At 39.1% G+C, this 72,089-nt stretch overlaps 2 protein-coding genes across 2 annotated transcripts; both read left to right on the forward strand.

The window, feature by feature from the left end:
* The first annotated feature begins 15,926 nt into the window (after positions 1 to 15,926).
* LOC143591311 (uncharacterized) lies at positions 15,927 to 16,423 on the forward strand. Its single transcript, XM_077071554.1, has 2 exons — positions 15,927 to 16,103; positions 16,184 to 16,423. Exons 1-2 carry the CDS (start codon positions 15,927 to 15,929, stop codon positions 16,421 to 16,423), a joined length of 417 nt encoding a protein of 138 aa, XP_076927669.1.
* Positions 16,424 to 32,190: 15,767 nt separating this feature from the next.
* Positions 32,191 to 40,037, forward strand: LOC143591313 (protein LIGHT-DEPENDENT SHORT HYPOCOTYLS 3-like; the record flags this gene model as incomplete). The annotated part of the gene is made up of 2 exons (XM_077071555.1): positions 32,191 to 32,867; positions 39,978 to 40,037. Coding segments are annotated over exons 1-2 (585 nt in total), but the record flags the coding sequence as incomplete, so codon positions are not given.
* Between the last annotated feature and the right edge of the window lie 32,052 nt (positions 40,038 to 72,089).

A 72,089-nucleotide genomic window follows, 5' to 3' on the forward strand; every position in this document is an offset into this window, starting at 1 on the left:
ATCATCTAATGGTATCTTTTATTTTAAAGCTGTACCAAACAACGGTATTTATGAATTGGTTCATGACAATACCTCAAATAGCTCATTATATCAAACTTCCACTAAAAGACTCAAAAAGGATTTGAGTGATTCCTACATTTGGCATTGTCGTCTTGGACACATAAACAAGAATCGTGTAAATACTCTCCAAAAGAATGGTCTTTTGAAAACAAATGAGTTAGGTTCGTTTGATGAGTGTGAATCTTGTATTCAAGGCAAGATGACCAAAGAACCTTTTAAAGGTACAAATGAAAGGGCTAAGGACTTGTTAGGTATCATACATACGGATGTATGCGGACCACTCAAGCCCACTAGTAGGAATAGTGAAAGGTACTTCATTACCTTTACCGACGATTTTAGTCGATATGGGTATGTGTATCTAATGAAACACAAACATGAAGCCTTTGAAATATTCAAGGAATTTCAAAATGAAGTACAAAATCAGCTCGACAGAACAATCAAGGTACTCCGCTCCGATAGAGGAGGCGAATACCTAAGTGAAGCTTTTCAATGTCATCTTAGAGATTGTGGAATTATTTCACAGCTCACTCCTCCTGGAACTCCTCAACATAACGGAGTATCCGAGAGGAGGAATAGAACACTGTTGGACATGGTTCGATCAATGATGGCACGAAGCTCACTACCGCCATCATTTTGGGGATATGCGCTACTTACAGCGGCTCGTATTTTGAATATGGCCCCGACCAAAAAGGTGGATCGAATACCCTATGAAGTGTGGCATGGAAAGGTTCCATCTTTTTCATATTTAAGGGTATGGGGATGCATAGTTTATGTTAAACGTGACACCCCAAATAAGCTTGAGGCTCGATCCATCAGGTGTATCTTCATAGGATAACCAAAGGATGATATAGGATATATATTCTATGATCCTAGTGAACAAAAGGTGTTTGTTTCACGCAAAGGACACTTCTTAGAAACTAAGTTCCTTATGGAAGGACCTAGTGAAAAGAGAGTGGAACTTGAAGAGGTTCAAGAATCACTGGATGATACACAGTTGGTCGATACTAGTTTTCAACACGAGGATGTTGAAGGTGATCAAATGGTTGATCATACACACGTTGCTCGCAGATCTAGTAGGATTAGTCGACCTCCCAAGAAATATGGATTTCTCGTGGATGATTGCTACTTGGTCGATTCAGATGAACCGATCTCCTACAAAGATGCTATGTCACAACCTGATTGTGACAAGTGGCTTGAAGCCATGAGCGCCGAGATGCAATCCATGCACGATAACCAAGTTTGGGAATTGGTTGATCGTCCACTTAACTCCAAAATGGTTGGATGTAAGTGGGTCTTCAAGAAGAAGACCGATATGCATGGAAATTTAGATACTTACAAAGCACGACTTGTAGCAAAAGGTTTTACGCAAACTCAAGGGATTGATTATGATGAAACCTTTTCGCCGGTCGCGATGCTTAAGTCGATCAGGATATTATTTGCCATTGCAGCTCATTTTGATTATGAGATATGGCAAATGGATGTCAAGACCGCTTTTCTTAATGGATATCTTGAGGAAGATGTCCATATGGTTCAACCTGAAGGTTTTGTCGATCCATCTAATCCTGATAAAGTATGTAAGTTAAGGAAATCAATCTACGGGTTGAAACAAGCATCACGGATGTGGAATCATCGTTTTAATGAAGAAATCAAAGCGTTTGGTTTCGTCCAAAACGGTGATGAGGCGTGTGTGTATAAATGGGCTAGTGGGAGTATAGTCATGTTCCTTATTTTGTATGTCGATGATATACTTTTATTTGGAAATGATATACCAAGTATGGAAAACGTTAAAGCGTGGTTAAGTAGTCGTTCTCAATTAAGGATCTTGGAGAAGCGACATATATCTTGGGAATAAAGGTCTATAGGGATAGACAAAGGAAATTGATCGGACTCAATCAAAGTGCATACATTGATAAAATCCTGAAAAGGTTCAGGATGGAAAACTCTAAGAAAGGTTTGGTACCTATTCCTAGAGGAACCGTGTTAAGCTCATCCCAAAGTCCTAGCTCTAAGGAAGAGCAGGATAGGATGAAGCATGTTCCTTATGCTTCGGCAATAGGATCTATTATGTATGCAATGATGTGCACTAGACCGGACGTCTCGTATGCTTTAAGCATAACGAGTAGATACCAGCACAACCCAGGTGACAGTCATTGGATGGCTGTCAAGAATATATTAAAATACCTTAGAAGGACTAAGGATATGTTTTTAATATATGGGTCTGGTGAGGAGGAACTCGTCGTAAAGGGTTACGTGGATGCGAGTTTCCAAACTGACCGAGATGATTCTCGGTCACAGTCGGGATATGTCTTCATTTTGAATGGAGGCGCTGTCTCTTGGAAGAGTTCAAAGCAGGATGTTGTCGCGTTATCCACTACAGAATCTGAGTACATCGCCGCTTCAATGGCAGCCCAAGAGGCTGCATGGATGAAAAAGTTCATCATGGATCTAGGGATTATCTCTACCATTCAGGAGCCCCTAGAGATATTCTGTGACAATGAGGGTGCTATTGCACAGATCAAGGAGCCTCGTGCTCATCAGAAAACGAGGCACATTGAGCGCAGATTCAACTACATAAGGGATGAAGTTGAAAAGAGAAAGATATGTATTCATAAAGTTCATACCGATCAAAATATTGCGGACCCACTCACGAAGCTCCTCGATAGGCCAAAGCATGAGGGTCATGTTTGTGCATTAGGACTTCGGTATTCTAGTGAGTGGATTTAATCTGTATTTAGTGTTTGTATAAGAACGAATGTAATGGGTATCTCATGAAAATTAATTATGTTTTAATTATTCAATGAGTTATGTTCTATATTTGCATGTTTAATCCATGAATGACTTATGTTGTTCTAAACGTCCGTAGTCGATCATACTTGTGGGAACAAGTATGAAGTTAAGACTATTATGAACCCGGATTGGTTGATATTCATGTGATGAATATAGGGCATAGGTTTGCCACCAAGGTTCATAGATATTTGTGGGATACAAATATTGGACATGATCCGCTCTCAAGGATCACTGCATGGAGTTAGTGCAACTGATCATAAGTAATCCTTGAGTAAAGGCGAGTATCATTGTGTCCTTTGACCTGAGATGCATATCGGATCTGGTTTTTCATCAAGTCTGATATCTTGACTCTCTTCTTTGTTATTTCAGTAACACGATGACGTGTAAGAAAGAGCTCAGATATCATATGAGATGTCAACGAGGATGTATGCAGTCAAGATGGAATTTGTTCCTCTTATGTGTTGAGAGTTTAGATGTCTAAGGCCTGTTAAGTTAAATCATTGAGAGAATGATCACTCTGTGTCTCTTCGATTTGACAGGACATCTAGTAACAAAGGGATATAATGATAAGACTTACCTATATCATATCAAGTATGGACTTGAAGGGGATGATGTTATTGAATGGCACTTAGTCAAACACACTAGGGATGATGACCTGTTGTTAGGCGGTATTCACCATTAGCATTAACTTCCTATGAGTCTCGTGCAAGTGGGAGATTGTTGGAATACCGTATGCCCGAGACACATAATTAGATTAATGTGGCTAGTCGTGTTTGATCCAAGTCGGGTCATACCCAATAACGAGTTAGACACACACCAATTATGTATTTGTTGAGATATGATCTATAAAACAAATACAGAACACGACACATTCAGAAATCGGGTTTCTGAATACCTACTTGAAAGTGTTAAATAAATTAATTGGTTAATTCATTTATTCAAATAATTATTATTGGAATGATTATTTAACTATGTGTTCTTTTATAAAATGGTTTATAAAAGATGGGGTGTTTATATATTTTATAAAATATAAAATAAATAAAAAAAAATATATATATATATTTTTGGGGCCGGTTTTGGGTGGGCCCCACACCCCAAAGTTTTGGTCAACAATCTTGTCATGGACATGGGATAGATGGAGTAAAGTTTACTTGACCAACAACCTAACACATGATGGGAAAGGGACTTGTTTTATATTTATATAACAAGTAACCAAAATACTTCAAGTAGAGAAAAAAAAAAACACACTTCTAGCTCTCTCTCTTGTTCTTGCTTACGGCCAAGATCAAAAAGGAGGCTCGGGTCTCGGTTTTTTTGTGTTCAAGCTCCCTAACATAGCTCGGTGTGTGTTGGAGGCTCAGGGTATATTCCGTTTGAGGATTTTCCTTTGAAAGTCTAGCATCAACATCATCATCTTCTTCAACCATCAACTACATCTCTTAAAGGTTTAAGAATGTAAGTTTTACAAGCTTTGATAGTTTAGTTTTTCCGTATTACTTGATCCTTGCCTCGGGTTTCTAACATATAGATTATTGGTAATCTTATGACATGAATAAACTAGGTTGTTCATGAACACATATCATATAAACTTGTAATATATATATATATATACACATGGATAGATATGTTTAGTTTGTAAATATCACGCTTCCGCCTTAATTGTGACTAGTTAAATGGTTAACTAAGTATATATTATCCATAGAAACCCAACACTAATACCTGGCATTTCTTTTCGTATACATATGTTGCTGATCAGCACACTAATTTTCCTTTGATACTTTTGAGTGTTATAGTTGATAAGGCACCAAATAGTACTGTTGAAAATTTTAGTATGTAATATACTAGAAAATTGTACTTATTTTTATGTGTAAGCCCTTAATTTTATGAGTCATGATATCATACATTATGATATATTAAGTAATGCAATTTAAACTTATAGTTAGAATTTTTAAAAAGTGCATGAATCTTATGAATTATTTTGATTAGTCTAATGAAAAACTAAATCTAGAATAGCTCTAGTGATAACATTTATTTAAATAAGTTCTTGATTATCATTATCATAAGAGGCATTATGATTGACTCATCCCATCTGTCATGCTCTAGTTTTCAATAGAATGATTGCTATTAGAAAGAGCAGTATGATAGTCATATCATGTCTTAAGAGATAGTTAAAACTGAGAAGAACTATATGTTATTGAAACTCTTTATGATGTAAAACTTATATTATGTTTTAATATTAGACCGGATAATTTGGATGAAATAATTATTTTAAGATAAATTAAAATTTATGATCATTAGATTAATGAAAGATAATTAATGTGAGGATCATTATCTTTTATTGAAGATGTGACATGCCTATTATTAATATCAAACTAATAGATTGTAATAAAAAGTTATACTTAAATAAATAATAAATCACTTTTGGGCATAATTAAAATTTATTTAAGTATGTGTGCAAAACATTTGTAACACATCACCTTTGGGTCGAAGTGAGACAACAATTTTAATTATGCACAAGTTAGTTTTGCTAGATATAAATGTAACGCATCACCTTTGGGCATAAGTAAGACACTTGAATCATGTTAGGCAAAACTAACAAAAGCTTTAGTTAGACTTGAATGATAGAGTAGATGTAATACATCACCTTTGGGCAGAAGTGATACATCAAAAAATTCATTCAAGTTGAGCCTTGAATGTTTTGTAAATTTATAATATTTAAGTGTTTACAAAAAAATTAATTAGTTACTAGCAAAAAAATAATCAGGGGTAAGGATTTTTGAGTGTCTGATAGAACCTTAGTTCTTGGGAATTTTGGGTCCCGGGAATGGTTAGTTTCCGGCTTTTAGTGGCTGTTTGGTATTTGGGTGTTTGCGGGAATTTATGGAGTTTTCGGGAAAATGTTGATTCCGGTATTAGTGAGTTTTCGGGTTTATGGGTTATGACCCCAAACCATTTTAAAAAAACCCATAAATTCTAAGAACCCATAAACTGCTTGCCCATAATAAATGAATTTTTGAATAACCCGTGACCCGTAAACTGGTTTAAGCTAGTAACCCATGATCATTACTAACTAAATTAATAATGATAAGATTTGGTTCAAATCTTTTAGTGATTAGCAACTATATCTACTTCTTATTTTGAGGGGATTCAAATATTTTAAGAAAATATTAAAACTTTTAAGTTATCAAAGATTTAAAAAATTATTTTCTTAAATAATCATTAATAGATTTATAAATAAATATACATTTATGGGAGACTTGGTGCATTAAGGGCTGTCCCATGCGCTTCTAATGTCTGTACCCTGCTTACATCATCTTATTTATGTGGTTCATTGCCAGGTATCTCTTGCTTCTGGTACGTGTCCTTTTTTGGTTTAAGCTTTTGATTATGTGGTTGTAGACTGCTTTAAAATTTGTTTGCTTTCACAGTCAATTCTTTCTCTCTCATCTATCCCTCTATGTTGTTCTCTAATCAACCGTCTGCTGAACTCTTATCACCAATCGAACGTAGCAGACCCACTTGCGAGAAATCACAGGATCCTACTCAGAAACCCTAGGAGATAGGCTTCCGTATAACGTTAACGTTGGCTCCAATTTTGACTTTTGCTTTGCGTATGTGCTTCAATCAAGGTATTTGCATCTTGCCCTCCGATTCTTCTTCTTTTTTTTTTTACTTGAAGTAAGTAGGGGTTTTTACTCAATTTCTTATGAATGTGTTAATAGACGAGTCGAGGGCCGGAGAGGTGGCAGCGAAGGAGCAGGGGGGCAGTGGGTGGGGCGGTGATCGTGATGGCTGAAGTGGTGGAAAAGATAGTGATTGTGGTGTTGGCGAAACAATAATATTTGTCTTTTGTTGTTGGCTGTGGTCGTCACCGATTTAGGAGGCAATCTGGTGTCGTCTCTTCGGGTCCGACCTAAGATAAGTTCTTCAACAATCATTCAATGATCTTGAATTGTTGTAATTGTAAATAGAATGTACCCATAAGTGAATAACTATTAATAGATAAGTTTGATAAATATAAACCTATTGATTTGGGTGAGTTTTTTTTGCATTAGATTTACTTTATCTACTGTATAGGTATACATAATCATCTCAAATTCATGGTAATTTTGCATACTGTTTATTCATTTGTTTAATCTATTGACTAGTATTTGGCTCAGTTACGTTTGTTGATTCAAGAAGGGCTAAAAAATGAAATTAAGGAGTAGTAGATTTGAAGACAAGTTTAAAAAAAGGTTTCGTAAATTTACATTTGTAAGACCCAATATGTAATGTGAGTGTGTATTCCAGTTAATTACCTGTTTAATTATTAAGATTTCAACCCGATATGTGAGTGTTAGCTTTGTAACAGGATCTGATATTGATAATGATCTTTGAAGAACATGTGGACGTGCGCACAAGTAACTAGGTACGTATAACCCTTTGACCCATTCAAGTCTAACTCATTTTTACTGTAGGTAAGTTTTAAAAGTTTTGCAACTAAATAAAAATGAATAGAGTATGAGAAAAGAAAGTAGTCAAAATACAAGGTACATTACTCTGAACCGGGGTTTGAAACTAATATTAATTTTCTAAACTTGGATCAATTTAAAAGTTGTAGGCGAACTATACTACCCCTTGGATTGTACTCGGTGTTGCTGACCTCGAGGAACTGTTGAAATATGCAGAACCTTTTATCTTTGATTTGCCATATAGAGCTCCAGTCGAGGAATTGAGGAAACCAAAGTAGGTTAATTTATGTAAGTGGTTATCATTATGTGAAGAACATCAAAACAGAAATGTAGACAAGGCTTGTATTTGATTTTAATATTTTGATTTGTAGAAGGTGAAAGTTTTTTCTATAACAAGGAAATGGAAGTCTATAATGTAGTGAAAAGAGAGAAAGACCAACATTGTAATAATGCCAAAAATTCTAAAGTCATAATCCTTTTTCAAAATGTTGTTGCTCATTCAGTGTATTATTTGTCATATAATTGGAATTTGTTTATCGACTGTTGGAAGCATGTATACATGTATACATGGATATGTCTGTAAATTATTCTTCAAATTAACTTTCCATTCATCTTTCGCAATCCTCCATGGCGCCTCAACATAAATAATCGTGTCGCCGCAACGCAGCGTGGGTTTGAACACTAGTTCTAATATAAATTTGAACCAAAATATGTATGATTTACACTAGTTCTAATATAAATTTGAACCAAAATATGTATGATTTTCAAGAATTATGATAAACACGAAGAACATCATCGAAATCTTTAGCGGTTAAACATACAAAAAATACTGGAATCGAAATCTTTAAACATGATTTCAACAGATTTAGAAAATATTAGGGTTTATTAAATATGACTTTTAGCAGTTTTAAACAGTTTCATATATTATTATCGTAATAGAACATGAAAAAAGAAACCAAAAAAATTAGGGTTATCAAGTTTAGTCCTTGTCTTCTGATTCAATTCCAGATTTAGGGAAAACATGAAGAACTGATTAATCAGCATCGCTCTGATACCACATGTTGATCAGTTTTTCATGAAAAGTAATAGAAAACATGATAAATATTAAACCTATGAACTTATTACAGCATAGAGAGTAGTAACTGTAGCAGAGTATGACGTAGTCGACATGCTTGCCATCTTGATCGAGTTCCACTTTAGGATGGATAGTTAAGGATGGTGTTAGGGTTCTTGAGAGGAACCCAGTTTAGGAGAGAGGAGACACATAAAATTGAATACGAATTAATTTATTCTCTCTATATCTACACTCAAGGAAAACCCTTTATTAGCTAAGAAGGGTAATATGATCCATCAATAATTACCAAGCTAATATATAATAAGGTATATTAATAATTTTGATATATTATAATATAAATGATAATAATAACCATATTAATAAATAATATATATATTTATTTATTTGTTCTTACAATAAGTTGTTCACTAAGAAAGTGATCACCCAATACAATATTTAGAATTAAAGTAGTTGAAGCTTGAAAGCTCTTGTTTTGCTTTGCCTTTGATCTTCTGAAATATAGATGAGAATTTAGTTATCAACTAAATAATTTTGCTGAGTTTTTTTTCTTTTTTGGCTATCGCAAGATGTGTAGGTCCTCAAAAATGGATCTAACAACTTTGTTCGGATCAATCCGTATTGTTGGTTAGCGGAAATCATCAACAACACTCGGATCTCGGATCTTAGTTTGTTTGGTTTGTTTGCTTGAAGGTAGAAAGAAGAAGAGAAGAGAGAAAGAAACTTTATTTCCAGGAAGTTGTGAAAGTGGGTTGTAAATGAGTTAGAGTTATGGAGAAATGGGTAAGTGACTCTTTATATAGGGTCCCAATTTCTCCAAAGTTTACATAATAAACCTACAAAATAAACGTACCGAGTACGTAATATACCGACTAAAAGCAAACTAGAACGACATACACAATCCTAATAACAATATAGAATATTGGCCCTACAAGATGTGAGTTTAAATTGTAGTTGAAGTTTTGGATTTATAAGCAAACTTGACAAGAAAATCAGTTTTTTGCTAGATGGTGATTGCATCGATAGTAGGCCATCCACTGTGAGACCTGAACTGCAACATGCTGATATAAGTTTATATCCATTGCATTTTTTTGAAAGACTTTGGTTATTCACGCACCATTTTACCTACTAAAACATCCATCATGTCATCATACGATTCGTATGAAACATATACGAATCGTATGATGAGTGTATGACAACATGAGAAAGAGTGATGACACGCACAAGTACAACAAGTATGAATATAAAGTTATAAACATCTCTTAATTACCCATCCATTTATTAGTTATTTCCTTATAAAATTCTTAGATTTACAATATAAAAAAAAGTCCCTTGACCCTTACCAATCTTGTAAGAATTTATATAAAACTGGACGATTTGAAGTGGGAGAGATCCTTTGTGTAAATTCTTACGAGAATGGTAAGAGTTAATTAGTTGTAGTGTGAGGTTCATTATATGTAAAGTGAATTTTTTTAAATAAATTATAGATTTTGCATGTCCTCGTTTTTCATAGACTAATAATCAAGTTTCATCATTGTTTTAATTAGGTGACTTATTATTATTATTATTATTATTATTTGGTCACTTACATTTCACTTAATGGTTTATTCCTATGTTTTTTTAACCTATTTAACAGGTCATCATACGTACATAACATTCGAAATATGAAAATGTGTTTCTTGCTTTATCTTATTTGTAAATACAGAGCCGGCCCGGGGGTGTGCGAGCTGAACCTCCGGCCGGGGCAGGTAATTTCCTGGGGCTCAACTTTTTTATGTGTATATATTTACCGGTAAACGATCCTGAGTCAAATGGCGCTGACAGTTAATAGATTTGATATATCGTTAATTTTGGTGTTTAAAATCACAGGAAAAGTATGTTCATCGGCGACGAAATATTAAAGGAGAACCGGAGACGACGGAGGCGCATAAGCTGGAATGCGTTTCAAATCAAGTTTTGGGATATGGCAAAATTGGTCCCTGCCTTATTTCAATATTAATCAAACGAAAACACTTTTTAATTTTAAGTTTTACAATTTATTCAACTAACCCATGTATTTGATTTATAAAGAAATAATAAAATAGGTACAGTCAATATTTACATATGAATCCCACGCCAAAATGGATGACATTTGAAACCGGTTGACGTATAATTATTGTGTCTTTATAAATTAAGAGATGATATTGATTCATATATAGTTTTTTTGCTAACATTATTAGTTTGAAAACATTAAACATGATGAAGTGTCATATTCATCTGAGATGACGAAATACTAGTTTTCATCACCAACGCATCCGTACACCTAGTATATATCCATAAGTTTTTTCCTAAACCTACTAATCCAAAAAAGAAATCGAGGTAGAGATTACTACAAAATCAAGTTTTAAGGCATGACAAAAATAGTCTCTGCTTTATTTCTTAATTATATTTATTATTTACATATTCACCACTTTTAGTTTTGTTTTAATTATACTTTATCCTTAACTTAATAACTTTTATTTCAACAACATACAATTTCTATAATCCTTTAAACAATTTAAAAAACTTAATTTGTATTAAAATAACTATATGCTAATTCTCATTAATTTTCAAGGTTTCGAAGATTGGGGTATTATATTACTACTGCTAGGTTAGAACCCATGTGATACACGGGTTGGAAAAAAAAAGATAAATAGACAAAACAACCATTTCTCATAATTTTAATAAAATTAAAAAAAAATTATATAAATAAAAGCAAATCTACCATTTATCTATTACTCGAATCTACCTTTTCAGGTTGGACCCATGAATAAAAACCGTTTAGTACCCATAATTTAGTCACCATGGATGTGAAGCCGTAATATTTAGGTGTTGAACTTCTGTTCTAAATAACTTGTGGATCTTGTACATAATAAAAGCTAATGTTATAAGATTGTTACAAACAAATGAAGAAATTATAGCTTTTTGCTGCATTAAATATCCATCAAACATTACTGCTAAATATATTCATTCAAATGTGTTTACACTGGCTTTAAGAACCTATTTCATCACAGTTTTATGAATACACCGGCTTTAAGAACTTGTTTCATCACAGCGTGAATAGAGTTGAAGCCTATGTTAGTGAACTTAACTGAATATGTGTATCAAGAAATCCTTCAAATATATTGTATCAAGAAGTTGGTGATGAAACTGACATATATTGTGTCAAGAAATCCTTAAATATTCATCAACTGCAAATATTTTAGGTAAGTTTAAATCAAGAAATACTCAAAATTATGCGTTTTAATTTAATGGTAAATTCAAATTTTAAATGGAAATCGAAATCAAAACTTGAAGTTAAAGGTTAAACATCAAAGTCAATAATAATTGTAATTATCATATTTATACTTTTGTAAGTTAACAATTTATTTTAAGAAAACTTAGCCAATAAACTATAAAATTATAAACAAAATACCTAAATAATAAAATAAGACGTTAAAATTGATTAAAAATCATCTCTCGAGCTATACTACTCTAATGAATAACAAATGGTGATATTGTTAGCAAAAATCTGATTTATGTGTTATCAAACTGGGTTAAATTAGATCATCTAGACAAAAAAGATTTTAAAGTAACAAAATTTATATTGTTTAACACTAAAATGTAAAGGAAAAAATCACATTGCAAACGCCTCTATTGTTAAGTTTCACACAAGCTTTTGAACTCTAACTACAGATGAAAAACAATATTTAAACAAATATAAAATAATTAACTATCAAGAAAATAATTATATGCATATGCAAAGCCTATAAATGTGTACCTTGATTCTTTCATTTTACTCAATCGTGTCAAACTTGTCGTCCATTATTTTTTGCTATAACAAAATACAATAAGTAAGCTAATAAAGACCACAAACAAATAAACATTTGGTTGGTTCCTTATGAACACACTACTATTAACAGATCTATCTGAAGAAAGATTTTTATTAATCGATGCAAATCAATAAATAATACATTAAAGTAATTGGTAAATTATTTTAAATATTACATTTAAAGTTGCTACAATGTTCAAATGAGATCATAAACTTGCTACTATAAAAAGTTGGTTTTTAGTAAAAACATAATGTTTTCATAGCATTAGAGCATTTCACATATCATTTAAAATATATAAGCTCGTTCATAATAAGTAACTGTTACTTGAATGGTTGTAGAGTTGACTCCTTACATGGTATAATACTTCAAGAAGAACTTGCCAATCCACTCTAAAACATGTAAAATTTCTAACTATTATAAGAAAAAAATTATCAAAGAACGAAGGTTTTTGGGGTTTGTTCAGGTTTTGAGTAGAACAATTGTGATTGAAGAACAAAGGTTTTTTCAAAGGACCGTGGTTTTTGTGTTAATAAATAAATAATGAAATCAAGAGTTTTGGTGAAAAGTAATTAAGAAGATTGAATTTTGAATTTAAATTAATCAAAAAATTATAGACATTCCACACAATGTAAAGTTAACCCCGTATGATTGAAATTACAAAACATTCCACGAGTATTTATCCATGAATTGCGGTTTGACAATTCCGTACACCCACTTATCTATGCATGCAGTACGCACGTGGGAACAATTAACGTGCACGTTGTCTTAAAAAACAAGACAAAAGATAGCCTCTTATTTTAAAAGCAAACCTGGTAATTTTCCATTATTTGACAATTCACACTACTTTTTATAACTTGATGATGATTTCAACTTAACGAGAATATTCTAATCTGGTTTGTTATAATGAAGTGAAATATCCTCTTCATTTTAAAAATATAACTTTTATAAAAGTTACGAGAATTATGGTTGGAATCAATGAATCCATCATAATTCCATGCATTACACATTTCTTTCATTATAATAACAAAAAAGAAAAAGACAGAGAAACATCCTGCAATAGTTAGTTCTTAACTTATGATTCAAATATCTAAAACACAATTTAGGGTTCATATTTTGAATATAGCTATTGACATTTAAATTTACATTACTTTATAAATCAATAGTTATAAGTAAATAAAGTAATAAATAAAAGTGCATTCCACTCTGAAATGTATTTGGTAGAGTTGATAAAAATGTTAAACGAGTCGTGTCAGTATGTTATAACTAGAGGGCTTAATTGAATCTGAACGCTACTTGTTTAGCCAAAGGCACTACTTTCTAAAAACAAACATTTTAAACAAGTGGGCTATAACCATATCCTCTTTAAAACGATCAAATTTAAAACAATTCAATAAACCAATTAACAACAATACATGAATATTAAACTATTTGATACTTGTAACTCGATTAATACGTGAAATTCAAAGAACACAATTAACATGGTAAATTAAAGTGTTTGCAGATTTAATTGGAGATGATACGTACGTAAGAGTATTAATGTATTACATAACAAACAAAAAAGAGAAACTATCCATTAATTTGTGGAATCTCAAACCTATTTTTAAATGCATCCTTACACAAACCTACCCTTAAAGAAGGTCATATTTTATAGCTATAGGTTGAAACCTAAAAGACCAAACACTTTGAAAATATTTATTATTATTTTGTTGGGTAAAAGTTGCAAGTGTTATAGGGTAATTTCCCGACCAGCCAATCTGATATTGAGAAGGTTGATAATATCACACTTAAGAAAAAAACAGTAACCTGGGAGACCATGTTATAAAGCAAGCAGTAGGCGTCTACATCTACATATAGTCTTGTCCTTTTCAACCCAAATCATATGCCAACCTTCATACAAACTTAGATTTTTTTTGACCCAAAGGATTGGTTTCTACCATTAGTCCATTAACTTGTGAAAAATGTTTGATTATAATTAAGTATAAAATATATGTTTCTTTATTAGCCTTTTTAAGTAGGGTTATGCTGGGACACCCCCAACACTTCCTTATACGCGACGTATTAGGGGATTTGACAACCTAAGCCTGCATAAAGGAGTCATAGGTTGTTAAATCGTATTTTAATACGCCCCATAGAGCTATACGGGACGTATTGGTCCTTTTGAGTTATTGGAGCCCAACTCCCCCTCCCTCTCCCTCTCCCTCTCCCTCCCCCTCATTTCTTTTTAATATTATATATACACGCATAGCTCGTTATCGTCATTCACTCATACACACACAACAAATATTTTGTAACATACACACACAATGACGTGGTTCAACCATTTATTTCCAGAGTCGAACGAGGAGGAGTCGGGTTACGCCGTTATCGATCAGCCTAGCACGTTGTGGTTACCGGACTTGAACCAAATTTCGTTTTATATTTATTTAGTATGAAGTCTTTAGTTGCTTTTTTAACTAAGACTTGCTACATTACGTTTTGTTAGGAGTATGTCGGCATGTCGGCTATGATATTCAGCCTGAGCAACCTTACGGTCAGGCTAGCTCGTCGGGCTTACCAAATTTGAACCTTATTTCGTTATATATATTTATTTAGTATGAAGTTGTTAGTTGCCTTTTTAACTAAGACATGCTACATTACGTTTTGTTAGGAGCATATCGGTTATTATATTAAGCCTGAACAGTTTTACGGTCACCCTAGCTCGCCGGGCCTACCAAATTTTAACCAGGTTTTGTTACATATGTTATATTTGATATAAAGTCTTTAGTTTTATTTTTAACTAATAAATGCTACTGTTACCGTTATTGTTAATATTTTTATTATATTATTATTACTATAAATATTATGATTATTATTAAAATATTATTTTTTATTGTAAAATATTATTATTATTACAATATTGTTACTTTAAATATATTATATTATTATTATTATTATTATTATTTTTATATCATGATTATTATTAAAAGTATTTTTATGTTATTATTATTTTAGTATTATTATTATAATTACTGTTGTTTGATTTTTAACTAATATATGTCAGGAGTATTTCGTGTCGAAATATGGAGGTCAGTTACCTGGTATTTATGATAGTCAGCCGTCGTACTAGTCACCTGTTGTCGGGTTGGATTATGGAGGCCAGTCTTCTTCTTCGTACCAGATACTAGTAGTAAATGATCCGTTTTACGGAACCCAGTCGTCGTACCACGGGCGAAACGAGCATGATGAGGATCATCATGATGCGGGGTAAACCTAAATGACTTGATGAGGATGTTGGGGGGACCCAAATGACGAAGATGATTACGAGTTACGACGATGACTGCATATGCGAGGCGACAGTTTCTTATAAAATAGATAATGTAAGACACTGTGTTTTGTTTAAGCTAATATTATTGATTTGTACATTATTTCATAAATATCGTAAAACTGTTTCAGATTTTTGAGACCCGTAAGGAGTTGGAGAAATGGGTCAAAAATAGAGGACGGAAGCATGGGTGTGTTATTGTAGTCCAACGGTTAAGGAAAAACAGTGTGTACCTTGCATGCAATCGTGGAGGAGAACCGGAAATAAAGGCCACGATCAGACGTACCGACAACATTAAAAATGTTGTCCATTTAAACTCCTAGGCAGGTACGACTCGAGGGGTTCATGTTAGAGGCTTGAAGTGGTAAACGAGACACAACTACGATCCCGTTGAATTTGAGGAGGGGTACGCGGAGTTGCGAAAAATGACCAGCGAAGAACTGGATCTGGTTGCGACTTTATACCGGAATGGCGTAAAGCCCCTTCAAATCCAAGCAGCCGTGGCCGGACAGTTTCCCGGTTGCCAACCCAAACTCAAGGATATATACAACTACACGAGTAAGCTTAGAAATCAGGAGTTAATTGGCGATACCCCTATGAAGGTAGTTGAAATCCTTCCTAATTTTATTATATAGAGGTTGTGCTTATAATACTTATTAAAGTTTTATTGCGTCCAATGTAGGTGCTGGAAAACTTTCTCCGTGCCAACAGTTTCGCGTACTATACCCGGGAGAATGCAACCAATGACAAGACGGAGGATATTTTTTTCTGTCATAATAAGTCGCATAAGATGTGGCGTGCGTTGCCCGAGGTATTCTTGATTGACACGACATACAACACCAACATGTACAACTGGGCGTTGGTTGAATTATCGGTGTGGCGTCGACATCAAAGTCATTTTGTATCGCCCACGTGTTTTTGATCAGGGAACGGCAGAGGAACTTCACCTGGGCAATGCATCAATCTATATATATATATATGTATATATATATAGACAAGCACGCGTACACACACGCACGCACACACATATATATATATATATATTGACAATTTTGGTTTAACAATACTAATAATGATAATAACAACAATTTTCTCCTCCCATGTTGCCAATTTTCCTAAATAAACCCTACAACTGAACGCCCTTTACCAAATTTCAACCCATGTTACTCCAACATCATCCAAATCTCTAACCAATTTATTATTTATTAATATTAAATAAAAACAATTTATTTATTAATATTAATAAATAATAATAAAATAATAATAATAATAAACAACAATAATAATAATAATAATATAGTAAATAATAATAATAGTAGTAATTGTAATAATAATGATAAATAACAATAATAATAATAATAATAATAATAATATACTAGGCCCCTTTTAGCCAGACGAGGGTTTAAAGGGGCCTAATATGCCGCGTATAGTACTATATGATGCGTATTACCCCCATATAACCCTCGGTCTGCCCATCTGCCCTTCATTTCAAATTTCAAACACACACATACACTTTCCGAGCATCTAAGCATCCAAACATCGTTCGAGCATCGACACCGACACAACACGAGCTTCGATTGGGCCGATAGACCGACACGACACGAGGTATGCGAGTTATTTATTGATGATGAGGATGATGTTGATATGTGGATGATGATGATATACGATGGCCGGAGTCCGACCGTATTAAGGCCGGATTTCGGCCGTTGGTTCAGCAGGGAAGGTCAGCGGCGTCGTATATCACTGTACGCCGCCGCTGATACATATATCTTTTTTTAATTATTAATATTTATTATTATTATTATTATTATTATTATTATTATTATTATTATTATTGTTATTGTTACTGTTAATTATTATTATTAATTAGTATTATTAACATTTATTATTATTATTATTAATTATTGTTGTTATTATTAACATTTATTATTATTATTGTTATTATTAATATTTATTATTATAATTAATTATTATTAATATTTATTATTATTATTATTTATTATTATAGATGGAGGACAACGAGATTGAGATGGAGCTCGAGCTTGAGCATGGGCAAAGGGGAGGCCGGGGGTAGGGGTCCTGGAGCTGATAGAGGGTGACGATTTATTGGTCAGGTACGCACATTTGCAGTTTCAGGAGGGTACCGACCATGATATCCGGTATAGGCACCTACGACAGATGACCCCGTTTTACAACACGGTCATCTGTTGGCCATTTTTGGAGGCATGTGACACGCGGGCGCGGGCGGCAGAGTACGCCGCCGACGATACGCCCTGGAGCCGATGCTTCAGTATGGCTCGATTAGCACACCAGGAGCTGACACTGGAGGTTTACTCCGATGCTTCAGTATGGCTCGATTAGCACACCAGGAGCTGACACTGGAGGTTTACTCCATGATACGCGTTAGGTATGTTTATTTTTTTATAATATAATATAATATAATATAATATAATATAATATAATAATGTATAATATAATATAATATAATATAATATAATATAATATAATATTTATATATTATATTATATCAGGCCGCGTGCGTCGGGTACGCCGAAGATTCAGATGAGGGTGCCAGGTGCCGATGAGTCGCGTTCGGAGGTTTACTTCCAGATGTTCGGGCTGGAAATCCACCTCTCCATGGAGGAGTTTGTGGTGGCTCTGGCCAATACACGGAGGCGGAGGTACGCCTCCCGATCTACTTGCACAACATCCACCATCTGCCCGACAACGACCTGTGGGTCTGGTGGAGCGCCATCAGCGATGAGCCATTCGGTTTGCTGTGATACATGTTCATAAGGTTGCATTGATTAGTTTGAATGTGATAAAGCATTCAATTGCCCTTAGTTGAGTCACACTGGCAGAGACTCTTTGATAACCATTGCCGTGTGTTAGTGATTGTTGATGCCTAAGGTTTAACTAGTTGATTAACTAGATTTGATTATTGATAATTAATTTGTTAAATGACATGAGATTTTTGTATGTTACATGCTTAAACCCCGATTGTGATTTGCTTTTGTTAATTGTTTAAACTTTGATTAATTTCTTGTTTGACATTAAAACCAAATCTTCGCTAGTGTGATCAACACTCATATTTTCTTACTTCATAACGTTAGGAATTAAATACACGTTTCACTAATCACATACTCCTCGTAGCTCGACACCTTACTTACCCTAACTAGTTGAAGGTGATTAGGACACTTGTTTAATACTGTTTTTGACTAGATCACAACTTCCTAGATTAGCGAATAAGAAGATTCTTCGGTTTATTTCCAGTTGCCTCGATGAATAAAGTTCTATATATAGCTGATCCTCCCTCTCGAATTGCATTTTGAATTTGAATAGATGGTTCCTTTGAAAGTGAATGTCTTGCTTGGCAAGCTTTACATAATTGTCTAACTAGAGTGGTAATTTGTTGAAAAGGAATGCTCTCGTAGGCCCGACGGTGTGTGTTTGTTGCATGGCAATGGGAGAGTATATTGATCATGTATTTACTTCTTGCTACATGGCGTTGGTGGTATGGAATAACATTAGTACGTGGTGTAATATTGCCCCTGCATATGTTTTTTTTAGTGAACGACATTTTTGACGCTCGTAAGTGTCTTGAATGTGGAGCATAAAAGGAGTATGAAGTAGTTTATTATAATGGTGGTTTGTTGGCATATTTGGAGAGATCAGAACGATTTAATATTCAAAAACAAGCCCATTAAAATTGAAAACGTCCTTAGAGATATTAAAGTGTGATGCTAGTGGCTTAAAAAACAAATCAAATAGTTTGAATTTAGAGTGGGATATATGATGGCACTTGGCTTTGTAATTAGTTTTTTGTTTTCTTGTTGCTGGCCCCCGCTATCTTCTCAATACGAGGGGTTTTGGGCTTTGTTGAATGAATGTGCTGTTCAATATATATATACACTTAAAAATTATTAAAAAAATTATTGATATGTTTCTTTTTTACCTCTAACATTTACCTATATGTGTAGGTAGTTGTAGATTATGTGTTGGAAAATATACTCAGGTATAAGAATTTGTCCTTGTGCCAATGAAGTGTATAGCGACGGCAAATGCTAGTGTTATAAACATGCTTGAAGCAATGACATGTCGTAGGTGTAGCTTGTGTCACATCCCGATCAACGGCGGCGGAACATGCCAGGGGGTAACGTATTGATCGGACAGTAGCCCAAAAGACACTAATTAAAGCGACAATAATTATTTTATTCATTAATATTAAAACAAATACATAATTACAATAACTGAATCAATTACATCATATGCTTATATTTTTGAATAAATAACCTAAGCTAAACTAACTATCTTCAATCTTAATAACATCAAATACTTAAACCTGTAGCATGTATAAAATAGATTTTTGTCAACACGAATGTTGGTGAGAATACATAAGTTTAAGTTTAGATAAATATAGATAAAAATCACAATTCATATATCAATGTTGAGCATTACAATTCTTATAAAAATATAAACAATTAAATAAATGTGAACCCGTTCCTACAACATCAACTTACTTGGGTAAATGTATGATCATATTAGATGAGAATAGATGATGATGATATATCAAACCACCAACGCCATGTACCAATCTGTCACACCCCAACCTAAGGCGGAAATGTCGGGGTGCGAACCGTGGTTCACAACTCACAAGGTACCATCATGCAATATAAAATATGACAATATCTAATTAATTTATTTATTTTAAAATTCAAATAAATGGCACAAGTTTCAAGATATGACAATAATAATCCAAAGTAAAATAAAATGCAAACTCCATTGTTTTAATATCTAATGGTCTCTTTATGTTTCCTTCACCTTAGCTTCAAATCAACTAATAACCGGCATATGCGTACAAAATGACATAGATTTGTCAACAACACATGTTGAGTGAGATAATCACCAGTTTTGGCACTAAAAATAATATATAGCAAATTATAGATAATAACTGCGCAAACAAAATAATGTGAGTAATAATCAAACAAACCGTAAGCAAATAGTGTGTCAATTGACCATGCCTCACTAACACGGGCTATGGCTACTATGACTGCATATAAATGTGAATGTCGGTTTACCATTGCCAAACGAATTGGGCTTTGGTTACTAAGACGGCGTGTGATCATACTGAAATGCTAGACTTCTGATGGACCTCTCCGAATATGATAGAATGTAAGCATATAAGCAAGTATCAAATAACATTTGATTGAATACACACAATCATCCTTTGCTAGTTTTGTATGTAATATAAAATAAGTGTTAGTACTAATACTAGTATGTGTATGTCCCCAAAACGTTTGAAAATAGTAAAATAGAGGGGAATGATAAATCTCACCTTATTTCTTAGGCGAGTATGCGAGAAATAAGAATATAAACATGATTAAATGAACGAACCATCCTTTAACGTGCTGACTGAGATAAACCGAACAGATCTGAAACTTAGAGATAATAAACTCTGATTAAAAAGAGAACATAGCCGGTGGAATTGATCCAAACGGATGTCTAGAACTCCGGTTATGAGAAAATTAACGTTTAAGCGAGCTGGTACTGACCAGAATCCGAACAGCGAGTCGGAAGTCGGGGTTTGGTCAGTAACCTTAAAATCTCGAGATAAGAATAAAAATATTCTAGACCAAAATCTAATTCCGATCATATTATATAGTAATTGAAAAATCATTAAAATTGACTTTTTTGCCTTTAAACGTTCGGAAAGCAATTGACCAACAAAACCCCATTAATCAATAAAATTGATTGATGGCTTTTGTTAGTTAGATAAAAAAATTCATGTAGACAACTTACCCAAACAATGAATGGAACAAGAGATAATCGAGGTCAAAGTGGTCTTGAACATCAAAGTCAAACTGTAGATGAAAGAACTTGAACAATCTTTATGAAATTGATAAAGAAGAATGGAATTTCATGGGATACGGGGAAGATGGCTGGTTGAAGTAATAATTTAGGGTTTTATGATATGACTTGTTTAAATATTAAGGGTTAAGGTTTGTTTATTAGGAAACAGCTCGTTTAGGAAACTGAATAATCAATTAATGACAAAATCGGGTATAATAACATAGAGATTTCGGTTTGGACAATTATAAAACGAAATTGCATATGCTATAACATTTCGTGGAGTTTAAGTTTCGTTAATTTAATAAAGAATAGGAAAGAATTGGAAAAAATAGTCCATGTAGTCCCGTAAATACGATTTTTAACCGTTTTAAACGATTTTAAATGTTGTTAAGGACGATTGGGCATAACTGAAAGTTATGGAATTATAAAATAAGTTGAACCAAGTTAAATAAAAGTTTTAATTAGTACGAAAGATCCGAATTACATTCTCGAATCGGTTTAAACTTAAACGAATACAAATACGAAAAGTTCGAGATGTATAGTCTCCCTTACTTTAGGGAATTTCGTCCCGAAATTAAGAAAACTAAAACAAAATCATGTTATAAACTTTAAGGAAAATATTTTTAGATAAAAGTTAAAAATTATCATAACATAGAGCTTCTAATAGCTGGAAGAACGCTCAAAATGAAAACCCGATAAGGGTACTTATATATAGGATGTATCAGCGACGTATCCACCATGTCTTTATCATCTTGTCATTTGTACCGTTACTCAAACTATTTTTGGTTCTGGATTATGATACATAATTGTACGTATTATGATTTCCATGCGAGGATTTAGATAATTATGTATGCATCCATAATTACTCTTATCGTCGGATGATCCGCATAATATGTCCCATCATGTGGGTTACAAAACATTGAAAGACATAATTTTGAGAGAAAATAAAAGATTTTGATTTTAAAGATAAAGTAAGAAGATCATAAATATATAAATCTTTATAATTGAAAGGAAATGAAACCCTAGACGTTTAAGAGAGTGATGAATGAGGATAGGAATATAAGATAACCAATGAACTTTCGTGAACTTTACAAATATCATAAAAGAGCAAACAGATTTTTATAAATATATGAAAAATATCACAGCAAATATTAAGTGAATGATTAGATTAATAGTTTAATTAACAACGAATCTTAAAATGAGAAATGACATACGAAACCTTTAAATATCGTAACATTAGGAATGAAATTCTTAAGACCGAGAATATAAATTTGAAAAAAGTTAAAGAAGATTTTGATGGATCGAGTTTGATTAGATGAGAAACTTATGAGATTTAAAGAGATATTGATATGATATTATAGCATCGCAAGTTGTGAATTTGTGATGAGATAAATTCAAGTAACAAAATTAAAATATTAAAATAAATGGGAAATATTAATTGAAACATTAATGAAAATGCGAAAATTCACGTATTCAAACAAATCGTTAATAGATTAAATTGGGAAGCAGATCTTGTCGAATCACCGAGATAGTCCTATTCCAAATAAATATTAAAAATTAGATATAATATGAGGCATGTCATTGGAGTATCCACGAATTACGAGGGATCTTCTTATTTCCACAAAAGCGTAAAAAAAAATAATATCGAATAAGTAAATTGAATTATCGATTATTTATAATGAAAATTTAAGTAAATAACGAATATTAAATTAATTGCGATACCGAAAATGAGATGACATAATATAATAAAATAAGATAAACACGGGGCTAGAAATGCATAAATCACCATGACTATTCTAACAACTAACGAAGTAATCACTGAAACATTCAAAATTCTCAAGATGTTTCGAAAATAGAAGTAGGGATTTAAAATATTTACGAACCACCGTGTAATTTCAACTAAATAACGAAACTGAATAAAAAATGAAAATAGATCGTTGAGATACCCACGAACCACCGCAGGTTCTCAACAATAATCGTGATAATGTCAATAAATGAAATGGGTGATTGAGTTATACATGGATTTCCATGGAGATTCAATCAAGAAGGAAAAAATCAATTTAATATTAAAAATTAAATTAATTAATAAAATATTTAATTTAATAGTGAAAATTAAAATTAAATGATGAAAAACTCAATTTAATAATAAAATTACAATAATTGAATTTTAGTAATAAATACTTATAAGATAGAAGGTAAGTTGTGAGAAGTTACATGAGATTAATGAAAAACAAGAAGTAATAAAATGTTAATAGTTAAAGTTGAGGGTAAAGATTGAAATGTGTTTGATAGTTTGAGAATATGATAAAATGAAATAATTGAGAGAAAATAATTTTGTTGGGTTATATTTATGGTTAATTTATGCTTTATTTTTGGGCTTAGTTGGGCTATATTATGTAAACCGAAATCTATTGATTTCGGTGGGTTTTACTTTGTTTTGGGCCTAGTTGGTATTCTATAAATAGGATATATGTTTACTATTGTAGTGTTGTTCGTTCAAGTTTATCTTTCACCCGTGTAAGTTTGCTAAGGGCTTAAGCACCCGACGTATCAATATACGTGTGTTTTGAAGCTTATTCTTTGCGTTTGTTTGTGTTTGTGTTGGTTTCATAGAATCAACTTGCTGATTAGTTTCGCCTAATCATTGAGTTATTTGATATCACATTGAAAAATCCTTTCTCGGGACTTACAAATTTAAATAACATAACAAAATGATAATTGTACTAGCAAACTATGATAAGTGTGTCTGGAGGCTTGTGTTGAATTGTGGGAATTAAAATACTTCGATTAATTGGAGTAAAATAAACAAATCACATCATGAAATTTTGATTAAGAAAAATCAGTTAAATAAATGAAAAACGAATATCCTTTGTTGGGTTGGGCTCTCCATAAGCCTTTTATGGCATTTTATTTTCCCAACTTGTTAGCATACCAAAATAAATAGATTTTATGAGTTGGGCTTTCCATGAGCTTTCCATGGCATTTTATTGGCCTAGCTAAATAGCAAAATATCGATTTGTGAGTTGAGCCTCCCATGAGCGTTCCATGGCATTTTATATATCCCAACTAAATAACGGATTATCAAAACAATTGAGTTGGTCGGCCCATGAGCATTACATGATATTTTAACTGACCAAACTAAATATCGAATTAACGTATCCAAATATGAGTAGTTGGAGTATCTCGTGAACCACCACGGACGATACGTTTCAACCAAAAGTCAAATTGAAAACGGGTTGAGAAATGATAGTTGGAGTGCCCATGGATTTTTCATCCAACTAAACAATTTAACACAATAATAATAATAATAAAATATTAGAAAATTTTCCCGAATTTAGCCACGAAATCACTGTGAATTCGGTTTTTATAAAAAGGAATGTAACTGTTTAACCGGCCACATTGACTACTTAAAGTTCCGGTCGTATGACATTTGTTCCGCTTTGGCTTGTAGGATCGAGTATTGTGGTCAGGTTATCCTCCAGGTAAGGAATAGCGTTTTACCTTGGGTTCTCCGAACCGTTTTTCCAAGGCCCGACTCACAGTTCTCTCCCCCTTACGGTTACTACAAGAACATTTCATACTCCCATGCTTTAAGGTGCGGGAGTAAAAACAAAACTAGGGAAGTCTTAAGGAATTTCCCATAATAAAATCAATATACTAAATTTATTAAATAAAGGAATTTAAAATATTTTGAGAGTGAGACATAGCCTTAGAATTTGTGTGTGCACAACATTAAAATAACAAAATAAATAATCTAAATAAGCTGTCAACACGTAATAATAAGCACATAAGGCAATCAAGTAAGCATGTATAGAGTCCTAAGCATATTTCTAGGACTTTTCTAGTCATATTCTTTATATTTATTGTAACATCCACAAAAAAAAATTGTTCAATTTTGACAAGTTAATAAAAATGAAGGACCAAAAATATTCATAAAATAAGTAATGGGAAAAATAAGACAAAGAAATTGAAGCATCTTATGTTAAGGATATAAAGGAGGTAACTTTATCCCACATGAAAAGAAGGAAGGAAATGGAAGCACTTTATAAGGAAGAAAATTTCCATAGTTATATTCTTATGTGGCTAACCACTCTCAGTGGTCCTAGCGGAGGATGCGAAGCTTCAGACGGGCACAGGCGATGGGTGCAATGTGGCGCCTTGATGGCGAACTTTGCCATTTGGACGATTTATTCGATCATTTACAAGGAGAGAGGTTATTTTTGAAAATAGATTTACGCTCTGGATACCATCAACAGAAAGTACAAGAAGAAGATATTCCGAAGACGGCTTTTCGAACAAGGTATGGACATTATGAGTTCACTGTAATGCCATTTGGACTTACTAATCCCCCATCCGCTTTCATAGATATGATGAACATAATTTGTAAGCCTTATTTAGATAAAATTTGTAATCGTATTCATCAACGATATACTTATTTATTCTAAATCGGAAGATCATAAAGTACGTCTTAGGATATTACTTGAATTACTTCAAAACAAGAAATTGTATGCTAAATTTTCCAAATGCGAATTCTGGTTGCATGAGGTACAATTTCTTGGTCATGTTATTAACGCAAATGGAATTCAAGTAGATCCCGCAAGGATTGAAGCAATATCTCAATGGGAGATTCCTAGGTTCGAAGTTTCCTAGGATTGGCTGGATATTATAGAAGATTCATCAAAACTTTCTCCAATATAGCAATTCCCTTAACTTCATTAACTCGAAAGAATGTTAAATATGAATGGGGAACTAAGCAACAAGAAGCATTTGATTTACTTAAACAAAAGCTTACAAATGCACCTATACTGGCCTTTCCAGAAGGTACACAAGATTTTGTTGTATTTAGTGACACGTCTCATTCAGGTTTAGGGTGTTACTAATGCAAAGAAAGAAAGTAATAGCCTATGCTTCTCGTCAATTGAAAGTACACGAAAAGAATTATATCACTCACGATCTAGAGTTGGGTGCTATAACTTTTTCCCTAAAGTTATGGAGGCGCTATCTTTATGGAGTCAAGTTTATTGTGCATACTGATCATAAAAGCTTAAAGCACATCTTTGATCAGAAAGAACTTAACATGCGTCAAAGAAGATGGATGGAATCTTTAAATGATTATGAATGCGAAATCATTTATCATGAAGGAAAGTCAAATGTTGTAGCTTACGCATTGAGTCTAAAGGAACATGAAAAGCCCAAGAGAGTTCGAGCCTTAAGATTAGAGCTACAGATTGACCTAATCGAGCAAATCAAGAAGGCTCAGAAACAAGCTATTGAGAACAATCAAATCCCCGAAGAAAAGCCTAATGATACAATTGACTCTTTAGTAAAAGGAGAAATGATATACTCAGACTTTGAAACCGAATCTAGGTACCAATTGTTAATGAACTGCGGGAAAGGATCATGAGTGAAGCTCATAGATCGAAGTATATGATGCATCCCGGTAGTGATAAGATGTATCAAAATCTTAAGCCAAACTACTGGTGGAATGGAATGAAAAGGGATATTGCTACGTATGTTGCTAAATGTCTAACTTATTTGCAAGTCAAGGCAGGGTATCAAAAACCTTCTGGTTTACTTCAACAACCTAAACTTCCTGTTGGAAATGGGAGATGATAATAATGGAATTCATTAGGAAACTCCGTAAGACTACCCGACAGCACAATGCTATATGGGTTTATTGATAGGTTAACTAACTCCACGCATTTCTTACCTATCAATGACTCTTACTCTATGGATAGATTGGCACGGATATACGTGAACAACATTGTAGCATTACATGGTGTGCCATTATCTATCATATCTGATCGAGACAATAGATTTACATCTCATTTCTGGAATAGTTTTCAACAAGCGTTAGGAACTCAATTGAACCTTAGCACTGCTTATCATCCTCAAACTGATGGGTAGAATGAAAGAACAATTCAAACGCTTGAAGATATGCTTCGAGCTTGTGTGATCTATTTAGGAGAAAGTTGGGATGATCACCTTCCTCTAATGAAACTCTCGTATAACAATAGTTATCACACGAGTATTCAGGCCGCGCAATTTGAAGCGTTGTATGGACAAAAATGCAGAACGTCTGTTTAATGGTCTGAAACAGGAGATAATCAAATATCTGGACCTAAAATAGTCCAAGAAACAACAGATAAAGTATTACAAATCTGTGAACGACTTAAGACGGCAAGAGATCGACAAAAGAATTATGCAGAGATCCGTCGTAAGCTGTTAGAATTTCAAGTAGGCGATAAAGTCTTATTAAAGGTATCACCATGGAAAGGTGTCGTAAGAATCAACAAGAAAGGGAAGTTGAGTCCTCGTTTTGTTGGACCCTTTGAAGTATTAGAACGAATCGGTGCAGTCGCTTATCGCTTATGTTTGCCAGAAGAGATGAAGGGAATACATGATGTATTTCATGTCTCTAACTTACGTAAATGTCTAACTAACGAAACTTTAGCCATGCCTTTAAAGGATGTCGAAATCAACGAAAATCTAAAATTTGTAAAATAACCTTTACAAGTTGAAGATTACCAAGTTAAGAAACTTAAACGGCAAAAGCTAGAGTTAGTCAAGATAAAATGGAACTCTCGAAGAGGACCAGAGTTTACTTGGGAGTTAAGAAATAAAGGAGGAAATAAGTAATGGGAAAAATAAGACAAAGAAATGGAAGCATCTTATGTTAAGGAAATAAAGGAGGAAATTTCATCCCACATGGAAAGTAGGAAGGAAATGGAAGCACTTTATAAGGAAGAAAATTTCCATTGTTATATTCTTATGTGGCTAACCACTCTCAGTGGTCCTAGCGGAGGGTGCAAAGCACCAGACGGGCACGGGCACGGGCGAAGGGCGCAATGTGGCGCTTTGATGTCGCACTTTGCACTTCGCCCGCTCACATTGTCGCAAGCCGCTTGAGAGCTGCATTAGTATTTTTGAACGATGGAAGAAAGACTAAGACGTGACGAGCTACCGAAAGTCTAGGGACTATAAATGAAAATTCTTAAAATTCTATTCCTTTGTACGACGTGAAGGAATTGGATAGCTACTTGATGTGACGAGCTACTGAAAGTCGAGGGACTAAAAATGAAAAATCTGAAAATTCTATTCCTTCGTGCGACGCGAAGGAATTGGATAGCAACTTCGCGAAGTAGCGATGAGGTAACTGTGTCAACGAACGACACGTGGCAACACGTCATAGGACATGTGGCATGCCTAGTTGTCAAATCATCAAACCTATTGGTCTACTTCGTGCGACACGAAGGATACTTCGCGCTACACGAAAGACAAAAGAAACCTGATGTGGTTTATTAGCCGTTCGCGCGACGCGAAGAAACTCTTTTTCTGCCTATAAATAGGCAACTATGGGATGAAACCCTACTCACTTCTCACACTCTCATTACCTTGAAATTCTTGCCTCGATCCCAACACTGTGATGTTTGTATCTTGAAGTACGTGCAAAGAAAAGAAGTGTTGTTCGTTTATTCCTTCGATTACCTACCCACAAGTAGAAGTGCTACCCGCATTAAGCCTAGGGATTTCTTATAATCAAGCGATACAAGGTCCGAGGTAACAAGAAAGTACAAATCAGTGAGAAACACTGAACAAGAACAAAGGTGAATGCGCTCAAACTTTTATACCTCTTTGAATGAGTCTTAGAAACATGGGATTATGTATCCCTAAAACTTTATAAACAAAGGTAATTGTTGGCCCTCAGGCTATCATATACGTTTGTCTGGATCCTTAAATATGTGGGTAGACAGTGGGCACACCGCACCACACTTGCTAATGCATGCGTCACGTTAGGTCGGACCTAAGTAATGTCCGAGAGGGGATTATCTTGTGTATATTGGTAGTTGCTAAGTCCTCGACGTTGCAGTGTCGCTGAGTGGTTTTGAGTAGAATTGGATGTTTATAATAGTACGTGGTTCAGACTTTCAGAACTTGATAATTTCCTAAGCCACGTTGGGCCAAGGCCTACGATGTCTTGAGGGAATAATTGAGTATCAAAATGTTTTGTGTCAACGTGTTCACCAGCATGTGTTGTTGACGTGTTTTATAAACTGTTTTACAGGTAATGAAGAATAGGTGTTTGGAGATGATGGATAGCCGTTAGACGATCTCATGGCTCAGTTGATGTTTTATTATTAAAGTCATGTAAATTATGGTTTCTTAACTTCAAACACTTTTGTACCGATAACCGGGTGTTTTATCTCCCGTATTTTAAATATAATAATATTTTAACCAAGTCTTCCGCTTTACCACCTTAAACTCTGATATATTTACAAAAACAGGTACCAACTTGTGGTCACACGCCTAGGACCCAGATTGGGGTGTGACATTTATATACAAAACGTCGTATTTTTATTCATTATTTGCATGATTATAGCCTTATTGTTAAATTTCAAAATTTTGAAAGTCATAAAAACAACATTTACCTTATAGTATTTACTTTTACAAAAATATTCCTTCCTTAGGTGTGTTCCGGATGAAGACACCATTTTCTTCACTCAACAGGAATAAGGTAAATATTTATGAGGTTATCATTGTGTATCACGCTTTAGGCCTATCATGCTTTAGGCGTGATATAGACTTATTACCAATATGCGGAGCACCGCAATTGGTATTTGTGACTTGGTCACTCTTTCAAGACCAATGAATACGTTGGTAATTAATTCAATAATATTTAAAAATGAATTATCCTATAAAACTTTGATTCACATCTTTTAGTTTGAGGATCAAACTGATATAAAGATAATTCATTTCAACTGCTTTTTATCTCTCTATAATGTTGGGTATGTTGATTTATTCATATGAAAATTTTAAAATTGAGTCGTAAGTAGATTTCTTGTAAATGAGTCTAATTTCTTAATATTCATGTTTAGTTATATATAACCGACATATATAGTCAACCTCTTTTGAGTTCCCATATTTGTGTGTCGTGGTGGAGCAGCACTACAACATATAGTACACAACATAAAAAACTTGGATGGAAAATACTTGGTTCTTGATAAAAAAAAAACGTTTATAATGGCGAGAAAAAACAATAACTTGTAGGCTTTGATATGAATTATTATTGCAACTTGTACAAAACATGTTCCCAAATACAAACATAAAATTTTGCTCTTATAATCATGAATTGGTTTTTCAATCACTTGTATATAATTGGTAATTGTCTCAACAAAAGAAAATTCGTGTATTAACATAAATTATGGAGTTTTCATTAATCATTTGGGAATTAAATTCATCGTTGTTACCAAATTTGATATGCTAATGTGGAATAATGCGCTTGCTAATTTACTAGCTAAGCCACATATCACGTAAACTTCAAGTTGCGAATTTGATAACCATTTAGATGATGCATCTATCTAACTTAATGCTAAACGGTACATATCCTATAATCATTTCTAGAAAATTTAGGCATTTCACATCTTATTTTAGGTAGTATATCATTAATTTCCACTTAGAGCAATAACTGCATGGTTAGTTATCAAGAATAGTCTTCTAGGTCTTCCACGTATGTCACATCACCAATGAGTCGGGATGTCTTAACCAGTCATGTCCATATATTAAATATCCATGATCAATGAACTTTTGGTTTATGATCATATATACTTATTTTCACCCATATTTGTTTAATAAGAGCATTCTCAAGCTGTTCTTCTTCCTTATCTCTATAATTACACTAAAAAACACTGCATTTCTCTCTCCTATTCAATTAAATAATATTTTCTATACCTTTATCATTACAGTCTTCTCTCTCCTCTACTCACAACTAATCAAACAAATATTTAAAATAAATAGGGGAAACAATGTTTCCCTAAATGTTTCCCCAAATTTACAAAAAATCACTACATTTCTCTCTCCACCATATAGTTTACACTCACAATCACTCACAACTTCACCCTATAATTTACAAATTTCCATCACATAATTATAGGGGATGGGATGAGAATGCTCTAAGTCAGGTTTTATTCAAGATTTGCTCATAAATATCTTCTCATCATGCAACTATAATTGATATAAATTTTTAATCGAGTTATACTCATTTATCTTTCTAAAATCTTTTAATTTTATGTAAGTCCATAATGAGCTCTAAAAGTATAATACATGGTGTGTCATTTATTTACATTAAATTATTTCAATAATTTAGTGGATCTTTTACCATAAACGAAACATGTATTTAATAGTTTTCGAGATAAATCATAAAACACAACTTTTTCAAACAATTATCCTTTTTAATCACAAAACATCTAAGGGTTTTAAGCATTGTTGTTGAGACTGGACCGGACCGGCCGGTCGAACTGGTCTGACCGGGATTCGGTCCACCAACCGGTCCGGTTCTATATATTCGCTCGGCTGCAAGGGAGCCGGCCAGTCCGAACCAATTTGACCGGTCGGACCGGAAAACCGGACCGGTTGAACTGGTTTTCAATAAACAAAATTTTTTTTTTTTGAAAAATCATATTTCAAGCATGACCTGTCTTTTTTGACCGAATTTGTTCGGCCGGTCTGATCGATTCAACCGGTTGAACCGATGAACCGGTTGGCTGTCCGGTTTGATATCCAGTCCGGTTACGTAAACATTGGTTCTAAGATCAAGTGTTAACATTTTATCATTTGTTCGTACCAACCCCACTGTCTCTACTTGTTGCATCCGAAAAAGATACCAACAAATGTAAAATAAAAAAAATAAAAAAAATAAAAAGAATGAGAGCAACTAGACTATCAGTCAACCAATCAACTGTTGACATCCTACAATTAAACAAATAAAAGAAAGTTAAAGTAAGACTACAGTTATCCCAATTTACTTTTCACTATCTTGGGAAACTGAGTTTCACTCTCTCACAGCTCTTGTAATTATAAAGAAAACCCTAGCAGCATTTAAAGATAACCCGAAAAAGAAAGACAATAAAAAAAGCAACCATCACTTCTCAGATAACAATCAAAATCTACCCATTTTAAGAAAACCTAGAGATATCATAATACCCTAAATTCCAATGGATGCATACTCTGAAACCAATAACAGTACTATCAACAGTACTCACCAAGATTTCAGCACCACCGTTGCATCTGGCAGTTCCTCCAGTTCTCCGGCGGTGGTAGCCACTACCCCGAGCCGCTACGAAAACCAGAAACGTCGAGACTGGAACACCTTCTGTCAGTACCTGAGGAACCACCATCCACCACTCTTTATCTCACAATGCAGTGGTGCAAATGTGCTTGAATTCCTTTGTTACCTAGACCAGTTTGGAAAGACTAAGGTTCACACCATGATATGTCCGTTTTACGGACACCCGAATCCACCTGCCCCTTGTCCTTGTCCACTCAGACAAGCTTGGGGCAGTCTGGATGCCCTGATAGGCCGCCTTAGAGCGGCCTATGAAGAGAACGGCGGTGCCCCAGAGGTTAACCCTTTTGGGGCACGAGAAGTGAAGCTTTACCTTCGTGAGATCCGTGATTTGCAATCAAAAGCAAGAGGGATTAGCTATGAGAAGAAGAAACGAAAACGTGTGGCGCAACAACAAAATGATAATACTTAAATTTCAAGAAATAAAATCATGTTGGATCAAGGTATGAACTAATTTTTTGTTTGCTTTTTAATTTTATTTCTGGATCTTATTATCTTTGATTTTATGTTAAATTAAAAAGAGTACTCAAGGGTACTACAAAGCTTGCTATGGTACTTCAGATCAAGGATTATTGCTAGTTTTAATTGGTTTTCATTTGGGTATGATCTGGATATTTTATATGAACAATGAAGACTATGAAGAATATGAATATTCCTATTGTTAATACTATTATTTTCTGTTTAGTGTGATTTACTAATTGACTTCTACTCTTCTAGTCACAAACTTAAATATATATACCAAATTGCAATATATGAACGATGGTTTAACTCAAATTGATTTGGCCAAATTCTAAACCATTATATATACTAGCTATGCATTGTTTATTTAAAACTGGAGCTTCCTCAATAAGCAACTAGCTAGCTTTTGTTTAATATATGTCTAATATAAAGATACAATATATGACTATTTGCAACAAAGAAACTGGCACATCAATTTTGTGTAACGGCAGCAACAATATAAACCGGAGTTAGAATTAAAGTACATGAACTTGAGCAGCATTAGTCATTATTTTTTGAACTCTTCTAGTTAATTACCGAATAAATGGTAATTGTATTCTTTTACTAACTGAGATACTTAATCAAGATTTTGAAGTTAATGGTTCTATAAACTTTAAAAGTTGATATTGGCAATACTTTTTGGTCACCATTTTACCGAAAAGGAAATGCCAATACTAAATCGTGTGTTTGTTTCACATGCAACAAATTAGTAAAAATCTTTAACCATCTAATTATATCAATCATTTTTGTTTGTTTCACATGCAAACAAGTTAGTTGGAATTCATATAGTTATATATAAATTGGAGATTACATAAAATAAATAATTTGTACAAGATTTGGACAATAATATTTGTGTTTCTATAAAGAACAGTTTTCAGTAATGTTAAAAAGATGTTAGGTTCCAAGGAGCCACTTCTTTTGATATTCTAGCGTTCTATGCTATGTTATTCAAAGTACATTCTATGCCATCGTATGCTCACTACGCCAAAAATGTAAAGAATAATATGAAAAACAAAACATATAATTGAAGCCATTAGCTTTATCGAAATAGCTTCTCTATCCCTTAAGGTAAAGGTAAGGTTAATATGTCACCATCACACCCAGCCTCCCACCCATATGCAAGTTTGTAGGCTTGACAAAAATCTATATTTTTTTTATTTATGTTTGTAACTATATAAAAAGTGATTACAAAAAATATATATTTATATATGAAGAGACATCCCATCACAGGGTACAATGAACCAGTGGCTTTTAGTGTCAAGCGTCAACATACATAATGGGACAAGTCACGGCTAGAAAGAGCACGTCCTCTGAGACGACATGACACATGAATATTCTTGGCGAGGGAAGATGTCTTGCCATTTTTAAGCATAAAGCAACCTTGATCGACCATAGTTTTGGTGGTTCTTCCGGTACTAAGCAAGATATATATTTGTTAAGGAAAGGCACTGTTCCTTATAAATATTATAATCACAATATAATATAAACATGTTATCCAAATACTAATTATAACTATTTATATATTCATAAACCACATCTAAAAGAGAAGCATGTTGGTTGTGTTGGGTTTCAACGGTGGTCCGAGACAAAAACGGTTAAACTATTTGAACCCGTTTTATATGTTAAGTGTCGTTTTGATAAATATTAATCCATATTAATATGTATATGTAAACGAACAACAAAAACGCAGCGGATATTAAACTAATTAAAACGAACCAAAAACCGAAACCCGAACCTGGATCCGATTACAAACGATACGAGTACGAATAAACATAAATAAATCAACCATAGGGTGTTTGTCGATATACATCGGTATGAAACCGGGACGATACACCGCGAGTTAACGAGATGCACTAGAAAAGGGGACACAATCAACGGCCAAAAGTTGATTCGGCGGCGGAGCTCCGTCAGTGTGTACGGCTCAGATCTGGAGGCTTTAAGCAACGAGGTACGCCAATAGTCAACAGCAGCAGCTAACAAGGGCTTCTAATCACCTAATGGACCTCACCGGAAAACCGATGGTCGCCGGAGAAGACGAACCAGTCGCCGGAAAACCGTAAATAGGGTTTTAATCACACCGGGGCTAATAGGGAGCTGCGGTGGTGACTAGAGAACGATATTAGAGGTTGTGTATGTGTGTTTGGTGGCCGGAATGGCTTCTCCGGAAAACCGGTCACCGGAATTGCGGCGCCGGAATAGTGTAGCTGCTAGGGTTTTATGGTTTTCAAAAGGTTTTTATAAATAGTAAATGAGTTATCTATTTATAGTGTACATTTTAGGGTTTAACAATTAAACCAATTTGGGTTTAATCCTTTTAACGAATATCCAGTCCGCGTAATCGATTGTGTCGGGCCTAATTAATTAATATTTATAGTAGGCCATAATCTCGTTACCCCCGGTGTAACTCTATCCGGGTCACTTTCGGGTCGGTCACGTTGACTTGACCCGAAACGTCCATAAAACCCAACAGTCTCCCACTTGGACGTATTTGGGTCAGGTATCACAACGATGACAGCCAGAGGCGTTCTAGCTACACATAGCTGTCCCCAACCGAATATGACATTTTAAATCCATAACCAAAGTATCTTGGAATACCTTATTGCAAGATAATGAATTTATAGTAATCGTTGTCATCTATCATTTCTGTATAAGACATTAATTGAACAATGAGACATGGATCAAATCAATCTCATATAGTGTTTAATAATTTTAGTTCTCGATATAGAGTCAAAGTGGTCCATTCAAACACACAGTAAGTTTGGGTGAGGCCTCACACTTTACCAGTTTGAATCATCGAGGGCGTCAATATGTCTAACTGTTACATTTAAATGTAAGAGTACAGAATCCCATTTTGACTACATATAACTCCCACTGAACTCCAGAACATTCCCAACCAATGCCTTTATGGCTGGCAGTTACGCAACAGCGGTTGACATGATCAAAGAATATTCATCGGTAAACGAAAGTTCTAATATGTATCTCAGGTCTAAGGATACTAAATAAGCATACTATTATCAAGACATCTTATGATCAAGATCCATGAAGATGACTTGATGCGAGTTACATCCAACGTCATTCATAATGAGGTCTGTGAGTTTGGAAGTCAACTGCTTGAGTCCAAAGTCAGAATAGTCTTAATTCAGAATCGCTCCCACGAGTCTGATCGACTACGGATAATTTAGAATACAATATTCATGGATTAAACGTATTAAAATGAACACAGTTGTATTATTCAACGTTTGCATTTAACCATTAAATCAAAAGTGAACATAAAAGTACAACTGATTAAACGTTCATACATCCAAACACTAAATCAAAATAAATCACTAGCAAGTCTAAGCCCGATAGCATTTCTATGCTGATCATGTTTGTCCTGAGTCATTGGCTTAGTGAACGGGTCAGCTAGATTTTGATCTGTGTCTACTTTGCTTATCACGATGTCACCTCGTTCCAATATTCCCCGAATAAGATGGAACTTCCTTAGAATGTGCTTGGTTCTGTGATGAGACCTTGGCTCTTTGGCTTGAGCAATAGCACCTGTGTTATCACAGAATATCTCGATTGGTTTGTGATACTCGGAACCACATCGAGATCGGTAATAAACTTCTTCATCCAAGCAGCCTCCTTAGCAGCATCAGATGCGGCTATATATTCAGATTCGGTGGTAGAATCCGCCACGACACTCTGCTTGTAGCTCTTCCAATAAATAGGTCCTCCATTAAGAGTGAAAACGAAACCCGACTGTGAGCGAGAATCATCTCGGTCAGTTTGGAAGCTAGCATCAGTGTAACACTTTACAGTGAGCTCCTCTTCCACTCCCCCAAACACCAAGAACATGTCTTTGGTCCTATTCAAGTACCTTAGAATGTTCTTCATAGCAGTCCAGTGGGCAATGCCAGTTGAAAACGACTGGTCATGCTCAAGGCATACGAGACGTCAGGTCTAGTACATAACATAGCATACATGATAGAGCCAACCGCAGAAGCATATGGAATTGCTTGCATACGTTTAGATTCAATGTCCGTTTTCGGAGATTGCGATTTGCTCAACATGGTTCCCTTAGTCATTGGAACAGCTCATTTCTTGGAGTTTTCCATTGAGAAGCGTGCCATTACTTTGTCTATGTAAGTACTTTGACTTAGCCCTAGAATCCGCTTAGATCTATCTCTATAGATCTTTATTCCCAGAATATAAGCGGCTTCTCCAAGATCTTTCATTGCAAAACAAGATTCCAACCATTTCTTAACTTGCTTAATCATAGGAATGTCGTTTCCAATGATTAGTATATCATCCACATACAAGATGGGGAATGATATAGTGCTCCCACCAGCCTTTCTGTAAACACAAGGTTCATCTTCGTTTTTGACAAAACCAAACTCTTTGATTTTCTCGTCAAAGTGAAGATTCCAGCTTCGAGATGCCTGCCTAAGTCCATAAATGGACTTGTTCAATTTGCAAACCTTATTAGGATATTTTGGATCGACAAAACCTTCAGGCTGAACCATATAGACATCTTCAGAAAGATGTCCATTAAGGAAAGCGGTTTTGACATCCATTTGCCATATCTCATAATCATAGTATGCAACAATGGCAAGCAATATCCTAATTGACTTAGTCATAGCAACGGGCGAAAAGGTTTCATCATAGTCAACACCTTGAGTTTGAGTAAAACTTTTCGCAACTAGCCGTGCCTTATAGGTTTGCACATTTCCATGCATGTCGGTTTTTCTCTTGAAAATCCATTTGCTCCCTACTGCCCGACTATCGGGGGGTAGCTCAACCAAGTTCCAAACTTGGTTATCATGCATAGATTGCATCTCAGCGTTCATGGCATCTTGCCATTTCTTGGATTCCGGATCCAAGATGGCAGACTTGTAGTTAGTACGCTCGTCCCCAGATTCGGCTACTAATAAGACTTCGGGACCATCTAGATGACATAAGTATCTAGAATTTGGTACGGGAGTCCTACTACTTCTGCGAACGCATGTGTTCACGTCTGATGTATCAGCAAAAACAACTTGTTGATCAGACTCTCCAACTTCCTCAGCAGCTGGTTGTGGTTCTTGAATTTCTTCAAGATCGACAATGTTACTTCTAGTTCCTTGACTAAGAAATTCTTCTTCAAGGAAGTAGCCCTTCCTCCTGACAGAAATCGTATTTGTATCAGGATGAAAGAAGTAATAATCGCTCTTGTAGTAGTATCCGACGAAAATAACTTTTTCGTCGCGGGGATCAAGTTTGTCATCAAACTCACTTGTGATATAAGCATCACATCCCCATACTCTAAGATAAGACAATTTGGGTTTCTTTCCTTTATGCCATATCTCATATGGTGTTTTGTCTATCTTCTTAATTGAAGCTAGATTGACAATGCGGGCGGCGGTCATAAGGGCGTAACCCCAAAAGGAGTGAGGCAAGTTAGTTCTACACATCATCGATCGAAACATGTTTAGCAAAGTTTGATTTCTCCTCTCGCTCACGCCATTAAGTTGGGGTGTGCCAGGTGGAGTGAGCTGTGAAACAATTCCATGCTCTTTTAGATGAGTGATGAACTCTGTGCTGAGATACTCTCCACCTCGATCTGATCGAAGTATCTTAATGGTTTTATCAAGTTGTTTTTCCACTTCGCTTTGAAACTCTTTGAACTTTTCAAAAGTTTCGTGCTTGTGTTTCATAAGATACACATAAGTGTATCGACTATAATCGTCGATAAAAGAAACGAAGTATTTTTCATGGTTTCTAGTCATGGTTCTGAAAGGTCCACATCCATCAGTATGTATGAGTCCTAACAGAATCACTTGCTCGTTCATTTTTATTAGTGAAGGAGTCTTTGGCGAGTTTGCCAGCTAAGCAAGATTCACAAGTGTTAAAAGAGTCTGGTCCTGTGTATTCAAGAATACCTTCGGATTGGAGCCTTTTAACTCTTGCCTTGCTTATGTGGCCAAGTCGGCAATGCCATAGAAAAGTATCATTGACACTAGTCTTGATACGTTTTGAAAGATGATATATGTGACATCTGCCCCGATCCGACCCGACCCAGGTACCCGTTTCTCTGACCCGATCTCTCTTTTATTATTTAATATTTATACTTGTATTTTATTTTTAATAATAATATGTATTTTCCTTCCCGCCTTTCGTTTCCTTCCCGCTGTCCCGTCCCTCTCCTTTTCTCTCTTTCCGCCTTCTTTTCCCTCTTGTCGCCGTCCCGCCCTTAAGCCTTGCTTCCCTCTTCTCTTTGCTTGTCCTTTGTTCCTTCCCGCCTAAGGATGTCTGCGCAGCTCCACGCGCCAGACCCCTTACAAGGAATCCTGCGTGAAGACCATCTGTTCCTGCGTTACGCGAGACGAACGCTTCCCGCGACGCGCTAAGGATTTGTAGTTCCCTCGACGCACGAAGAATTATAGTTCTTCCCGCGGCGCGCTAGGAATCTTAGTTCCTCCCGCGGCGCGCTAAGAAATGTGGTTCTTCCCGCAGTGCGCATGGAAATATAGTTCTTTCCGCGACGCGTTAAGGTTGTTTTTGTCTACCTTCGCGTTCGCGCTCTCTTGACCTTCTGTGTCTGCCTTCGCGCCTTAGCCTTCTCGCGCTGTACCCTTTGAGTTTTCTTGTGTTGAATCTAGCCGTTGCTTTTGTGTTGTCTTATCTTTTGAGCTGTTGACCTAATCTGCTTTATGTCTGAAAAGTTACTTTCGGCGCAACATGCGCGCCAACCCCATTGGTTGGCAGATAAAGTGACTGACATAATCTTTTGAGATCTGCTTTTCCATGCTTGACCAGTACCTTTATCTGACCCGCCCATGCTTTTTACTGTTCCCTGTCAGCTTTTCCTTTGCCCCCTGCAGCTGCCATATCTTTCCATATCTTTTGCTTTTGGAATCTTTTACTTTTGGAGATCTTTTCTAGGGTTTGTGTCCCCTAGGGTTTGCCTATATATAGTACTATTTTCTTAACACTTCACACACTACACTTATTATCTCTTCCTCCCTTTTTGCTCTCTGCCGTTGTCCTCCTGCCGCCTCCCTCTCCGCCTCCGTCTTCCTCCGTTCTGCCCTGCTTTTCCGGTAATGTATATATGTATATATAATAATTTACTTATTAATTATGCTAACTTATAATCAAGACTTAAAACAAATCGTTAAAACAATAATCTTATTTATAGGTTAACTTGTGCTTGTTTAAAGTTGGTTCTTGCTTTATCTATCACCGCATCGTTTATCATGTGAGTTATCTCGTATCTAATCCCTTTTTATTTTAAATGCTTTGGGATGTTCATGTGTTCATACAAAACTTGAGTCTTAAACTTGTTTATGAACTTTAGTCGCGCAGTATCCCATGTGTTGAGGACGTTTACTTGGCTGTTTATTTGTATGTGTGTATCATTAACCGCTTTGTTCGGCCTATTCCGCAGTTCCGTTGGTACCATTAGTTGAACACGGGAGACCTATCGTTTACGGTTTTCTTTGTTTACACTTGCACAGATGTTTTCTCGTTTTTATGCTCAATTGGGAGCATGGATTGAACTATGATCTATGAACTATCTTAGGCTTGATCACAATCTGATTACACCCTTGTTAAACTCTAGACATACACGTGTTGCGCGCAGATTTACTGTGATTATCTATGATTATCTATTAAACTTGATTTCTCACCAACACGCAAGTGTTTGACGTTTATTTTAACACATGTTCAGGGTTGCAGTAGCTGTTTTGGAGCTTGTGGACACGTAGGACGTTTTTACTTTTGGACCTAGAATTAAAATGTATCAAGACAAGTTAATGTTGTTTGAATGTTATAATTTATAATATATTGATTTATGTTTGATTTATGTTCTTTATTTTTCCCGCTGCGCGTGCGCGATAAAATGTGTATTAATAAATATTGACACCAATAGTGTCGCGAGTAATGAAGCAATATGTGGCTCCCCGATGTATAATCCGCCTTTGGTCGGGGTGTTACAGATTGGTATCAGAGCTCGTTGACTTTAGGATAGGTGGTTAGACGTAACGGCCTAGAATACCTAAGAGTCCCTTCTCGCGCATGAGAGAAATCTCATGTTTGCGCGCTTATTGTTAATTACTCGTTATTTATGAATATGCTCGCGCTTGCGCAGTATATGATTTTATGTTTTATTTCGCGATATTTCGATTTTTGTCGAATTTCGATTTTTATTGATTTTACTTACATATTCGTTTGTTGGGGCTGAAAATCCGAAAAGTCATGGTGATACATGAATAGTTGATTTTCAATTTCCATTTACGATTATGTTCTGAGGTTGGAGACTTGAAAAGTCATGGTGATACATGAATTGTCAACCTCCAATACTCATTTTCTTGTATATTTTATATTGAAGATTGGAAAGTCATGGTGATACATGAATCGTCAATCTCCAATACCCGTTTACTAGCTATTTTAAATTGAGAACTCGGAAAGTCACGGTGATACGTGAATTGTCGATTCTTGATTCGAATTTGTTACCTTTATTAAAGTCTGCATTTAGGATCATTTATTTTACTTTAACTTTTGATAGTATCTAACTCTGCGAAACCAAGCTTTATAAAGTTAAACTTTGCGATAAAAACCAAGATATTAACTAAAATTAAAACTTTTATAGAATGCCTCCGCTATCTCGCCGATTTCAGAGAAGAGAAGCCTCGCGCGTGCGTAGACAGCAACGTTCCCAGGAAATGGCCGCCGCAATAGCCCAAGCTTTGAGCCAAAACAATGCTAATACCTCCAGTTATAACATTAAGTCCTTTAATGCGGGTAACCCTCCGAAGTTCACAGGTCTTGAAGGAGCCACCGTGATGCTCCAATGGCTTGAGAAGATTGAAAACACTTTCCTCCATACCCAATGCCCCTCAGACAGACGAACCCTATATGCTTCCAGTGTCCTGGAATCCAGAGCGCTTACATGGTGGAATGGAGTAGCTCATGCGCGTGGCGCAGAGGCTGCTTCTAGCATGACATGGGAGGAATTCAAGGAAACTCTTACGCGAGAATTCTGCCCTCCCAACGAAGTTAAGCGCCTGGAGGAAGAATTCTGGAACTTGAAGCAATACAGCGGTGAAGCGCGCGAGTACGCGACGCGCTTCCACGAGCTAAGCTTACTGGTCCCTCACCTTGTTACCCCTTCACGCCGAGCAATCGAGAAATTCCTTGGGGGTCTCCCCATGGAAATTCAAGATTCTGTATGGGCCAGAAACCCAGTTACCCTCTCTGACGCCATCGAATTGGCCGCTGTGCTCAGCGACAACCATGTCAGAGCAGGAACCCTGTTCCTGCGGGGAACTGAGAAGACCAAACCCACCAAGACTGTCCCTGAACCAACAGAAACCAAACCAGAACCCTCAAACCATAACCAGAAACGTAGGCGCAGACAAGCCTATGCGCTTACCAACCCGCCCATTGTCCAGCAACCAATTTATCAACCAGTTTACGCGCCTAACCCGCTGTCAACCTACCCAGCACCTCCTGTAGTCCACAACTATGCCTTAACCAATCCAGCACTTCCTGCCCCGCCAACTAAGAAACCTTACACAGGAAACCAACCCTTTTGCCCAACCTGTAGACTTCATCACCCACCTCAAGTCCCGTGTCGACAATGTAACCGATGTGGCCGCGTAGGTCACTCCGTTGAGTACTGTAGAACCCCTCCCTCCAATCCGATTGCGCCAACACCACCAGCCTACCCGCAGAACCCACAGCCAACTTACCAAAACCCACGACCCAGGTCGTGCTATAACTGCGGTGATCCCAGTCATTTCCGGAACGCGTGCCCGAGACTACAAGTGCAAATCACACAAGCGAATCCGGTGAACCAGATTTCAAACCAAGTGACGCGTGGACGAGCTTTTAACATAACCGCGCACCAAGCGCAAGCGATTAACGACGTAGTTAATGGTACATTTTTGCTTAACGGATTTTATGCTTCTATGCTTTTTGATACTGGCGCCGATCGAAGTTTTATTTCTCGCGCCTTCGAGCAGAAGCTTGCGCGACCGCGCGATAACTTAAAAGAAGATTTTTCAGTTGAATTGGCTAATGGCGAAACTGTTTTAATAAACTCGGTAATTAAAGATTGCACGCTTAACCTTAACGAAAACGATTTTCTGATCGACCTCATCCCTATGCCTCTTGGAAGCTTTGATGTTATTATTGGTATGGACTGGCTCTCGAAGAATCACGCCGAAGTTATTTGCGCCAAGAAATTGATTCGCATACCTCGAGAAAATGGTGATCTTCATATCTACGGCGAGAAACCCTCCCGCGGTCTTAAACTTATGTCTTGCGCCGAAGCCCAAAGACTCATGCGGAAGAAGTGTGTTGCATTCTTAGCCCATGTGGTTAAACCTGCTGAAGAGAAGAAGCTTCGCGATATCCCTGTTGTGCGTGATTTTCCTGAAGTTTTTCCTGATGATCTTCCTGGTATCCCTCCCGCTCGTGAAGTCGAGTTCCGTATTGATCTTGTCCCTGGTGCTTCCCCCGTAGCCAAATCTCCTTATCGTCTTGCACCCGCTGAGATGCAAGAATTGGCCAGCCAACTTCAAGAGTTGACTGCTAAAGGATTCATTCGCCCTAGCTCTTCGCCCTGGGGTGCTCCGGTGTTGTTCGTTAAAAAGAAAGATGGATCGTTTCGCATGTGTATTGATTACCGCGAGTTGAACAAACTCACCATTAAAAACCGGTATCCCTTACCGCGTATTGACGACCTCTTTGATCAACTCCAAGGTGCCTCCTGTTTCTCGAAGATCGATCTCCGTTCTGGTTATCATCAGTTGCGTATCCGCGATGAAGATGTTCCGAAGACTGCTTTTCGTACTCGTTATGGCCATTTTGAATTCTTGGTCATGTCCTTCGGTCTAACCAACGCACCCGCCGTTTTCATGGATCTAATGAATCGGGTGTGTAGGCCTTTCTTGGATAAATTCGTGATCGTGTTTATCGATGATGTTCTGGTGTATTCTAAGACCAAGGCCGAGCATGAGCAACATCTTCGGTTGGTGTTGCAGAAGCTTAGAGCCGAGCAACTCTATGCTAAGCTTTCCAAGTGTGAATTTTGGTCTGATGAAGTACAGTTTCTTGGTCATGTTGTAAACAAGATGGGTATTCATGTCGACCCATCCAAGATTGAAGCAATCAAGAACTGGATTACGCCATCCTCTCCTTCTGAGATCCGTTCCTTTCTGGGCTTAGCTGGTTATTACCGGCGTTTCATTTCGAACTTCTCAAAGATCGCTTTGCCTTTAACAGCTCTGACGCACAAAGGTAAACCGTATATTTGGGGCTCGAAGCAAGAAGAAGCCTTTCTAACGCTCAAGCGTTTGTTGTGTGAAGCTCCTGTTCTTGCGCTACCTGAGGGTAATGATGATTTTATCGTGTATTGCGATGCATCCAACCAAGGTCTCGGTTGTGTTCTTATGCAACGAGGCAAGGTTATCGCTTACGCATCAAGGCAACTTAAGGTTCATGAAAAGAATTATACAACTCACGACCTCGAACTTGGTGCAGTTGTTTTTGCCTTGAAGATCTGGAGACACTACCTTTATGGTACTAAGTGTATCCTCTACACTGACCATAAAAGCCTTCAGCATATCTTTGATCAAAAGGAACTTAACATGAGGCAACGCCGATGGAACGAACTCATCAGCGATTACGATTGTGAGATCCGGTATCATCCTGGTAAGGCTAATGTGGTAGCCGATGCGCTCAGCCGAAAACCCTGCCAACTTAACTGTATCTTGCCGCGCACCCAGCTTCACTTCGCGCCGATTCAAAGCAACCTTGAATCGCGTATTCGTGACGCGCAGCGCGCATCCATCAGTAATGGTAACCTTCGCGCCGAGTTAGCGTGTGGCGCGGAAGCGCACTTTGTCCCTAATCTGAGTGGAATTCTCTGCTATCTCAATCGCATCTGGATCCCTTGTGATGAGAATCTTCGCACTGATATCCTGAGTGAAGCGCACAAATCTCGATATTCTATTCATCCCGGCGCTGATAAGATGTACAAGGATTTGCGCATTACTTATTGGTGGCCTGGCATGAAAAAGGATATTGCTGTGTTCGTAGCTAAGTGCCTGACTTGTTCTAAAGTTAAAGCTGAACACCAACGCCCATCTGGTTTGCTCGAACAACCGGAAATTCCTACGTGGAAATGGGAAGGTATAGCGATGGACTTTATTACCAAGTTACCTTTGACAGCAAGCAAACATGATAGCATCTGGGTAATAGTGGATCGATTGACTAAATCTGCTCACTTTCTGCCCATTCGTGAAAACTACCGTGTTGAGCATCTCGCGCAGCTTTATGTCAAGGAAATTGTCTGCCGCCATGGTACTCCTTTGAGCATCATATCCGATCGCGATGGCCGTTTTATATCTCGCTTTTGGAAATCTCTCCAATCTGCTCTAGGAACTCGCTTGGACATGAGTACGGCATATCATCCTCAGACTGACGGTCAGTCTGAGCGAACTATTCAAACTCTTGAGGATATGCTCCGATCTTGTGTTCTTGATTTTGGAGGTAATTGGGATTCACACCTGCCTTTGATCGAGTTCTCTTATAATAACAGCTATCATTCCAGTATCGGTATGGCCCCATTTGAAGCACTTTACGGTCGTAAGTGCCGCTCCCCGATTTGTTGGAGCGAAGTGGGTGAAACTCAAATCACAGGACCCGAACTTGTTCAAGAGACAACCGATAAAATCGCCAAGATCCGTGATCATTTGCTGACTGCCAGAAGCCGACAGAAGAGTTACGCAGATCGTAGGCGAAAGCCTCTCGAATTTCAAGTTGGTGATCTTGTTCTCCTCAAAGTGTCGCCTTGGAAGGGTGTTGTCCGCTTTGGGAAGAAAGGTAAGCTTGCTCCTCGTTATGTTGGTCCATTCAAGATTCTCGCGCGTGTGGGAAAAGTTGCCTACAGACTTGACCTGCCGCCCGCGCTCAGTAATGTGCATCCAACGTTCCATGTATCCAATCTCAAGAAGTGTTTAGCTGACGAGAACCTTCACATTCCACTTGATGAAGTTCAAGTTGATGAATCCATGCATTTCATTGAGAAGCCTGTTGAGATTATGGATCGCGAGGTTAAGCAAACCAAGCGCAGTCGTATCCCTATCGTGAAAGTTCGCTGGGAGTCCAAGCGCGGAGCCGAGTTTACATGGGAAAGGGAAGATCAAATGAAGATCAAGTACCCGCACCTGTTCTCTGCGCAACCTACTTCGAGATAAATTTCGGGACGAAATTTCTTAAAGTAGGGGAGACTGTGACATCTGCCCCGATCCGACCCGACCCAGGTACCCGTTTCTCTGACCCGATCTCTCTTTTATTATTTAATATTTATACTTGTATTTTATTTTTAATAATAATATGTATTTTCCTTCCCGCCTTTCGTTTCCTTCCCGCTGTCCCGTCCCTCTCCTTTTCTCTCTTTCCGCCTTCTTTTCCCTCTTGTCGCCGTCCCGCCCTTAAGCCTTGCTTCCCTCTTCTCTTTGCTTGTCCTTTGTTCCTTCCCGCCTAAGGATGTCTGCGCAGCTCCACGCGCCAGACCCCTTACAAGGAATCCTGCGTGAAGACCATCTGTTCCTGCGTTACGCGAGACGAACGCTTCCCGCGACGCGCTAAGGATTTGTAGTTCCCTCGACGCGCGAAGAATTATAGTTCTTCCCGCGGCGCGCTAGGAATCTTAGTTCCTCCCGCGGCGCGCTAAGAAATGTGGTTCTTCCCGCAGTGCGCATGGAAATATAGTTCTTTCCGCGACGCGTTAAGGTTGTTTTTGTCTACCTTCGCGTTCGCGCTCTCTTGACCTTCTGTGTCTGCCTTCGCGCCTTAGCCTTCTCGCGCTGTACCCTTTGAGTTTTCTTGTGTTGAATCTAGCCGTTGCTTTTGTGTTGTCTTATCTTTTGAGCTGTTGACCTAATCTGCTTTATGTCTGAAAAGTTACTTTCGGCGCAACATGCGCGCCAACCCCATTGGTTGGCAGATAAAGTGACTGACATAATCTTTTGAGATCTGCTTTTCCATGCTTGACCAGTACCTTTATCTGACCCGCCCATGCTTTTTACTGTTCCCTGTCAGCTTTTCCTTTGCCCCCTGCAGCTGCCATATCTTTCCATATCTTTTGCTTTTGGAATCTTTTACTTTTGGAGATCTTTTCTAGGGTTTGTGTCCCCTAGGGTTTGCCTATATATAGTACTATTTTCTTAACACTTCACACACTACACTTATTATCTCTTCCTCCCTTTTTGCTCTCTGCCGTTGTCCTCCTGCCGCCTCCCTCTCCGCCTCCGTCTTCCTCCGTTCTGCCCTGCTTTTCCGGTAATGTATATATGTATATATAATAATTTACTTATTAATTATGCTAACTTATAATCAAGACTTAAAACAAATCGTTAAAACAATAATCTTATTTATAGGTTAACTTGTGCTTGTTTAAAGTTGGTTCTTGCTTTATCTATCACCGCATCGTTTATCATGTGAGTTATCTCGTATCTAATCCCTTTTTATTTTAAATGCTTTGGGATGTTCATGTGTTCATACAAAACTTGAGTCTTAAACTTGTTTATGAACTTTAGTCGCGCAGTATCCCATGTGTTGAGGACGTTTACTTGGCTGTTTATTTGTATGTGTGTATCATTAACCGCTTTGTTCGGCCTATTCCGCAGTTCCGTTGGTACCATTAGTTGAACACGGGAGACCTATCGTTTACGGTTTTCTTTGTTTACACTTGCACAGATGTTTTCTCGTTTTTATGCTCAATTGGGAGCATGGATTGAACTATGATCTATGAACTATCTTAGGCTTGATCACAATCTGATTACACCCTTGTTAAACTCTAGACATACACGTGTTGCGCGCAGATTTACTGTGATTATCTATGATTATCTATTAAACTTGATTTCTCACCAACACGCAAGTGTTTGACGTTTATTTTAACACATGTTCAGGGTTGCAGTAGCTGTTTTGGAGCTTGTGGACACGTAGGACGTTTTTACTTTTGGACCTAGAATTAAAATGTATCAAGACAAGTTAATGTTGTTTGAATGTTATAATTTATAATATATTGATTTATGTTTGATTTATGTTCTTTATTTTTCCCGCTGCGCGTGCGCGATAAAATGTGTATTAATAAATATTGACACCAATAGTGTCGCGAGTAATGAAGCAATATGTGGCGCCCCGATGTATAATCCGCCTTTGGTCGGGGTGTTACAATATACGTTATTGTCAGGTTGAACATCAATCTCATAAATACCATTTCGAGGTTTAGCCTCAAAATAAAAGATATCATTTAAGTAAGCAGAAATAGCCATGCCATTAAGAACATACTTAAATCCTTGTTCAAATAACAACGAAACTGAAATGATGTTTCTGGTCAAGCCAGGAGCATACAAACAATTATTTAAAGGAAAAACTAGGCCAGATGGACAAGTAAAATGAAATACTCCAGTTGCCAGAACTGGTACTCTCTTCCCATCTCCAACGATGAGTTCCATGCTGCCTTTATTCAGTTTCCTCCACTTCTCAGGCTCCTGCAAGACATTAACGATGTGGTAACCACATCCGGTATCAAATACCCATGTGTTGCTAGAGACAGTGAAAAGTTCAATAACGTATATGGAAATACCTCCAGAAGAGCCTTCACCATTGGCTCTCTTCTTTCTGATCTCAGCAAGGTGCTCGGGGCAGTTTCTCATCCAGTGCCCCATTTGGTTGCATTTGAAGCACTTGCGCTCCTCAAATGGCGGCGGCTTTTTCTTTGCAACCACCTTGTTAGTGTTGGTGGCAACATGGGCAGCAACAGTAACTTTCTTCTTGCGTTTTCCCTTAAAACCTCAATTCTTTGGTTTTGGCTTCTTGACACCAGCAGATCGAATCATCAGAACTTGATTGGTCCTAGAAGGAATGTTCATCTCAGCCGTCTTGAGCATGTTATGAAGCTCCGGCACTGTCTTCACCCAACCATTCATGTTGAAATTCATTACGAACTGGTCGTATGAGTTGGGGAGAGAGTTGAGAATGAAATCCGATGCCATCTCATTGGGCATGGGATAATCAAGTTTCTTGAGCTGATCGATGTGCCCCTTCATCTTTAGAACATGAGAACTGACGGGAGACCCCTCTGCCATCTTGCAACTGATGAGTTGTTTCATGGTGTCGAAACGTTCTTGACGGGCTTGTTTCTGGAACATGTCCTTGAGTTACTCAAGCATCTCATAGACACCAAAGTCTTCCAAGCCTTTAGCAAGCTCAGAAGTCATGGTGGCTAGCATAATACAGGAAACCTCAGCCGAGTCATCCTTATGATTGTCAAGAACTTTTCGTGCAGCGGCTGTGTTGTTTTCAGGCTCGGTTGGAACAGGTCCATCGAGAACATACAGGCGCTTTGCCATGGTGAGAACAAGTCTTAAGTTGCGGTGCCATTCGATGAAGTTGGTACCATTCAGTTTATCATTCTCAATGATAGTCTTAAGGGCGTAGGGTGAAATTTCGTTTGACGACATCTGATTAATTAAGCAAAAGTAAATTTAATTAGTATTTTCGACGTTGTAGTCCTATTATTAATGACCCAATAACATTAATTAATTAGGAGTATGAGAATCTGGCTTCCAGTTATTAAAGGCAGCTGTAGCACACAACATTAATAGGTGGTTAGGCAGACTGACAACGATTGCCAATTGTGAATAGAGCACAACTCTCGGTTATGAGGCCTATAGAGACAACGATTGTCTGTATAGATACGTTTAGCCTCATCTTTGCCCACTTTAAGTCTCCAGACAGCTTTAGCACGTAACAGGAGAGTAAAGTAATAGTTGTCGTAGTACCGTGACTTGTGAAAGCGCCGGATGTGTCAACGAAACGCTTTCACCTTGATGGTATAGGCTAGAAAACAAATGCGGTGCTGTAGCTCCAAACACTCGAAATTTCGCAGTATGCCTCAAGTGTGACTTGTAGTAGGATTGGCATAAACTATTGGTTTTATATTGGGATAATTTTTAAAATTACCAAATAGAGTAAAAGTCAAATTTTACTGTATTTATTACCGCGACGCATAGATGAACCCTTTTATCTCTCAGGACACTTAGTTTTAAATAACCTATCAAAACTAAGTTTGTAGCGATACGAATAACCAATTTTAAGTTATAATAACTTATTAGTTTTGGAAATCAAAACGCTTTTAATTTGCAAAACAAAATCGGTTAATAAAATGTTTATTTTCAAATATATTTGTATTAGGTCGGTGATATTATAATCCTATTATAAACAATCCAAGCAACCACAATAGCAAATAAAGTATGTAAATACTTTATGGCCAAAAGTTGATCGGTCTCGCTAGAGCCAATTAGGGAGACCGATCGGGTCAAGGGTCACAACACAAACAACCACAAGGATGGACTACGCCGTGCATCCCGTCGTCTTGCCCGAACCCCCACTAACTCCAAAATGGTCCTCGAGCTCGTCCTCGGTTATCTTCGCGTCTTCTTAATTACAAATTTATAAACTAACATTAATATGTCCTATTACAAATTTGAACCATCTTTACGGCCAAAAGAAAACCGAAAATTAAATAATAACCCTTTTACAACTTTTGAATCAACCATATGGCCAAAACAAGCTCAAACACCAAACACAACCAATCAATCACATAGGTCGGGGCCGGATTTACATATTCACAATAAACGAATTTCGGGTCGTTTTGACTTGGTCAAATAAAATAAACAAAACTTTGACCAATCCAAAATCACCCGAAAATAATTCTAGATCTATAAACTTTAAACGATTTAAAGTTTAAGATGTAGATCCGGTTTTAAACGAACCGGGATTGACTCGTACGTTGTAACCGCGGCTCTGATACCACTGTTGGGTTTCAACGGTGGTCCGAGACAAAAACGGTTAAACTATTTGAACCCGTTTTATATGTTAAGTGTCGTTTTCATAAATATTAATCCATATTAATATGTATTTGTAAACGAACAACAAAAACGCAGCGGATATTAAACTAATTAAAACGAACCAAAAACCGAAACCCGAACCCGGATCCGATTACAAACGATACGAGTACGAATAAACATAAATAAATCAACCATAGGGTGTTTGTCGATATACATCGGTATGAAACCGGGACGATACACCGCGAGTTAACGAGATGCGCTAGAAAAGGGGACACAATCAACGGCCAAAAGTTGATTCGGCGGCGGCGGCGCTTGGCGGCGGCGGCGGAGCTCCAAGTGTGTACGGCTCAGATCTGGAGGCTTTAAGCAATGAGGTACGCCAATAGTCAACAGCAGCAGCTAACAAGGGCTTCTAATCACCGAATGGACCTCACCGGAAAACCGATGGTCGCCGGAGAAGACGAACCAGTCGCCGAAAAACCGTAAATAGGGTTTTAATCACACCGGGTCTAATAGGGAGCTGCGGTGGTGATTGGAGAACGATATTAGAGGTTGTGTATGTGTGTTTGGTGGCCGGAATGGCTTCACCGGAAAACCGGTCACCGGAATTGCGACGCCGGAATAGTGTAGCTGCTAGGGTTTTATGGTTTTCAAAAGGTTTTTATAAATAGTAAATGAGTTATCTATTTATAGTGTACATTTTAGGGTTTAACAATTAAACCAATTTGGGCTTAAGCCTTTTAACGAATATCCAGTCTGCGTAATCGATTGTGTCGGGCCTAATTAATTAATATTTAAAGTAGGCCATAATCTCGTTACCCCCGGTGTAACTCTATCCGGGTCACTTACGGGTCGGTCACGTTGACTTGACCCGAAACGTCCATAAAACCCAACAGGTTGATGCATGGCCGACTGTCAATCTATCACATCAATAGCGGAATTCGATAAACCAAGCAGTTTAAGAAGATATGATTTATCAACGTTTGGGTATTCAAGACACATCAATTTAAAAAATGTGTGATGTGAATTTTTATAAAGATTAGAATATATTTTTAAACCAAACCAAATTTTTTTAAATAATTCAAAAGTTGTAAAAGTACTGCTTAACGAGAAAATGGATGAACTCGAAGTTAAAAATCACAACTAAAACAAGTTTTATCAAAATAAAAAAGTTCTACAAAAGTGATTATTTATACAAATAAATAAATAAATACATTGATGTGTTCTATAAAACTTAAGAAATCTTATAATAACATCCATAATAAAATAGAAGTATATTAGAAGAGGTTGCAATAATCTTCTATAAGAATAAATTTTCCAACATGCTAAAGCAGTCTTGAAATTGTATAACAATACACTTTAGGGTAACATTTCACCATTTGAGTAATTCACATAAATTAAACATTTTAATTAAACCATATAGTTGTACATAAGCCATATGATTTTGCGGTTCCCCTGGCAAGCATATATATGCCGCTCATACACACACGTGCCACTAGGATGCGTCAGTTTTCCCTAGCATCTTGAATTGCCAGCTGAGCCATGCATGCCGCATCCATACCCACCTCTCAAAGTGGAAATTTACCTTATCAACAAGAAGTTACCTCAGTTCCTTTGACCTTCGATGACAACTCTTCTTCCAGTGCCATGTTCTTTTGTCAACAACTTGTGTGTTAGCACAAAGTTGTTATATCCGGACCAAGTTTCTATTGGTGGTAGTTTGCCAACAATAACAAATTGTCTTATCAGCAATAAATCTTTTTCAAAGGCATTTCCCACTCAGTTTTTATTATTAACGTACTTTTCTTCATCGGAACTAACTGAGCATCAATAGTAACTTAGTTGAGTTTGATGAACAAATATAAACCCAACATATTAATTTCAAAAGTTAAGTATTAATTTTACTCTTTTTAAGTACATAAGAGTATTTAGAAAGAATAAAGCAGCTAGATAATTATTAAACTAGAATATTTTGAAAGAAATTTATTTTGATGCAATAAATTTTCAGAAGTAAAGAAATGCCGCAAGGGAAAGTTTCATTTTATTTTTCTATGTATTCTTTTTAGAAAGAGTTGGAAGGTAAAGGACTTGAGACTAAGTCCCTTTTCAACTGAGGTGATGCAATATTTGGGCTTCTGGTTCAATTGCATGTAGATAATAGGTAAGGCTTGAGATTTTTGAGGTCTCAGGTTTGTAACTTGACTTAATAGATTTTTTCAAAGTGGTGGGTTTTCTTCTTAATGTTGTTCCTGGGTGAGTCAAGTCTGAAACGCCAAAATCAATATGGATGGATCCCGTCTCAGAAAGTCTCACGCGAATATTGGGGGTAGTTCCAAACATTGTTAAAAAAAAAAGAAAGGGACGACGACATCCTCTTTTCCTCATTGGATTGTTTAATTAATGGGCAAGTCAGCTACTGGCACCAGCTACAACTCGGGTTTGAGAATGAAAATAACCGTGTCAAGTCAACTCGGCTCTAAAGTCTGGCTCACAAAATATTGAGCAAGCATTTTAAATTAAATTTAATCTTATCATGTCACTAGTTGACTTATGAACCATATTATACGAGCCTACTAATTAAAAATTGCATTGGAAACTCATAAAGATTTAAAACTTAATTAGTTACGCTTAAACGAGTCAAATGAGTGGGCCAACGAGCGAGCTTATACATTGTAACAAGTTTGGCTCTTACAAACGAGCCCACTCATCTAATCTTGGTCATAAATGACACATTTTAGAGTGAGCTAGCTATGAGCAATGAATTTTTTGAAGAACCCTACTCCTCCCATGTTCGGGCAACCACTCTTTCTCCTCCCCTCTCATATATATATTCCCCGCCCAACCCTGTATCATCACCACATCCTCTACGTCGTCTATCTTTTCTCTTATGTCACTCATATCGGTAATTCTGTAATATAACATAGTTTATATATTTCCTTTCTCCCTTAACACATACATGTGTGTAAGCATATAATGATCTATTATATTAAATGGAGAAATTGTAAATTCAGTTCCCTACACATTTAGTCCTTTTTTTTTAAATATAAAAATATAATCATGGACCGATTTTCAGTATTCTTATTTTAGGCTTCAATCTGGAGCACAAAGAGTGGGTAAAGGCAACCGTACGGAGGTTGACTTACAAGCATTAAAGATTCATAACACTTGATCTTTAACCGATAGGAAACATGCCATTGGAATGAAGTGTCAAGTGTGTGTATAAACAAAAACTTATGGCTGAAGGTCAGATTTAAAAACACGAGGCATGTTTGGTTATGAAAGGGTATATATACCCATGAGTATAAAGATACATTCTTGAAGAGGTAGGTCCCAGCAGAGCCCAGTTGGTCCCGCAAGACTCACCTTGAACAGGGACGTCGGCGCAAAGACCATCTGCTCCCGCAGGACCCACCATGCTCATAGAACCTTACGCGCAGTACGCAAGCTGTACACGCAGGGAAAGCCTCCCAATGGTGAAGTACCCCGCCTGTTCCCGCAGTTGCGGATACAAGCCATCAGGGAAGGCTACCCGCAGACAGCAGGGCTACACGCACAAGACAATAGATACTTCAGTAGTCACATGAAGGAATGAGCAAGGCAGGAACAATCCCGCCTAAATGAGCCAGTCTGTATGATTCTGAAAGATCTTTTGTACTATACTTACCAAGGTATGGATAGGACAGACGATCTGACCAGAACAACCCATGAGCCAATCACAGGGTGACAGCTCACCGACAACAGTGCGAGGAGGAGCACCCTCTAGTACTGTTTGTCACTATTAGCCGCTGCCTACTCACCAACCCTTACTGTGGGACATGCGCAGCCTACAGTTGGTGGAATAGTGTTACTATTGGCCGTAACCTTTTCACCAACCAGCATGGCCTGCGTACAATCCACAGTAGGTGGGACGTGCATAATCTACAGTTGGTGGAATAGTGCAGCCGACTTTGTCACTGTTGGCCGTAACCTACCCACCAACCAGTATGGCCTGTGCATAGTCCACTGTTGGTAGAACAGGAATACTATTCAGCCGGCTGTACCTGCTTGGAAACCTACCTTCGGCTATAAATACTCCAACATCTCGGAATGGTAAGATCATCTGCTATCCAGTTATCTAGCAATCTCTTAATATACACTTATATTCAGAGCAACCTAGTCTGATTCTCACGCCGGAGGGTGGTCACAAGGAGGAACCCCCCCCCCCCCCCTTCTCAGTGACGAGCTTACGGTGTTTGTTTTGCAGGTCTCCTGAAGAACAGCCTTCTCAGCTAGACCTCATCCGTGGGAAACATTACTTAACCCCCAGATTATCTATAATCTGTACCGGGTCACCTAGTGTTTCTTCATTGGCGCCATCCGTGGGATAAAAGCTAGAACTATTTTAGTTTTTTCACAATTTCTGAAGAAATGGTTAACGTTACTCCGGTTCAAAGGCCAGTAACCGACCAAGAAACCCCGGTAACAACCCCAGCAACTGGGGGGAACACCGGTGGTTATACAATCCTTACGAACACTACCCCGACTACCCAAGCCGGGGCAAGTGGAGTAAATATTCCATTGGGGTTCTCCGATACCCAACTGGAAAAACGAACGAAGGTTCCTCGCCAAACACTAGATCAAGTGAAGGCGTGGGCCGAAGCACGGCAAAGAGAATTCCAAGCCGAATTGGACGAACGCTTGCGTTCAGTTCAACAGGCTGACGAATTCGCCAGTACTCGCCAACACCTCAATATGAGCAGTGACTGCGAGTACTTTGACGACGAGTTGGAGTCCGACACCGACGCGAACCCTCGCCATAAGGCGAAAGGGAAGCGTAAGGAAACGGACGTCCAACCAAAAAGGAATTTTGGGGAAGCCTTTAAACCAATCGTGGAGAGAAACCCGCGTGACTTTTCCAAAACCTTTAGACCAACTGCTACAAATGCAGGGAAGTCAAAGTTCGCAAGGGACATTGCGGAAGCAATCGCCCCGAGAAGTGCCAAACAAATGTCCAACATTGGCACTTATGATGGTCTATCCGACCCAGACGACCATTTGAACAGGTTCATTGCGGGGGCTACCGTCAGCAACTGGACGGAACCCACGTGGTGCTACATGTTCCAGATGACTCTGGTCGGAGCGGCCAGGGCATGGTTCGATCGTTTACCGATCCACCACATATATGACTGGGCGGACTTTCAGAACAAGTTCAGCCAGCATTTCAGCCAACAGAGGAAGTACACTGAAGAGCAGTGGACGATCCTTAACTGCGTGAGAGAGGAGGATGAATCTCTACTAGACTTCATCACTCGCTTCAACTCCAAAAAGCTTAGTCTCGGCAACATAAGTGAAGATCTGGTTCGCGCCGCCTTCATCCAAGGCGCCGAATACCCAGAACTTATCCGCACATTGACGGGTAAGGATGGCATGCCATCAACTTGGGATGCCATCATGACGGCGGCAAAGCGCTTTGCCGAGACGGAAAAGCAACTGGGAAGGGATCTTCCCCAGAGTACACACCTCTACACGCAGAGGACCAGAGAGAACAATGTCCGGATCGCCCGGCAGAACAAAAAGAGGAGGCTAGGTATTTGGCAGTCAAGGGTAAACTTTGACACCTCATCCAGCTCTCGCCCTCTTGTTGGCGGAAGGGACAACACACACCCTTCAAACCGAAAACACCGGTGGACGCCACTCACGAAGAGCGTCACGGAGATATTCGCCACGGAAAAATTGCAATGGCCTAAAGCCCCATTGATCCGGCAGAAACCTAATGCGGATCAAAGCAAATCCTGTGATTTCCACGGGACAAAAGGTCATGGTACTGAAGAGTGCACATCCTTGAAGGATATTATTGAGACATTTGTCAAGGATGGAAGGCTTGCACATCTTGTGGCATCGATCAGGAAGGGAGGAAGGAATGACAACCGGTACAGAGGTAACGGACGAAAGCCCGTCGATATCAGCATCAACATGGTTTATGGCAAGGTCAGGGGAAGAAAAAGACGGGTGGCAGAACCATGCGCGTGGAAGGAAGCTGAGGTGCGCTTCCCGCGAGTGCCAGGAGGCCCCAGCAAAGAAGGCCCCATCGTCATCAGAAGCCAGCTGGGGCACTACATCACTTCACGCACTCTTGCTGACAACGGCGCTTCGTCGACAGTGATGTACAGACAGTTCTTCGATAAGCTGGATGATGAAGACAAAGAACGCTTGGAAACGGTCTACGCTTCAATGGAAGGGTTTGACGGAAGTACAGAAACACCCCTGGGTATCCTATCTTTCCCCGTTACTCTTACTGATGGGAATCATTCACGCACAGAAGACGTGGATTTTGTCGTGATGAAAAAGCCACATCATACGTACGACATCCTATTCGGAAGAGACGGGATGGCAAGATTCAACGCCGTGGTATCTTCAGTCCATGGCATGATGGGATGGCCAACTGCTGAGGGTGTAGCAATGATCTCTGGCATTCCCCAGGTATGCATTGCATCTGTTTCATCTAAACCCAAACCGAAAAAGGCTAAACCAACCATCACTGAACCAGAAAAATGGGCCTTCAATGGCAAATACCCCGACCAGGCCGTTACCATTAGACCAACAATCGTTGATCCCACCCGCACCTTACTCAAACGCTTACTGCAGAAAAACGCTGACATCTTTGCATGGGCACCAGCTGACATGACTGGTGTACCCCGAAGTAAGGCGGAGCATAAGCTCAAGTGCGATCCAGCTGTTACGCCAGTCGTACAAAAGCGCAGAGTAATGGGGCCTGAACAAACTAACGCGTGTAGAACCCAAGTCAAGGAACTCCTTGACGCAGGCATCGTACGCGTTAGTAGATATCAAACATGGGTTGCAAATCCCGTAATGGTACCGAAGAATGACAAACAATGGCGCATGTGCATAGATTTCAAAGATTTGAACAAAGCATGCCCCAAAGATTGTTATCCGTTACCAGAAATTGATCTCAAAGTGGATTCGTTGGCACCATTTCGCCTTAAATGCTTCTTGGATGCGTATAAGAGGTACCACCAAATCCACATGGCCATTGATGACCAGGACAAAACCGCATTTCGGACGCCCGATGGTACATTTTGTTATAAAATGATGCCATTCGGACTTAAGAATGCAGGGTCCACGTACCAACGACTAATGGACAAAGATTTTAATGCCCAAATCGGGAGAAACTTGGAAGTCTATATGGATGATTTGGTCATCAAAAGCCTCGAGCCAGAGGTGATGTTGAAAGACATTGAAGAAACTTTCAACACGCTCCGAAAGATAAACATGAAGCTCAACCCGAGCAAGTGTTCATTTGGGATGGAAGAAGGGAAGTTCTTGGGAGTCATTGTTACTAAAGATGGCTTTAGAGCGAACCCTGAAAAGGTCGAAGCCATTGTTAAAATGGAATCACCTACCACCATCAAACAGGCTCAGACACTGAATGGACGACTAGTCGCACTTAATCGCTTCTTGGCAAACCATGCAGATAAGTCGTTTCCTTTCGTGTCAACATTGAGAAACTGCTTGAAGAAAACGCACTTCCGCTGGACACCAGAAGCGGAAGCAGCTTTTCAGGAGATTCGGTCACGCCTGATCGAACTCCCAACACTTACAGCACCACAAGCGGAAGAGGAGTTAATCCTATACCTTTCCGCAACAGATAGAGCAACCGGGGCAGTCCTGCTAGTAGAACGAAAGGGCATCCAGATGCCAATCTATTATGTTAGCCGTGTACTAACAGACGTAGAAACCCGGTACTCTACCCTCGAAAAATTAGTCTTAGCACTTATACATGCTTCACGCAGGTTAAGACGATATTTCCAGGGCCACCCAATCACCATTCTCACCAACTTCAAACTCTCAAACGTTCTAGGCAAACCCGAATTATCGGGACGTCTAGCCAAATGGGCAATTGAATTGGGAGAATATGCAATTAAGTACAAGCCAAGACCAGCCATAAAAGGCCAGGTCTTGGCCGATTTTATTGCAGAAGTCCCCGCTTCAAGGGAGAAAGAGTGCCAGGAGGAGGCTCAACCCTCCCCAGCACAGGACGTCAATGATGTCTGGCGACTCTACACTGATGGAGCAGCCAGTAACGAGGGTTCAGGCGCAGGGTTAAAATTAACCAACCCAGCAGGCCAAGAATATACTTACGCTATTCGGTTGGATTTTCCAAGTACGAATAATGAAGCCGAATATGAAGCATTCTTGGCCGGTTTGAGAATTGCGCGTAAGATGGGAGTGAAAAACTTGGAAGCCCACGTGGATTCCATGCTGGTGGCCAACCAAATAAATGGGACGTACACGGCTGTGAACGACACCTGGCCCTGTACCTCGCCCAGGCAAAAACCCTTATGCGTGATTTTAGTGATTGTAAAGTCATACACGTCAAGCGCAGCGAAAACAAATCTGCGGATGCGTTAAGCAAGCTTGCATCACTAGCCTTCACCCACTTGGGAAAGGACATCCGCATTGAACTCCTCGAAGCACCATCAGTCCCGCACAAGGAAATTTGTGTCATCCAAACCAGTACAGAAACGTGGATGACACCAATAATAAATTACCTTGCAGCAGGAATACTACCAGAGTCAAAAACACAGGCAAGAAAACTACGCTGTAAAGCACTGAATTATCAACTCGTCAATGACGTCCTTTACAGACGTAACTTTCTTGGCCCACTCTTGAGATGCGTGGACAACCAAGATGCCGACTACCTCTTAAGGGAAGTACACGAAGGCATCTGTGGGGTACACGCAGGTCCCCGCGCTGTTGTAGCCAAGTTAAACAACGCGGGATACTTTTGGCCGGGGATGCATACGGATGCACTGGCATACATCAAAAATGCAGGTCTTGCCAGCTTTACGCACCTAACACGCATCGCCCAAAAAACGAACTGGTTCCAGTCACTTCTTCGTGGCCATTTCAGAAGTGGGCCATCGATGTGACAGGCCCATTTCCTATAGCAGCAGGAAATGTTCAGTTCCTAGTGGTAGCCATCGACTACTTCACCAAGTGGATAGAAGCAAAACCTTTAGCCCAAACAACCGCAAAGCATATCAAAAAATTTATTTGGGAATTTATAATTTGTCGTTTTGGACTTCCACAGAATTTGGTGAGCGATAACGGCACCAACTTTGCTGACAAGAAGCTACAGCAGTGGCTGAAAGAACTTCAAATCACCCACACCTTTACCTCAGTGGCACACCCGCAAGGTAATGGTGAGGTGGAAAGAGCAAACAAAAGCATCGTTGATGGCATAAAGAAAAGACTCTCGGAGCACAGATCCGGCTGGGTGGACGAGCTTCCGCACGTCCTTTGGGAAAACAGAACGCTGAAGAAGGCCAGTACGGGAGAAACCCCGTTCAGCCTCACTTATGGCACTGAAGCCATGGTCCCGGTCGAAATTGGTCTACCCTCACCAAGGGTCTTGAGTCAGCCAGAAGACAATGATGCGGAAAGACGGTTGGATCTTATGCTAACCGAGGAACGCAGAGACTTAGCCGCAGTGCGTGAAGAGAACTACAAACGACAAATGCAAAAGTACTACAACACGCGGGTAAAACTCTGCAACTTCAAGGAAGGAGACTACATACTGCGTAACAACGAGGCTTCAAACCAAGAGCGCTCAGGAAAGCTGGCACCGATCTGGGAAGGGCCATACATTATCAAAGAAGTCCTGGGGAAAGGCGCATACCGGCTTGAAAGGCTCGATGGCACTCCTATCCCAAGAACATGGAATGGAGCTCAATTACGCAGATGTTATATGTAGATCAATTCCAAACTTGTAAAGAAAAGGCTTAGAGCCACTTCTAATGGAAATGATTCTCCTTACACAATGTGTTGATAGCCTTGCCTTTAACTTATGAACTTCCCATGTGCCGGTATTCACCGCACCAATGCGTGAAGAAGTAAGTAGTTGCGTGTGGAAGGCGGCAAAACCCGCATAAACAACGCTAAAAATGTTAAAAAGTTCTAAGGAAAACCTACACGCAGGTCAGATGTAAGTTAAGTTTAGCCATCCTTGTAAGTGCAAGTGACGGTCTTACCCGCACAATCACGAACAAGGAAGCAAAACTTCAACCTATCATCTACCACGTTCAAAGGTTAACTTATACTAAAAAATAATAAGGAAAACCTACACGCAGGTCAGATGTAAGTTAAGTTTAGCCATCCTTGTAAGTGCAAGTGACGGTCTTACCCGCACAATCACGAACAAGGAAGCAAAACTTCAACCTATCATCTACCACGTTCAAAGGTTAACTTATACTAAAAAATAATAAGGAAAACCTACACGCAGGTCAGATGTAAGTTAAGTTTAGCCATCCTTGTAAGTGCAAGTGACGGTCTTACCCGCACAATCACAAACAAGGAAGCAAAACTTCAACCTATCATCTACCACGTTCAAGGGTTAACTTATTCTGAACACTTAGAAAATTTCAAGGAAAAGATAAGGAAAACTTCCGCGCAGGATAAATGTAAGTTTAGCCATCCTACTAAGTGCAAGTGACGGTCTTACCCGCACAATCATGAAAGAGGAAGAAAAAATAAACTTATAATTTACCATGTCAAAAAGTTAACTTATCTAAGTACTAAAGAAATTGCCAAGTGTAAACATGCGTTAAATAAAGAAAAGGACAAACACATTATTTCAACTTGAATATTACAAACATTGCTGGGTATATACCCGCATACAAAAGAAGTAAGAGCAAATATCTACGCTAGTGGTGGAAAGGGATCTTTTGGATCATGCTTCAGGACCACTTCCACTTGGACCCGCACCATCAGCAGAGCAGGACGGTTCAAGGAAAGCTCTAAGGACAGCAAGCCCATCATCAGCAGCAGCAATTTCATTTACCTTCTCCACCACCGGATGCGGGAAGGCAGCATAATGGTTCACTGCTTGGTCATAAATAGTTTCGGTATCCGCATTATACAGAGGGAAGTTGGAAGGCGGAACGCCTTTCTCAGCAAACCCTAGACCAAGCAGGAAGCCGGTCCGTTCCCCATCCTCATGAGAAGCGTCGAGGGCTGCGGTCATAGCATCATCGTAAGAGGTCTCTGAAAAGACCCGACGCACAACCTACAAAGAAAACACAAGTATTAGAACCTTTTCTTACAAAAGAAAAGCGTGAAGATAAAACTAAACATACGTGAGGCAACGCTTCTCGAAGAAGCCATTGGAGGGCAGCTTGAGCTTCGTTATGGGCGCGTTCGGCTTCGCTCTTGTTAAGGTTGGCAAGTAAAACTTCCTTTGCGGCAGCCTCTTCGACGCCCTTAAGCTTCCGCTCGGTGTGGTCAAGCACCCCCCTCTGGTCCAGGATTTCCTGTAGTTTCTTGGCATCTTCCATTGCCAAGGCATCATGAGCGCGTTGGAGAGCCTCTAATTTGGCCTTGAGCTCCTCATTCTCCACACGCAAAGGCTCAGCAACGGCTTCAGCCTTGGCAGCCCTCTCGGTTGCGTTTCGCGCAGTCTCCCTGGCCAGCCGAAGCTGTTCATTCACAGCTTGGGCAGCCTTGGAGCGGGCCTCGAGTCGCGCCTGAACTTCAACCTCGAGGGCCTTGAAGGCCTTCTCCTTGTCGGCTGCAGCTGCCGCCAGCTGTTGGTTCTCCTCCCGAAGAGCACGCGCCTCAGATACGTCCTTGGCGCGAGCTGCTTTCAACTTGTCGTTTTCACGACAAAGCAGCTCGACGCGCGGCTGCATCCGGGCTTGGAGAACCCGAAGCTCATTGGTTAGCCTACCCTCCTGGTAGCTAGCCATGGCCTCCCCCAACGCACCATGAGGAGCAGCGTGGCGAGCCCAGTCCACGCACTCCACAGGGGTACGAAGGGTTGTTCCTCGGCGTATGTTCCATCGCGGAACATACACTTCATTGGAATCCGACACTGCAAAAGAAACAAAGGCAGTAAGGAAAAGATGATAAAAAACAAGGGAAAAAGAAAGGAACCCCACGCACCTGTAGGGTCAATGACAGGCCGATAGCCGCCAAACCCATCACCTGAACCTAAAGGAAATCCATCCAACAGGTCAGGCAGACGGGAAGGTGGCAAAGATCGGCGGGAAGCCCTGCGCGTACCTGATGGTCCGGCCATCGGTGCCGGTGGCGCGGGCATGGTGGCAGCCGCCGTGGTCGCCGTTGTGGTCGCCGCCGTGGTCGCCGCCTCGTAGTCAGCAGCAGCAGTAACCGCCGGCTCTGTGAAGGATGCTGTAAAAATCGCACTCACGGCCGGCGGTGACGTCATCTCAGCTGGAACAGTCTGCTCAGGAGCAACTGAACCAGCGGAAGCAGGCGCAGTCACCTGGGTCGACGCCTCAGGTAGGCTGACCAAGCCTACCGTCATTGGCGGAAGGGTACTCCTCTGCGCTTCACCCTAGAATGCGTCAACATCCACGCCTGCACAAAGAAGAAAGTGTTAGATAAATTTATAGTGATAAATCTACAAAGAAAGAAACTATGATTGTACTTACGGGTTTTCTTGACCCTGAACGTACGGACGGGCGGGGAGGAACCCGATGGAGCCGGCCTCTTGGTACCGATCACCGTCGTCGTCGCTGGATCTCCGGAGGTAACAGTCGTAGCCTCCGGAGCAGTGGTCTCCTCACCACCGGGGTTCCCCGCCACCTCTTCATTATCCGACTCAGAGTCAGATAAAATCACCGGATCAGCTGTGGAGGCCTTCTCCTTCCCTTTCCCGCCGGCAACCCTCTTCTTCCGCACCAACGGAGGAGCATCTGAGGATTCCTCAGAAGACAGGTCGTTAATTCCAGCAGCGGGTACAGCATTGAGGGATTGAGGAAAGAATATCGCCTTACCTGGCCGCCGGTGGCTCAGGATCTCGTGGCCCAGCGGATAGACCTCCACAAACCGATCCGCCGTTTGCTCCAGGATGGGCAACTCGCCCTCGTCCAGAGCACGAGTACCCATCCGCGCGGGACCGTCGGTTTCCCGCGGGTACAGAAGCGACTCCAAATCATTTCCCTCTGAAAGAAAAGAAACAGTTAGAAGACAAACTCGTATCAAAAAGAAAGACAAGACATACCATAGGGAATAGAGTTCAAACCATATTCCAGAAGGATGGGAACCTGAGACGCATTCTTCCACACCCGGCTCATCCCTAACATGACCATCCCGGACTCCGCAAACCGGTAAACCGGAGATTGGACCCGGGATATCTTCGAAAACCATTCCGCCTCCTGGTAATTGGGGGCGTAAAGGCTCGGTATCGCTTGGCCATTTTTAAACTTCATGGCAAGGGGGACGGCGCGGGCAGAAATGTAGAAGAATTCCTGCTTCCACGCGCGAAGACTGCGCTCGGTGTCGCAAATCTTCAGACCCTTGATACGGGTCGTCAGGGTGTACCACCCCTGGATGCACCTCCAGGTATAGAAGGTCATCAGGCGGTCCACATGGGGCTCGATGCCCAAAATCCGGCACACCCACTCAAAATGGCGAATCTTGGCGATCGCCATGGGGTGCAGCTCGGTCAAATGAACACCGTGCCTCTCAAGGACACGGTAAACAAATTTTGTCAATGGGAATCTAAGATTCCCATAGACAAAAAATGCAGCATAAACCCCGATCTTGCCTCTGGGGGCATCGTACACGGTCTGGTGGGATTCAGGAAACTCAGGCTCGAGGGGATCGAGCATGAACTTCCTGACAACATACCGGTACTGATCGCCGGGCAGAGCACACTGGCACTCGCCAGCAGTACTCCTGTCGTCGGCCACAGCTTCAGCATCACGTGAAGACATCTTGCAGAGGAAGAAGAAAACGATTTCGAGAGAATGCTCGATTAAATAAAGGAGTATTCGCCGGAAATCGCCTTAAAGATGAAGAGAAGAGTGAAAAGTGTGAATTGCAAATAACCCTCTCCCCCTTTATATAGTAATCGCAATTAATGCGGTGAATTTAATGCGGAGGAGAGAGAAATCGAAGGTGCAATGAAACTATGACACGTGGCAAAAAGCAAGCTGGCAACAGCTGTTGACAGGACGCGTGCCAGTAATTTCGCGGCCACGCGCCCGAAAAATCGTGCCCACGCGCCTAAAAAAGCGACTGGAATGACCATGTTCTGTCACGTCACCATAACTTCCTGCACGTCCTGACACAGTCAGAAGAAATCGCCACACGACGTTTCAGATGTCTGGACCGTTCTTATCCTTACCAACCTTTCGAATTTCAAAATTCAAAATTCAAAAAGATTCAAAAGTAAGCGGGAAAATACCCCTTACCTTGGCAACCAAGTAACCATAAGACGGATGCGGGTACAGTGTTTAGGCAAAACCCTTCACATACCTAGCACCCGCAGGGAATTGAAGCCAAGAAAACCCCGGCAACAAAGTAACTATAAGGCGGGTGCGGGTACAGTGTTAGGGCAAAACCCTTCACATACCTAGCACCCGCAGGGAATTGACGCCAGGGGTACCTTGAAAGTAAAGTAACTGTAAGACGAGCGCGGGTACAGTGTTAAGGCAAAACCCTTCACATACCTAGCGCTCCGCAGGGAATTGAAACCAAGAAGGATCTTTTGGGCAATGCTTGTGGAAACGGAAATAACATCCCCGCATAGCGGGAACGTCGAGAAATACATTTTTTGAGGCTCCAGGATGGAATTGGTGGTTTAAACATAATTGATCACTATGTTCAAAACCACTAAAACCTCAAGGAGAATCCACACAAGTGAGACTCAACGCTCCTGACTTGCGAGAAGGTTACATACCTACCCGCATCATACCCAAAGATCAAGCAAAAAAAAAAAATCGGGAATTTTTGCAAGTGACATTAGGAAATCCGCGGGAAGCATCCCCACGGAGAACCTTAAAACTAAACCTTTTCAAAACCCCTTGCTTAAAGTCCAAAAGTTCACCTCACTTTATTGAACATTCGTGAGAAGAACATTGGACTGGGGGGACTTGAAGAGGTAGGTCCCAGCAGAGCCCAGTTGGTCCCGCAAGACTCACCTTGAACAGGGACGTCGGCGCAAAGACCATCTGCTCCCGCAGGACCCACCATGCTCATAGAACCTTACGCGCAGTACGCAAGCTGTACACGCAGGGAAAGCCTCCCAATGGTGAAGTACCCCGCATGTATACCTGATCGCATATCGGTATATATAGAGTATTATGTAAAAGGATTATTTGAGCTGTTCGAATTCATATCGGTAAATAAAAAAGAGAGCTAGCATAGTAGTATTGTACGTGTATAGAGTATTATGTAAAAATAGTCTATATATATTTTTGTGGTTATACAGGGGTAACTTTTTTTTATTATTTAGAACAGTAACTTAACTAAAAAAAACTATTAACGCTATATTTTGATGAATCATCCACGTGAATGGTTTCTGCTTGCCATGCCAGGTAGAATGGAAACTATGGCGGGCACGATGATTACCGACGCAATTCCATAGCCACACGGTTTTTTATTGCACTTATCACGGGTATACTGCATGGCCATATTACTATTAAATGAAAATTAAACACACATGTATACCTATGAGTTCCTTTTACAGGTTTGATTTTAGTAAACAAGGACTCTAAGGGTGGAGAGTGTGGTTACCTAAAGGTAGTGAAACTACCCTAAGTAAGCGATCAATCTTGCACTGACACGTCATCTTTATCCTTAAGTACTCCTGGACCATTCTAAGGGCTAACAATGGTGTGCCCGAACTACCCTAAAGAATTTTAATTTTAATTAAAAATAACTCAAAAATTATAAATTTAAAAAGTCAAAATAAATAAAAATGCATACATTATAAATCGAAAAATACATAATAATTAAACAACATTTTATTCAATAAAAATAGATAAAAATATTATTCCCAATTCCGTCGGTTTTTTGACTTTTATTATGAGTAAAAGGTGTCATTATCGCGAACGTTAATTTGTCAGGTCATATGTCGTCATTTCGAACACGCTTGGTGTTATGTACGATCGCTTAATCCTCCCTTCGAAACAAAATAGTTCTAAACTCGTGGCCAAAACCCAACGTTCATTGCTCCACAGGGTCCATGTCTTCAAAAGCATAGACCCAAGCCTTAGATAATGGTACTTCTTCTTCATGGCTCCATCTTCTTGATGCAATTCATTGGGGATTTGATTGCTCCATATAAAAATTGTTTGAATTTGAAGAGAAATTGAAAATTGTGTAGAATAGTGTGTAGAAAATGGTTAGTGTGTTTGGTTATTTATAAAGGAAAAAAAAAGAATTAAAAACTAGCCGTTCAACAACTAAAATAACAACTACATATTTCACATAAAATATTCGGGGATACTACCTTTAAATGTGGGAGGCGTGGCAACGGGGAACCAGGGTTAGCCGTTGCTCAACACCGTCCTCCCTAACATTGTGTGAGGTTTTGATTGTGTTGAATTCAAGGGTTTATAGGGTTTTGAAAATAATCGGTTATGGCTAGGTTTATATTTGATTGTGTTGAATTCAAGGGTTTATAGGGTTTTGAAAATCAATCGGTTATGGCTAGGTTTATAATATTTTCATAATTGATTTGGTGAGGATTTAAATTTTTGTCAAAGTTAGTATATTTAGTAAATATCTAAATTATTATTTCATGGCACTTTAAAGAATGACAAAAGAAATTATCGGTTATATTTGTATGAATATATCCACGTACATTTGTTATATTTAAGTGGTGGTTTTTTTTTTTTCTGAAAATTTTTTTGGAACGACCAACTTAACGCCGGGTTCTCAATTGGCTAAAGGTAGTCCGATCCGACAACGAGTCCGGACAGACGGAGCTCCTAGCGGTCCACCAATTGAGGGAGTCCCTGGATAAAACCCGACCCCCACGCCCGCCAAACGGCACGACAGCGAGGAGCCGGTAAAACCGGGTGAGATCAGGACTCGAACCCTGGCAAGCCAGGGTCATCCCTCATATCTCCCTTGTAAGTTAGTTATAGTAAGGTTTGAACTCACTACCTTTCACTAATAAAATGAGTGCTCTACCATTGAACCACATCTAATTTTTTTCATGAAATACATAAGCAGAAATATAGACTAAGTATAAAATTCAGTCGTATCAAAATAATTGATAAAATTTTATATAATCAAATCAGGTTCCCACCGTACTTATGGTCACGTGTGCCTGTCTGCAGCCTGAACCAAGGGCCCATTGTCCTCCCAAGTAATTATTTTTAGAAAATTTTACTATTTATTCCTGTTTATACTAACGTATCAAAATAATAAAAGGACACATTTCATTTATTTCAGGAAAATTCTTAAAATGGATTATTTGAAAAGATATAAAATGAAAAATGACTCACTAATCATTAATATTCTTAAAATAAACCAAAAAATTTGAACCGGGGTAACACTTTGGCAAACGTTCCAACGAGATTTCTCCGTAAATGAAAATTTGATACGTGTAAAATAGCTTACAAGTCCGGCCAAAAAGTTTAAAAAGTCGAGGGAGCCGTCCAAATTTTCTCATTAAATTTTCTTCTTACAAGCAGTCTTCCCCAACTGTTTTTTTTTTCTAGCTGGTCCGTACAAATTCTTAAGTTTTTGAAAAAGGTGTCTTTTGAATTCCGTCAGCCAGGACGCATTTTAGAAAAAATTGTTCCAATGAGACGAAAAACTAAAAAATCATCATCATCATCCATGGTTGAACCTCATGAACATGTAGACTCATCATCATCACCATCACCATCACCTATCACCTTTTTAATGGTGGAAATCCACTCACAAAATTCTCATCTGATGGGTCTCTCAAATCATCATCATCTTGCATTATTAAGGTGCTTAGCGAAATGGAACGCTTGTGTTTAATAAGTGAAGATGGAGTGGATGATCTTAAACACAAGCTCATGATCTACAAATCTGGTGATTTTTGGATTCCGGTTGGTGGGATTAAGAAGGGAGATATGTGTATCATGGTATTTTATTTTTCGTCTTCTCGAAACAAATTCTTCTAAAATGCGTTTTGGGAGACGGTTTTCAAAAGGCACCATTTACAAAAAGTTGAGAAATTTGTACGGACCTGGTAGTAAACAAAAAAAACCGTCGGGGAAAACTGTTTTTGAGAAGAAGATTTAATGGAAAATTTTGGACGGCTCCTTCAACTTTTTAAACTTTTTGGCCAGACTTGTAAGTTATTTTACACGTGTCAGATTTTCATTTGCGGAGTGAAGAAACACTAATTGACCCCGGGCAGATTACGGATAAACTGGGGGTTAAATAGATGTTTCCCACGAGGATGAGGTCCAGAAAGAAAGTTGTTCTTCAGGTGACCTGCAAAACAGACACCGTAAGCTCGTCACTGAGAAGGGGGGTTCCTCCTTGTGACCACCCTCCGGTGTGAGAATCAGACTAGATTGCTCTGAATATAAGTGTATATTAAGAGATTGCTAGAGAAGATAAGATAATGAGATATCAGATAATGTCCTTACCATTCCAAGGTGTTGGAGTATTTATAGCCGAATGTAGGTTTCCAAGAAGGTACAGCCGGCTGAATAGTATTCCTGTTCTACCAACAGTGGGCTACGCACAAGCCATGCTGGTTGGTGGATAGGCTGCGGCCGATAGTGACAAGGCCGGCTGTATACTGTTCCTTTACTGCCGGCTATGCACTGTTCCACCAACTGTAGGCTACGCACGTCCCACAGTGAGGGTTGGTGAGTAGGCAGCGGCTAATAGTGACAAACAGTACTAGAGGGTTCTCCTCCTCGTACTGTTGTCGGTGAGCTGTCACCTTGTGATTGGTTCATGGGCTGTTTTGGTCAGATCGTCTATTTTGCCCATACCTTGGCAGGTATAGTACAAAAGATCTTCCAGAAGCATACGGACTGGCTCATTTGGGCGGAGTATTCCCGCCTTGCTCATTCCTTCAGGTGACATTACTGAAGTATCAAGAGTTAGTGCCTTGTGCGTGTAGCCTTGCTATTAGTGCGGGTAGCCTTCCCTGATGGCTTGTATCCGCAGCTGCGGGAACAAGCGGGGTACTTCACCATTGGGAGGCTTTCCCTGCGGGAACAGCTGGCGTACTGCGCGTAAGGTCTTCATCTCTGGGCATGGTGGGTCCTGCGGAAGCAGTTGGTCCTTGCGCAGACGTCCCTCTTCAAGGTGAGTCTTGCGGGTCCAACTAGGCTCTGCTGGGACCTACCTCTTCAAGTCCCCCCAGTCCAATGTTCTTCTCATGAATTATTAATAAGTGAGGTGAACTTTTGGACTTTAGCAAGGGGTTTTGAAAAGGGTTTTTAGTTTTAAGGTTTTCCGTGGGGATTCTTCTCGCGGTTTTCCTAATGCCACGCAGAAATTCCCGACTTTTCTGCTTGATCTTTGGGTGTAATGCGGGTAGGTCTGTAACCTCCTCGCAAGTCAGGAGCGTTGAGTTCCACTTGTGTAGATTCTCCATGAGGTTTTGGTAGTTTTGAACATAGTGATCAATTATGTTTAAACAACCAATTCCATCTTGGAGGTTCAAACAGTCTAGTTCTCGACGTTCCCGCTATGCGGGGATGTTATTCCCGTTTCCGCAAGCACTGCCCAGAAGATCCTTCTTGGTTTCAATTCCCTGCGGAGTGCTAGGTATGTGAAGGGTTTTGCCTTGACACTGTACCCGTACTCGTCTTATAGTTACTTTACTTCCAAGGTATTCCTGGCTTCAATTTCCTGCGGGTGCTAAGTATGTGAAGGGTTTTGCCTTGACACTGTACTCGCACCCGTCTTATGGTTACTTGGTTGCCGAGGTATTCTTGGCTTCAATTCCTTGCAGGTGCCAAGTATGTGAAGGGTTTTGCCTTAACACTGTACTCGCACCTGTCTTATAGTTTCTTGGTTGCCAAGGTAAGGGGTATTTTCCCGCTTACTTTTGAATCTTTTTGAAATTCGAAAAGTTGGTGAAAGGGTAAGAACAGTCCAAACTATTGAAACGTCGTCCGACGGTTTCTTCTGACAGTGTCAGGACGTGCAGGAAGTTATGGCGACGTGACAGTATATGGTCATTCCAGGCGCTTTTTCAGGCGCGTGGGCGCGATTTTTCGGGCGCGTGGCCGCGAAATTAATGGCACGCGTCCTTTCAACAGCTGTTGTCAGCTTGCTCTTTGCCACGTGTCATAGTTTCATTGCACCTGCGATTTCTCTCTCTTCCGCATTAAATTCATCGCATTAATTGCGATGAGTATATAAAGGGGGAGAGGGTCCTTTGTAATCCACACTTTCACTTCTCTCTTCATCTTCTAAACGATTTCCGGCGAATACTCACTATTCCGTCGAGCATTCTTCTGAAATCGTTTCTGTACATCCGAAACATGTCTTCTTTTGCCGAGGAGTCTGACGTGTTCGTCGAGAATCCGTCGTCCACTTCCGATAAGGATGACAAGAGTACTGCTGGCGAGTGCCAGTGTGCTCTTCCGGCCGACCTCTATCGGTACGTCGTCCGGAAGTTCATGCTCGTGCCGTTCGAGCCTGAGTTTCCGGAGCCACACCAGACGGTGTACGATGCCCCCAAGGGCAAGATAGGGGTGTACGCTGCATTCTTCGTTTATGGGAATCTCAGGTTCCCATTGACGAAGTTTGTATACCGTGTCTTGGAGAGGCACGGCGTGCATCTGACGGAGGTACACCCGATGGCGATCGCCAAGATCCGCCACTTCGAGTGGGTGTGCCTCATTCTGGGCGTGGAGCCCCACGTAGATCGGTTGATGACCTTCTACTCCTGGAGGTGCATCCAGGGGTGGTACACCTTGGTCAATCGGATCAAGAGGTTGAAGATCTGCGCTACCGAGCGCAGTCTTCGGTCGTGGAAGCGTGAGTTTTTTTATATCTCCGCTCGCGTCGTCCCCCTTGCGATGACCTTTAAGAATGGGAGAGCACTCCCCGCCCTTCACGCCCTCAACTACCAGGAGGCGGAGTGGTTCGCCAAGATCTCCCGGGTCCAGACTCCGGTATACCGCTTTGCGGAGTCTGGGATGGTGATGCTTGGGATGAGCCGGGTGTGGAAGGAGGCGTCGCAGGTTCCCATCGTCCTTGAATACGGTTTGAACTCTGTCCCTTACGGTATGCTCTGTCTTCTTTGTTGATATAGGTTTTTCTTCTAACTGTTTATTTTTTTATTTCAGAGGGGAATGACTTGCAGTCGCTCCTGCATCCTCGGGAGGCTGATGGTCCCGCTCGGATGGGTACTCGTGCTCTATATGAGAATGAGTTGCCCATCCTTGAACAGACGGCGGATCGGTTCGTGGAGGTCTACCCGCCAGGCCACGAGATCCTGAGCGCCAGGCGGCCAGGTA

The sequence above is a fragment of the Bidens hawaiensis genome, unplaced genomic scaffold (genome assembly GCF_021521415.1).
Source record: "Bidens hawaiensis isolate Kalapana, Puna unplaced genomic scaffold, B.hawaiensis_p1.1 tig00039570_1, whole genome shotgun sequence".
Lineage (NCBI taxonomy): Eukaryota > Viridiplantae > Streptophyta > Magnoliopsida > Asterales > Asteraceae > Bidens > Bidens hawaiensis.

What these genes read in the sequence shown, in the direction of transcription:
- LOC143591311 (XM_077071554.1), top strand. Translation starts at nt 15,927, where the DNA reads ATGACCAGCGAAGAACTGGATCTGGTTGCGACTTTATACCGGAATGGC. An exon ending in TTGGCGATACCCCTATGAAG is followed by an intron (nt 16,104 to 16,183) that starts GTAGTTGAAATC and finishes CGTCCAATGTAG; the next exon opens with GTGCTGGAAAACTTTCTCCG.